The sequence below is a fragment of the Strongylocentrotus purpuratus genome, unplaced genomic scaffold (assembly GCF_000002235.5).
Source record: "Strongylocentrotus purpuratus isolate Spur 01 unplaced genomic scaffold, Spur_5.0 spur5_contig_866, whole genome shotgun sequence".
NCBI lineage: Eukaryota > Metazoa > Echinodermata > Echinoidea > Camarodonta > Strongylocentrotidae > Strongylocentrotus > Strongylocentrotus purpuratus.
In genome coordinates, this window is record NW_022145575.1 from 583,829 (window position 1) to 644,776 (window position 60,948).

The 60,948-nt window shown below is 39.1% G+C and overlaps 1 protein-coding gene and 1 long non-coding RNA gene across 2 annotated transcripts; both read left to right on the forward strand.

Moving 5' to 3' along the window:
• The first annotated feature begins 16,496 nt into the window (after nt 1-16,496).
• On the forward strand, nt 16,497-37,982 carry LOC115919960. Its single transcript, XR_004062082.1, has 3 exons — nt 16,497-16,654; nt 37,330-37,504; nt 37,831-37,982. It is a non-coding gene; the product is annotated as an uncharacterized LOC115919960 (long non-coding RNA).
• A 543-nt stretch (nt 37,983-38,525) lies between these two features.
• Nucleotides 38,526-60,618, forward strand: LOC575630 (adhesion G-protein coupled receptor G6). The gene is made up of 16 exons (XM_011666426.2): nt 38,526-38,617; nt 39,171-39,509; nt 42,344-42,542; nt 44,284-44,313; nt 47,420-47,562; nt 47,947-48,996; nt 52,472-52,518; nt 53,223-53,390; nt 54,528-54,694; nt 56,095-56,273; nt 56,570-56,799; nt 57,126-57,290; nt 57,736-57,845; nt 58,323-58,585; nt 59,370-59,436; nt 59,938-60,618. Exons 1-16 carry the CDS (start codon nt 38,578-38,580, stop codon nt 60,539-60,541), a joined length of 3,801 nt encoding a protein of 1,266 aa, XP_011664728.2. The 5' UTR covers nt 38,526-38,577; the 3' UTR covers nt 60,542-60,618.
• Nucleotides 60,619-60,948: the final 330 nt, after the last annotated feature.

Genomic DNA, 60,948 nt, shown 5'->3' on the forward strand with positions numbered 1-60,948 from the left:
TAGCGCAATTTCATTTTCATCTTTAGTAGAATCAGTTGTAAAAAAAGCAAATTCTCGTCTGAAATTTTTGTACAGATATCAAAGTTGTATGGATTTAAAAGCAAGACGTACACTCTGTTTTGCTCTTATTCAATGTTTATTTGACTATGCTAACCCTGCATGGTATAGTAACATAAACAAGTCAGATCAAAAGAAGTTGAAGATTATACAGAACAAAATGGTGAGATTTATCAACTGTTCTGGTCCAAGAACTCATGTTGGCTACAGCGAACTTTCTAAAGCTGGTTTTCTTGAAGTCGACCAAAGATCAAAACAACTCGCATTGCATCACGTGCATAAAATATATCATACTAGGTCGAATCATTATATTCGATCCAACTTCGATCTTGTTACTGACGTACATGATTATAATACAAGAAATAGACGATTCAACTTTAACTTACCAGAAAGAGTAGGTAGTATTGGAAATTCGTTTTATTACAATGTCATAAAACATTGGAATTCCCTTCCCAATGGTGTAAAAGAAATAGGAAACTATGATCATTTTAAGAGGAAGTTAAAGGAATACCTAATACTTGACAGTCAGAGAAGAGAAGTGAATGACATGTTATATGATTGAAATTTGTATTCTTCTGTCGGTTCATACTTTTTCATGTTGTATATACTTATGTTTTTGTACGTTATAGAAATTCTACAAATTCATCATTATTTTCCTCTTCTTCCTTCTCCTCTTTTTCTTCTTCTCCTTCTACTTTTTCTTCTTGTACTTAATATCATTTCTATCATCAGTTTAATGTTGTTATTATTATTATTATCGTTAATAAGTAGTTCTTTTAATTTTCTTATCTGTCTGTAAATATTACTATTTTAACTTATTAATTTTATACATGTCTGTAAGGGACCCCACTGGAAATAAGCTCTCGAGCTTTCGCGGGTTATCCTGTTCAAGCTGACTTATTTTTGATCTGTTATTATTGTATATTGTTGTATGTTGGAAGCTTGTCGAATAAAAATCAATCAATCAATCAATCAAGGAACAAACAAAAAAGCTACTCTAAATGCTATAACTACGTTTTTATAAAAGCATATATGGGTCTTACAATTTAATCGTTTAATTTAAGTTCTCTATTCCAGGTTCTGTGCATTAAAAATAAAGTTAAGTCCTTCAAATTTACACTTTTTACGTTTATCATTGCAATTGCAAATCTCAAGAATTCTGTGGCATTATATGACCACGTGATTACTTATAAGATACCGCATTTTTTCTCTAATGATTTTAAGCTTTCAATAATACCTTTCTTTGATTGTGGGATATTTATTCAAAATGTGTAATGGAAATTTGTGTTATACGTAATCATATACCATAAAGAACAGATGTTTATCCTTTTATATGATGTTGCCCTTTTCCCAGATTATATGCTGTCCAAGGAACGCGGTTTAGAAGAACCAAGTAGAACTGGATGAGGAAATGGGAGCGAGAGAAAGAGAGAGAGAGAGAGAGAGAGAGAGAGGGGGGGGAAGTAAAAAAGAGAGAAAGACAGAAAGACAGAGAAAAGAGACCCACGTAAAGAGCAAATAAAATAGGAAGAAAGGGATCTTTAAAGGTAAGACTATTTCCATGTGACATGTGGAAATGAGGGGCTAATCAAAAAGCTTGATTTACAATCATAGGTCAGCCCCTGGGTTCCGGACATTTCTTCGACTAAATATTCTCAACACTTTTGTTTTTTTCCTGCATTCAACCTCATCCGATTACCATCACTCCAAGATACAATTCTGTCTGAGTCCTCCTGGATTAAACTAATTTATTTTGGATTTCGTATTATCCTGTACAGTGAAGTTTCGTCTGCGATCCATCGTCTATGAGAACGAGACCTTCTCCCGGTGCATTACCATGAAGTAACGAGATGATAGGAGCTGTTCTTAGATCTTCTGCGATTAAGATTAAAGAAGGCTTTATATTCCCAAAGTTAATCGATGTTTGGAAGAGGTCACAACAATTCACCCTATCATTTGCCCAACGTGGAACTAGTCTGGAGAAAATAGATACAGACAGATTGCGACATTTATACATTTGATATAACAAGCATTCTGCAATGAGAGATTTATTTGGTAAATGTTAGGGAATTTCAAAAATGTGTATATTTCGGTGCAATCTGCGAGCCTCTGACCCATAGTCAGGGGCGTCGCTAGAGCGCGTAGCTAGGAATTTATTATAGCGCGCTCTCTTCAGGGGGTTGGTGCATGGAGGGGGGGGGGGGGGGGGGGAGTTAAGAAGACGATTCGTTGTGCCGTTCATGATTCTTAATCCTTGTCTGAATTCAATTCCCCCCCCCCCTTCCGCGCGAAGCGCGGAAACTTGACATTATTTTTATTAAATTATTAGCGGGAAAAGGAAGTTTCGTTGTACCGTTCTCGACTCTTCATCCTTGTCTGAATTTAGTTCCCCCCTCCCGCGCTAAGCGAGGAAGCTTTGGCGTTCCATTAAATTGTTTTTATTTATTTATTTATTTCTCATATTAAAAAAAGGGTAGCCCAATCAGCATATACACTGAGAGTAGGTAAGTACCTGTAAAGCGTCTTCCGATGTACACTTACAATAAAAGAAAGAAGACGATTCGTTGTTTACCGTTCTCGACTCTTAATCCCTGTCTGAATTCAGTTTCCCTCCTTTCGCGCGAAGCGCGACAGCTTTGACGTTACATCAAATTATTAGCGGACAGAAGACGATTCCTTTCACCGTTCTCGACTCTTAAACCTTGTCTGAATTTAGTTTTCCCCCTGAAAGATTTGATGTTTCATCAAATTATTAGCGGAAAGAAGACGATTCCTTTTACCATTCTCGACTCTGAATTCTTGTCTGAATTGAGTTTCCCCCTGTCGCGCGAAGCGCGGAAACTTCGACATTATTTTCATTCAATTATTAGCGGAAAAAAGATGATTTCTTGTACCGTTCTCGACTCTTAATCCTTGTCTGAATTTTCAAAAATGTTTTTTGTGTTCCTTTTTCTTCCTACGTCCGTTTACTTTTTTTTCTCTGCTCCCCCTCTCTCTCTCTCTCTCTCTCTCTCTCTCTCTCTCTTATTTCTTTCTGGGGGGGGGGGGCATCGCCCCAACCACTCCTGTAGTTTTAGTCTCTCTCGAAGTCGTCACGTCGGATAAAAAGTCACAGTTCGTAGAGGGAAAAAAATTGCCGGCCGACCGACATTATACATCTCACCGACTTCAAACTTCTACATTGATATAGTACACGAGGATCGAGCAAGAATATCGACACAGCTGACCCGACACTTCAACATATCTATGCGTATCTTTATTGCTCCCTCGACGAGACGACACCACCCAACAATCCCCCTCTCTCTCTTTCTCCCACCCCTCCTCTTAAAGGCTCTTACCCCTCTCTCTCCTCTCTTTCGACCCCATGTCTTTTTCCTTTTCCCTCCCCCTTTTCCTTCCTTTCCTTCTTTTCTTTCTTTTCCTTTCTTTCTTTTCTTTCCTCTCCTTCCTCTTTTTCTTTTTTTCTCTTTTTTCTCTTCTCTTCTCTTTCCTTTCTTTTCTTTCTTTTTATTTCCCTTTCCCTCTCATTTTTTCCCTCCCCCTTTCCTCATTTTCCCCGACGGTAGTGCAATTTTACCGACAATATCCTGACAGGTGTGTGTGTGTGTGGGGGGGGGGGTGTCGTACCCCGACACCCCCTCTAACGACGCCCCTGCCCATAGTACCCTTATAACGATGGTTGAGCAGTTTTGATGAGAAATCAACCTGGTACTGGTCCTTCACCATATAGCTCCATTCGTAGACTATAGTCCAGATTGTGATTGGTACCAGACGCACATATCGGCAAACTTAACCGAGGGCAATGTGTTATACAATACCGTGTTATCGTCCATATTGCCCTCGAATACCTTATAGAAAGGCAAAGAACATATAATACCATTTCAACATATCTGATTTTAACACAGTTCTTACTCCACCACTGTTTACATATTTATTTAAATGAATAGGACGTTGTTCCTCCAGTAGCCAATTAGCAATTTGATATGTTACCGTAGTGTATTTCTCTAAGCCCCCTTTCTCTCTATATATTATATCTCTCTCTATTTCTCTCCTCATTTTCTCCCTTTGCGTATTTCAATCATGGTTATCTTCAGGAACTACAACTACTTGCATATCGCAAACGTAAAAACAAAACGTGTTTTTACAACTTTGCAAATTCCCCCTCGTGCGGCAAGCCCTGACGTAACCTTTGTAAAGAAGGTTTGTGCTTATGAATATGAAATCATGATAGATTATAACAACAATAATAATCTTATTTCACTTCATTTATTTAATTATTTTGTCCCGGTAACTCAATAAAATAAAATGAAATAACTACTCTGTGAATAATATTTGATGATATGGAGGGTTTGTTTTTTCTTCATTTCAGTCTTTCTTTCTCACTTTCAATAAATAAAACCATACATAAAAATGATAAACAATAGAGCATCATCAATATAAATGATGACAGAGAAAGATAGATAAGTGAGTAACAAAAAAATAACAAATAGCCTTAAAGTACGTTGAACCCAAAACTAACAATACATATATATAATTATAAAAAACAAACAGAAGTAAAAATCAAATAAGGAAATAGACATGCAAACTATTAAATTGCATATTATGAATACAAACTTAAAGGATGGGTTCAATATCATCGTTTGCAAGAATTAATAGAATATAAAACATACGACGTAAAAAGACATGTTTGAAAACAGATATTTCATCTTTATTTCTTATTCCATGGTACACCAAACTTTGACCAAAGTAACTCGGTTACATCATAATAATTGTACAGTTCAGGAAGGATACGAGCCTCGAACCCATGACACATCATTGACGTCCTTTCACCCGACACTATCATACATTTGCTTTCTCTCCACCCAGGTGAAATATAAATAGGTACCCGATAGGAAGACATTTCTCTGTGTTTTAGCGCTTCATCACGGCGACTCGGTTCAGTGGGGATATAAATGATACATTGTATTAAGCCCACGTGGAGTATACCTTTGTAGCCTATCGGTATGAGCTTTTTGAAAGTGGGGGTAACGCTATTAAGAGGGTGCGTAACGTGGCTTAAAATTGTTTTCGTTCTGGTTGATCTTTGATCCAGCTCTTTGATAAAAGGGAATAATAACATAGCTGGTTCACTCAGAAATTTACCTCATTACAAATATTTGCTTTAAGAAAAGCATTTGAAAAAAGGAATTTTGTAACTGTAATTGTTAATGTTATTGTTATAATCATAATGGTTTTAAGATACAGACAAAAAACACATATTAACCTAACTGATGACGATAAACGTACATCATGAAGGACATATTGAAGCACATTATCGACTAATCCTTCATGGGTTCTCTGAGTTACGTATGAAAACGTTATAATTGAGTTGTCTTATTATATTATTCTCTTGGCATTTGTATAGGCGAAGGCCTATTGAAGTATGTCCTATACCATTTAGCAGACTAAACCGATAGACTAAACCAAGCCGATAATAGTTTAAAAACAAACCCTGTGCGTGTTGAGCGACCCGTGTATTTATGGGGGCGGCGACGTACCCTAGCCCCTGCTGCGTACAGTCATGATCCAGTGGCTGTGAGCCCCCGTGATCAAAACCGTGTCGATGTGCTATATTAGTGCCCTTTTATGAGCTGGCATTAAAACCTAATTACTGTCAGTTATGACTTGAGGACGTAGGTCCCCTAATCAACGGTGTCGATTTGTATCCGTGGTTGGGGGGGGGGGGGGATGAAAGGTGCAAAAATATTTTCGGCAATGGATCAAAGCAACCAAGAGGTAAAAGCGTGTGGCAGGTTGCAACCCCTCCCTTACAAGTTATTAACTTTTTCAAGTCACCCATAATAAAGATAACATTTCAGAGAATATGCATGGGCCCATGTGGGTCTCCTCTAAAGCGCGTAGCAAGGATTTTATTTCAGGGGGGTGGGGTTCCCAGTCCCGCGCGAAGCGCGGAAGCTTTGATGTTTCATTAAATTATTAGAGAAAGAAGACGACTCGTTGTACCGTTCTCGACTTTTAATCCTTGTCTTAATTCAGTTTCTTTTGACGTCTCATTAAATTATTAGAGAAAGAAGACGATTCGTTTCACCGTTCTCGACTCTTAATCCTTGTTTGAATCAAGTTCCCCTTCCTCCGCGCGTAGCGCGGAAGCTCTGACATTTCATTTAATTAATAAAGAAAGAAGACGATTCGTTGTACCATGCTCTAATCTTATTCCTTGTCTGAATTCAGTTCCCCCCCCCCCCAACTCCGCGCGAAGCGCGGAAGCTTTGACGTTTCATTGAATTATTAGGGAAAGAAGACGATGCGTAGTATCGTTCTCGACTCTTTATCCTGGTCTGAACTCAGTCCCCCCCGTCCCGCTCGAAGCGGGGAAGCTTTGATGATTCATTAAATTATTAGAGTAAGAAGACGATTCATTGTACCGTTCTCGACTCTTCATCCTTGTCTAAATTTAGTTTCTTTTGACGTTTCATTAAATTATTAGAGAAAGAAGACGAATCATTTTACCGTTCTCGACTCTTAATCCTTGTTTGAATCAAGTTCCCCTTCCTCCGCGCGTATTGCGGAAGCTCTAACATTTCATTAAATTATTCAAGAAAGAAGACGATTCGTTGTACCATTCTCGACTCTTAATCTTTTTCTTGCTACGTCCTCTTCCTTTCTTCTCTCTCTCTCTCTCCCTTTTTTTTTTGGCGAGCGTTTTTTTTTTTTTTTTTTTTGGAGGGGGGGGGGGCGACCGCCCCCACCGCCCCCACTGCCTCCACCTGGCTACGCGCCTGTATCCTCTCTGTCTCTCATTATCTCTCTCTCCCACTCTCTATTTTTTTCTTTTTTGCGCTTCGCGCTTAACATTTAGCTCGTTGCTTTTTAACGCTGCGGCTTTGCATTTGACGCACTGTATTTCTATGATGCTGTTGATTGAATAAATTGAATAAATTTATCAATTCCTGATGAAGCCGTATGAGCGAGAATTTAATTTATTTCTGTCTCATATACGGTTGTCTCATTTACGTATGTATTATGAAAATGAGATAGCAAAATGTGTATATTGATGGTCATCTTGCGAGTAATAACCATTAACTACTCTCATCGGACTCTCATCATTAATTTTTCTCTTCACTTTTTTTTTTGATGGTGAATTATTGGGGGATGATTGTACAGGCCATCCCCCCACCTGAAATATTTGGGAGGGGGGATATATCCCCCATCCCCCGGGATCGACACCCATGCTCCTAATTGATTAGCATAGTAGCATATACATACTTTAGCAGTCACGCAAAACAAACACTCACAGAATATTTTTCAACAAAATCTGAGAATGTATACTATTGTCTGATAGTGATAGTGATAATGGTGGTTATTTTACCTGACAGTTAAGAAAGCAATAAATGCTTGTTAGATCTATTATGAATAAATCACTGTCAAAATCATTCCATAAATTGGGGTTAAAATAATTATTCCACCATTATGACCAACTGTGTACATATTCCTGCTTTAATAGCAGTCAGGTAAAACAATGATCATCAAACAAACAAATGGGGTATTTTTAGTGAAATTTGTATAAAAAAGAAGAAGACAAGTAGAGTATAATGAGTGCTATGAGGAAATCCGATGTATGTAGCAATCTTGCGTGCAGAGTCCATAAACGATGCCAATGTCGTTGTTATATTTTTTTAAAGTTCTACAAAGTATAATATTACACTTATATCTAGGTCCCTCATGATTGATAATGGTACATACAGAAACACTCTCCGTGATCTTTTGAACTCGACACTTCCTCAATCGATGCAGTTGTCAACATGAGCGAGATTAAAGGGAAATTTTATTAGGTATTTTACCAAAGTCCTTTAAATCCATATGCGACCTCAATAGGCGTGATAGCTCAGTCGGTGGAGCAGTGGTGTCGTTATCCGGTGACCCGGATTCGAAACCAAGTCGATGCGCTAGTGCCCTTTGGTAAGGCATTAATCCTCATTACCAGGTCCTTCGGAGAGGACCTTAAGCTGTCGGACTTCTGGTTGCTTACTAACAAGCATTTATTGCTTTTTTTATCGGTCAGGTAAAATAACCACCACTATCACTATAATTTTATGACCCTTGCATTATCACACAGAACTGCAAGATTTGATGCTCAAGGAGGATCCTGGACAACATAAAGAGAAAATATTGATGATCATAAGTGTTAATGTATTATTTACAATGTAGGGGTATATACCATACCCAACGATAATATTTTTTCGTTTTAAGAGTACCCTTTGTAGGTGCCAAATTTGTCAAGAAAGTGCCATTTTGGGGTTAGTGCACACTCAATTTGAAAGACGCTCCGCAGCCCCTGTAGAGGTTGTCCTAAATGTTTTTCGAATTATTGCAAATGTTTAGTACTGTAGTATGATGAGGAAACGATAAGTAGAAATATGGGGAGACATCAGGGAAAAAGAAAACAAAGAGAGAGAGAGAGAGAGAGAGAGAGAGAATGAGAGAGAGGGAGAGAGAGAGGGAGGGAGAGAACAGGGAAATGTCCCGGTAACCAAATTATGGTTTAATACGAGCATATTTCTCATATTGTTCTCGTGAAGAAGACAGTGACATTAAATAGCAATGTAATAGATAGTACCAGCATAATGATACAACAGTGAAATAAATCAAACAATTTAATCCTGATAATAAGAATCCAACTCCATAAGGAAATGGAATCAACAGTTCTACCACCAGTGAGTGACAATATAGGCGTAAACAGGATACTCACTTTCACCCACACACTTACCCTTTCCAAGGTTGATGGGAAAAAAAGGTTTTAGTAATCCTTTTTTAGTAAGAGGACATCACCTTAAATGTTGATATTGTTGTATTCTCCTATAACCGTGGGATCGAGTTAATTATCTCAGTGGTTGTGTTTTTTCTTCTTCTAATTTCATGTTAATGTTTAAGTATTAACATTAAGTATTAAGTATTTCCTGCAGCATTTCATACATCAACATCAATCAAACTGAACTTATATACTTTTATGAAAACTTATCGTAGGTTGGATGACTAATAACCCCCTGAATGACAGGGCTCGTGCATACAAAATGTAAAAGAACAGTCCAGACTTCTTCTAATTAAGGTTAGCGTGGAGCATTGCCTTTTGTATTGATTACAAATTAGTTCGGATAATAGGGTTTAAATTCATTGAAATAGTTAATTGAATTACGTTTCTCTGATGTGAAGGGGACATATGGGATAGGAAGGCTCACGAATCAACGAAAAGAAAATATTTATAGCCATGCTTGCTTTATTTGCAAGGGATCGTAGGCTTTCGAAATTTAAGGCATCCCCTTATCCCTGAAAATCCTGGATTTGCCTCAATATTTGTGAAACTTACTGCCTTTAATATGTAACAAGTGATGTAAATAAGAAAATTTGATTCATGTATTCACATAAACCTATCAATTCGATTCGAGATGAAAAAGGGGGAAAACAATTTGTGATCAAGAATCCATTGTAAACTTCAGATTCAAACCATGTCGGAAAATATAAGGTATGAGTGTGTATGTACTAAGCAATCAAGGTAGGCAGGTTGTCGTTTCATCTAAAAAAAAACAGGAAATAATTAGAAATAGAAGTGAATATGAAAATGACAAGTGAGAAGGTAACCTTGCTATGTGTTTGGTGTCTGTGTGTGTGTGTGTGGGAATGGGGGGGGGGGGGTGATTGTGGGGGTGTGTGAGGGTGTTATTGGGTGTGAGTTTATGTTATTGTGGTGTGTACATGTGCGTGTGTGTGTGTGTGTGTGCATGTGTACGCGTGAGGATGAGAGAGTAGGAGATGGTAGTGGTTTTGTTTAGGGTTAGGTAGTAAGGGAGGGGGTTATAATTTGTTTTATATTAAAATTGATTTAATTCATGTTTAGATCGTAATGTAGGAATTGTAAATGTATTAACTTATTTTGGTTATGTTATTATGATGAATCGAATTGTTTGTTGAAGAATTATTTGAATTGCTAGACATTGAATGAATTCATAATAAAACTATTAAAATAAAGGTAATTAATGTAAATATGTATTGAAATTATGGAAATAGAAACCTCGCTTGAGGAAAATAGAAAAAACAACAACAAAGGAAACAAATATGTAAAAGTGTGTGTGTATCCCTGATTTCCAGTGGAGTTTGTGCATCCTTTGCAGTTATTTATACAAAAGGAAGGCCGCATTAATGGTAAAAGAATACAAATTCGACGCAAATAATTGTTCTTCTTTTATTAGCTCGCTTTGTATTATTTAATTTACAAGTCGATAATTGCCGATCCTAGTATGAGAACAACATTTCTTACATATTATATCCACTCAGCAACAAATAAAATAAAATATGCATAATAGAGATTTTAAATAGATATTGGATTTAAACTCAAGTCCCGTATATAAGAATAAACACAAATATCAAACATCTTTAAGATGATATGCAATAGGAAACAAACCATTGATTCAAATGAGTATTTATTTCTCATGCAAACAAATTACAATGAAGAAGTATATAACACAATAAATATACAATGAACCGACAAATATAATAGAAATAGCACGAGCAAAGAGAAACTAACTAGAAGGAGAGCTTGTTGAAGTGTTCGTTCCTCAGATGCTGTTCTACAATATTGCAAAGTGCAACGATGGGGTATTTGGCCATTCAAATATCGTTCGAGTCAAATCTTGACAAGTCAAATTAAAACAACGAAGACAAAAAAATAACAAGAAACCGAAAGGAGAGGCAGCTTGACCGTGATTATCAAATCATGCAGTACTGAGACTACATCTCACATCGGGAGCTCAATCCCCCTCATTATTTGTTTTCATTGGTGAGCAAGAATATCGTAAACATGAAATGGCTACTTGCTATTTTTGCAATTTTCTTAAACAGACCGGATTAATGCATATGCCTATCCAAGCGTGAATGTTTGATCTTTGTGGGTGTTGATAGAGTATTACTTCTCCTTTATTCGATATATATTTTACTATATCTTATTTAAGGTTTATATGAAAATCTTGAACAGTAAAAAGTATCCAATTTTTTTTGTATGTGCTGAGTGTTTACATATTTATGTGTGTGTATGTATGTATGTATATATATATACAGTGCGTATCGATGTTCTATCATATCTTAATCACAACTATAATTAATGAATGATACATATTTGGAAAGCTTAGAGTCTCCTCTTTCATGTGATGCTACTCAGATGATGCATATTTCACGCATGAGTGATTAAAAGTAATTTGAAGGAAGTAAACCAAAAAGACATTTGGCGGGTGGTATCTGAATTTCGAAGAAAAATTTCATATGATACCTCAATCAGGAAAAATGAGCGAGGAATGACAAAGTTCTGTTTGTTTAAAGTAGTGCTTGCATTTCCATAATTTTATTAAACGAATTCGTTTTCACTGGCTGCCCGCCGTATCAATAAACAAAATTAACAAAAGACTTAACTCCGTTTCGTTGACAATCAGCCGTAGACGAGAGTCTTCATCAGGGGCGTACGCAGGATTTTTTTCAAGGGGGGGGGGGGGGGTTTAAAATCTGGCCCAAAATATTTTGCTCCCGAAAAGTCGCTCAGTGGGGGGGGGGGGGTCACTTTACGTTAGCCGTGGGCATAATTATTATTATTTTTTTTTTTTTTTAGTTAAAAAAACAAAACAAAAAAAATACCAAAGGGGGGGGGGGGGGTTTGAACCCCCAAACCACCCCCTTGCGTACGCCCCTGGTCTTCATGCATGGCTGATTGTCAACGAAACGAAGTTAAGTCTTTTGTCAAATCTGCTTTTTGCTACGGCAGGCACCCAGTGAAAACGAATTCGTTTGTTAAAATTATGAAAATGTAAGAGCTACTTTAAACAAATAGAACTTTGTTATTCCTCGCTCATTTTTCCTGATTGAGGTGTCATATGAAAGGGCAGAAACTCAACTTTTTAGAACTGTGAATTTTTCTTCGAAATTCAGATACCGCCCGCCAAATGTCTTTTTGGTTTCCTTCCTTCAAATTGCTTTTAATCACTCATGCGTGAAATATGCATCGTCTGAGTAGCATCAAATAAAAGAGGAGACTCTAAGCTTTCCAAATATGTATCATTCATTAATTATGGTTGTGATTAAGTTATGATAAAACATAGATACTTCTCGGTTTCGTTTTTTCTGGGACGCACTGTATATATATATATATATATATGTATATATATATATATAGGCCTATCTCTCTAATTTAGTTTCCTAATTTAATTCTTTACTTTTAACCAGTTCTTGACATATTGCAGCTTGAAGGAGGAGGGTTTTCTTATTTTTTGTTGAGTACCACTGTATTATACACACTTGAAATGTTAGCATATTGTGTTTGAAAGTTGTAGTGAACCGGTTCATTCATGTAAATTCCGTTTATTGCCTTTAAAGATTCACGGAAGCCTGAACACTAAACTAGTGACATATTATTGTCCCCTTTTCTAATGACGAATGAGGAACTCAAATAGGACATCCTGATAAATTGGTGGTTTAGACATTAATACAAAAAAAAAGGCACTGGTATTTTTATGCATGATATGTTAACTCTAAAGCATTTTGAATACATACACATATACAGTGTCATTCATAGAACATCTGGAGTTAAAAACGAGTCATTAAGTAGGCATGGTCATTAGCAGGACAGTTCCGAGTCCTGTTAACGATTGTACAAAGAACTGCGCACTCTACTTACGTTTTTAGGCAGAGGAAACAACAACAAAAAAACTCCCAAGAAACAAAAGGTTCAATCATTAGTCATTAGTTATATTGTTTTGAAATCAGGGTTAGGGTTAGGGTAATATACCAGTTGTTATGATGTCCAATTAATGTAATATTTCGGGTTATATATCTATATATACATATATGTATACATATATGTATATTTATACATATAATGATTTAAACAGTTGAAATGAAAATTCTTGATAGCTAACTTATTCACTGTGACAAGTTTCAATTTTATTTCTTTAGATAGGGAATTTAGAATTACAAGTGCAAGAAAGAAAGAAAGTATTGCGCTAAAAATGGATCGTTGCATGGCAACAGAATAGTCATATTATGTTTTTTTTTAAAATAAATATTATATATTGTTACATCATAGTCAAAATTATTTCATGGCAATTTCTTTCTTCATTTGTACATCATTATACACTGTTGGTCATAAAGGTGAAATAATGATTTTTACCCCTATTTATGGAATGATTTTGACCATGATTTATAATAGATCTAGCTAATAGTATACATTCTCAGATTTTATTGAATAATAGTTTGTGAGTGTTTGTTTTGCGTGACTGCTAAAGCATGTGCATGATACTATGTCAATCAACAAGGGACCCTACGTCATTAAGTCATAACCGACAGTAATGATGATTAATGCCTCAAAAAAGGGCACTAATACAGCACCTCGACACGGTTTTGATTATGGGGCCTCATAATAATGAGGCCATTGCTTAGCCAATGAATCATGACTGTACGCAGCGGGGGCTAGGGTACGTCGACGCCCCCACAAATACAAAAAAAAAAAACGAAAATGCAATAAATTATCAATATTTCATTGCATTTTCCCCCGGTCCCCAACAGGAAAAATGCCTCTGTAGGGCCATGCATTATGGTTCAAGGCATACCCACATAGGCACATTATTTTATACTGTCAAATACCTCATTTTGAAAAGTCACGATGTTTCGCACACTCGTTTACACTTGTGCGGAAACATCACCGACTGAAAAAGCTCAGTGATGTTTTAGCGTGTTTTAGTTGGTAATGCGTATGCGCGGCACTCCGATGCAAAAACTTCCCTCTTTCTGTCTTTCCTTATGTTATTCTTTGTTTTTCCTTGTATCACCTTCTCTCATGTTATTCTTTATCACTTCCTTCTATCACTAGGTATAGCGAACCAAAAATAAGTACAACAAACACATGTTATTTGATGATTGCAAATGATCAAGCTTCATGAAAGCTTCAAAAAACAACAAACAGAATTGAAATCGGTCAATACGTTGTGATTTTATACCATTTTTATGATATCGCAAAATTACCGAAAAACCTGCCAGAAATGGTCAAATTGGCAAAAACGGCAAAATTCGATAAAGTTGACAACTTAATTCATCACTTTCTTGGACACAAATAATAAATTAAATTATCAGACATCAAAATATCATTTTTGTGGTAAAAAAAATACAAAAAAGAAAATTCATATATCTATTACCGTTTGGAAAACAGAAGCAAACAAAATAAGTCATTTTGGCCATTTTTGCGAATCTGCAGATATGAAAAAGTTGTGAATATAACTAAGTCCGCCTAATTAATATGCGCATATGTAATCAAATCAAAACCGAACATGATACATCGATGAAACCTATGTCTATCAGACAGGTATGGAAATATTTTTTTTTTGAAGAAAAAAACAATTATGAATTTTTATCAAATATGCAAATTAGGTCATTTCAGCTAATTATATTTGGGAAAGTCAAACTGTTCATTTTGTTGGCATTTTTAAAATCATATACATATATATAGATCATATTTACACCAAACAATGCCAATAAACTATGGCGACGGAAGTTACTTGGATCACCGTTACAGCTATTTTCTCATATGTTTCACAAATTATTCAGAAAAACCGATCAAATGATAAGAATTTGCAGACTTTCAGCTACATCACAGTATAGTTTTTTTTTTAATAAAAATGTCAGATTTGAGGATTTATGACGATTTTCCGAGAAACCATTCAACAAGCCATTAAATTCCACAAAGACTGATATGTAAAGTAACACAAACTTTGGTGATCCCAGTACAATTGTGGCTACCTTAAGTGTAAACGACAAATTTATTTAATGAGTGAAACATATGAGGATACTGCATTTTTGTAGGGGAGTTTTATACATTGACTCAATGCACCTCAGAGGTGCATTTTACCACGCAGAATAGCAGTCAATGGGCGATCAGCGGGCCATGTCACACATGGCTGAAAAGACAATATTCTGATTAACAATTTAACATATTTTCCACATGCCTATAACAATGAAACTACACAGAATTGTAGTAAAAGGTGTGCTTGAAAGATATGTGAAATAAAAATTTAAAAATATTGTTCACTTTAAAAAAAAAAAAATTTACGAAAATTGCTATTTCTACCAACTGTCTGCTGTTGTGTGTGTGTGCATGGGGCAGACTGTGTGAACATGCAGTGTGATCACCCTACTATCACCTTCTCTTTCTGTCTTTCCTTATGTTATTCTTTCTTTCTTCTTTCTATCATTTTCTCTTTCTGTGTTTTCTTATGTTATTCTTTGTTTCTTCCTTCTATCACCTTCTCTTATGTTATTCTTTGTTTCTTCCTTCTATCACCTTCTCTTATGTTATTCTTTGTTTTTTTATCATTCTATCACTTTCTCTATCTGTGTTTCCTTATGTTATTCTTTGTTTCTTTCCTCTATCACCTTCTATTATGTTATTCTTTGTTTTTTATCATTCTATCACTTCCTCTTTTTGTGTTTCATCATGTTATTCTTTGTTTCTTCCTTTTATCACCTTCTCTCATGTTATTTTTTTTTTTTTTTTATCATTCTATGACTTCCTCTTTCTGTGTTTCCTAATGTTAGTCTTTGTTTCTTCCTTCTTCCTTAAAAGATCACACTTCGTTTTGGAATGTTTCGGTCTTGGCATTTCTGCCAGTAAAGCGTAGTTGCCCTTGGTAACATTGCGGTCAGGTTCCGGTTTGGCATTTTTTGGCTTATGTTGGGAGTCGGGGAAAAATGCAATGAATAATTAATCATGGTAAAAAAAGGTGTAGACCGGGGAAGGGGGATTGGAGTACTGATGGGGGGGGGGGGGGCTTGGTTGGTTGGGGGGGGGGGGGTGACAGATGCCCCCATATATAATTCAAACGAGGTTTATTTCTAATTCGAAACACATGTTGTTGAAATGATTTTTCCTCAATGTTAAGTATAATTATACTTTTTCAAGCGTTTGTTGGAAAATGGCAAATTCATAAAGAAAGAACGAAAAAATTGTGACCTGTCTTTGTCACAAAATAGTAAGGTGTCAAAATGTGCTCATCTGACCTTGATTAAATGCCTAAAACCCCTGAGCAGAGCCCCCGGATTCCACCAAGGGCCCTAAGGGCACCTGGATGCTCATCTGACGGTAATTTAATGCCTAAAACCCCTGAGCTCCTGGGGGTTCCGCCCCTGGACCCCACACCAATTTTTGTTCTGTCAGTGTCACAAATAAGGTATTAAAAAAGGGAGGGCAGCAATGAGGAACTTTGATTTAAGCCACGCAGCCCTTATTCTCTTATTTCCTTTTGCATCATATATTCCCCTTTTTTAAGGAAATGCGTGTACGTATAAGTGTGACTAAATCCTCTTATTCATATCGGCGTGCGTGTGTGTACCACCTTGACTTATTCCACTGTGACACCACCCATTGCCTAAAAACTAGTGGCTGTGTCATTACATTCTCTCATTGTCAACATCATCACTATCAGTTTGGTACAGAGGAAAAAGAAGATGGATCGTGAACGATTTATTTCGTGGCCCTGTGTTCTTATATTTTTACTTCCGTTTTGTCAAATAGGTGAGTAACTAATCATTTCTTCTATGAACTTTGATTGAGGTTGACTGAAAGTATGTATAAATTGGTTGATCAGAGGAACACAACCTAGATTAATGGACCAAAAGTGGTCGCCAATATAGCATCAGCTACTCATTTTTCAACCGATCAAGTCAATTTGACGAGAATCTAGGCTCTCGTCTTTTTATCTTCTCGACTCCTTGTCTTCTTCAGGCACGTAGCCAAGGGGGGGGGGGGGGCACGAGGGGGGGGGGGGAGACCCCCTCCTTTTTTTTTACCTCGATCGATTACATGTATGTGCTCCCCCCCAAACATCAAACTCTGGCTACGTGCCTGGTCTTCTTGACTTGATTTATTGTCTTCTCGTCTCGTCTTCTGGTATTCTCGTCGTGGTTTACCTTGTCCTATTCGATTTTCCTACGATCTGATTTTTGAAGAAATGACACTCATATTAGATATATAAAGTATAAACAGAAATGTCGATAGCAGTACTGGTATGACGTCACCACGATTCGGAGCCGATTTAGCTATTCACCCTTCAAGGAAGCTTGAAATCTATTGACATTTTAATTTCATTAATCATATGACTATTCAAACCATTGATCATTAAGATGTTAACAGTTTGAATGTTTATTTCGGATGCTAACTGCTTATTCTTCGAAAAAAAGATCGTATTCGGATCGTATGTTTCGGAGAATGCTAAGATCACAACAAGCAAAGTATTCAATTCAAAAGCCCCTCATAATTATGTACATAAGCAACTACAACACTATATATATCATAATTTCATGAAGGCTATTGTCAAGTGTCAATGTCTGTACTTTTCTTCTACTAAGTAGAACTAAACATGGTTAAAATCGTATTGCTTCCCTATGAAAGTACCGAATATTTTTATCTATTTCCTGCACAGGGGTTTTGATGCCAAGAGTGATTTGGCAAACACAATGTTTTCCTTTCATTCTTGGCCACGTCATCCTATTGTCATACAATTTATATTTGGATCAGTAATAACGGTCACTGGCGTACTGATGGGGGGGGGGGGGGCTCGGGGGAGGGGGGCGCCAAGTACTACTAATGAAGTACCGGACCACCGTCTTTGTGCATTATTTTGCAGCATCAAAGCATATTACACCGTCTCAAGACGTGAAAGATCACTTTTCTCCAACTTCTAACCAATCAGAAGGCCTCGTTTTTTTTCAGGTGTTGCCGGTGGACATTAATTAGCCAAACGTGGTTCTCAAAATGCAAAAGATCCCTACTCTTGGAAGGTGTAGGAGAAAGAAATTTTACGTCATATTACTGCAGGAAGTGCCTGAAAATGCGTCTAATTTGGCTCTAAAATTGCAATTGCTTCTTACTCTAAGAGGGGGTCAGAACCCCCTCCCAGACCCACCCCCGCTTGGTCGCTCCGCTCCCTCGCCGCTAAAGCCTCGTTCTGTCGCTTCATCGTTTTACATATATTTAACCCCATGCCATTTGTGCCCCCCGGAAAGAAATTCCTGGATCCGCCACTGATGCCTATACCCCTTGAGCTTCGGGGGCTTTGACCCTTGACCCCACTTTGCGAGACGTTCAGCGGGGTCTGCTTGTTAGAGTGGGGTGCTGCAGATTTTTTTTTGTCAGCCCCCCAAACGTTTTTGCTCATTACGCCACTGATAACGATATACTCAAAAAGGCAAAGTTAAATTTTTAGGGATATCCGGGTTCACCGGTAGTTTGTGAACCCACAAAGTTCCGGCCTCGGAAAAGTTGTGTTAAGGCCATGGAGACCGTTAGGTCAGGCTAATGGGCTGTTAGTCCGTGTAACCTCGGAAATCTTTTCAGAAGGCTTATGATGGCGATATTGTCGATCCCGTGGGCTGCAACTGAAGTTTTGCCATTACCAAAGGGAAATGCTTTTTTGGAACTGTGTACCCACTTTCTTTCATTGTGTTGGTGTATACCCTATAAAAAAGAACAGGCAATAATACTAATTGATTACATCAGGCGCGGATCCAGGATTTCTAAGGGGGGGGGGGGCCCAAATTTGAAATTATGCGAGCCAAATATTGGTACGTAATGGCGACCAACAGTGGCGTAATGCGGGGGGGGGGGGGTCGGTGCAAGGAGGGCGAGTTTCCCCCTACCAGGCTTTGAAGTTTCATTATATTATTAGAGAAAGAAGACGATTCGTTGTACCGTTCTCGAAAATAATTCTCGTCTGAATTTAGTTTTTCCCCTCCCGCGCGAAGCGCGGAAAATTTTACGATTTATTAAATTATTATAGATAGAAGACGATCGTTGTAGAGTTCTCGACTCTTAATCCTTGTCTAAATTCAGTCCCCCCCTCCCCCTCCTGCGCGAAGCGCGGAAGCTTTGACGTTTAATTAAACTTTTAAAGAAAGAAGACGATTCGTTGTACCGTTCTCGACCCTTTATCCTCGTCTGATTTCAGTTTCCCCCCTCCCGCGCGAAGGGCGGAAGCTTTTACGTTTCATTAAATCATTAGAGAAAGAAAACAATTCGTTGTACAGTTCTCGACTCTTAATCCTCGTCTAAATTCAGCCCCTCCTCCCCCTCCTGCGCGAAGCGCGGAAGCTTCTACGTTGCATTAAATCATTAGAGAAAGAAGACGATTTGTTGTACCGTTCTCGACCCTTTATCCTCGTCTGATTTCAGTTCCCCCCCTCCCGCGCGAAGGGCGGAAGCTTTTACGTTTCATTAAATCATTAGAGAAAGAAAACAATTCGTTGTACAGTTCTCGACTCTTAATCCTCGTCTAAATTCAGTCCACCCCCCTCCCCTCCTGCGCGAAGCGCGGAAGCTTCTACGTTGCATTAAACTATTAAAGAAAGAAGACGATTCGTTGTACCGTTCTCGACCCTTTATCCTCGTCTGATTTCAGTTTCCCCCCTCCCGCGCGAAGGGCGGAAGCTTTTACGTTTCATTAAATCATTAGAGAAAGAAAACAATTCGTTGTACAGTTCTCGACTCTTAATCCTCGTCTAAATTCTTCCCCCCTCCCCCTCATGCGCGAAGCGTGGAAGCTTCTACTTTGCATTAAATCATTAGAGAAAGAAGACGATTTGTTGTACCGTTCTCGACCCTTTATCCTCGTCTGATTTCAGTTCCCCCCCTCCCGCGCGAAGGGCGGAAGCTTTTACGTTTCATTAAATCATTAGAGAAAGAAAACAATTCGTTGTACAGTTCTCGACTCTTAATCCTCGTCTAAATTTAGTCCCCCCCCTCCCCCTCCTGCGCGAAGCGCGGAAGCTTCTACGTTGCATTAAACTATTAAAGAAAGAAGACGATTCGTTGTACCGTTCTCGACCCTTTATCCTCGTCTGATTTCAGTTCCCCCCCCCCTTCCGCGCGAAGCGCGGAAGCTTTTACTTTTCATTAAATCATTAGAGAAAGAAAACGATTCGTTGTACAGTTTTCGACTCTTAATCCTTGTCTAAAATCAGTGCCCTCCCCTCCCCCTCCTGCGCGAAGCGCGGAAGCTTCTACGTTGCATTAAATCACTAGAGAAAGAAGACGATTTGTTGTACCGTTCTCGACTCTTAATCCTCGTCTGAATTCAGTCCCCCCCCCCTCCCGCGCGAAGTGCGGAAGCTCTTACGTTTCATTAAATCATTAGAGGAAGAAAACGATTCGTTGTACAGTTCTCGACTCTTAATCCTTGTCTAAAATTAGTCCCCATCCCCTTCCCCCTCCTGCGCGAAGCGTGGAAGCTTCTACGTTTCATTAAATCATTAGAGAAAGAAGACGATTCGTTGTACATTTCTTGACTCTTAATCCTCGTCTGAATTCAGGTTTTCCCCTCCCGCGCAAAGTGCCGAATCTTTCAATCTTCATTTAATCGTTAGAGAAGAAGACGATTCATTGTACCGTTCTCGAAAATAAAGCTCATCGGAATTTAGTTCCCCCTCCATCCCGCGCGAAGCGCAGAAGCTATTACGTTTCATACAATCATTAAAGATTCGTATTACCGTTCTCGCCTCTGAATCCTCGTCTGAATTCAGTCCCCCCCCTCCCCCTCCTGCGCGAAGCGCGGAAGCTTTGACGTTTAATTAAACTTTTAAAGAAAGAAGACGATTCGTTGTACCGTTCTCGACCCTTTATCCTCGTCTGATTTCAGTTTCCCCCCTCCCGCGCGAAGGGCGGAAGCTTTTACGTTGCATTAAACTATTAAAGAAAGAAAACGATTCGTTGTACTGTTCTCGACCCTTTATCCTCGTCTGATTTCAGTTCCCCCCCCTTCCGCGCAAAGCGCGGAAGCTTTTACGTTTCATTAAATCATTAGAGAAAGAAAACGATTCGTTGTGCAGTTTTCGACTCTTAATCCTTGTCTAAAATTAGTCCCCATCCCCTTCCCCCTCCTGCGCGAAGCGTGGAAACTTCTACGTTTCATTAAATCATTAGAGAAAGAAGACGATTCGTTGTACAGTTCTTGACTCTTAATCCTCGTCTGAATTCAGGTTTTCCCCTCCCGCGCAAAGTGCCGAATCTTTTAATCTTCATTTAATCGTTAGAGAAGAAGACGATTCATTGTACCGTACTTGAAAATAAAGCTCATCGGAATTTAGTTCCCCCTCCATCCCGCGCGAAGCGCAGAAGCTATTACGTTTCATTAAATCATTAAAGATTCGTATTACCGTTCTCGCCTCTGAATCCTCGTCTGAATTCAGTCCCCCCCCCCACCCCTCCTGCGCGAGGCTTTGACGTTTTGTTATTAGAGAAAGAAAACGATGCATTGTACCGTTCTCTATACTCTTAATCCTTGTCTGAATTTCAAAGATGTTCTTTGTCTGCTCCTTTTTCTTCCTACGTCCTCTTCCGATTGGAGGGAGACCCCCCCCCCCCCCGCCCCCTGGCTACGCGCCTGCGGTCAGATAAACACATCTTGATACCTTGTCCGACCCCGCAAGCTCAGGGGTTTAAGGCAATAAATTACGATCAGATAAGCATTCAGGGGTCGAGGCGGCGGAGCCGGCCCCGGAAGCTCAGGGGTTTTAGGCGTTTAATAAAGGTCAGATGAGCACATTTTTATGAATACTTTATTATTTTGTGACACTGGCAAGTCACTATTTGGCGTGGGGTACAGGGGGCGGAGCCCCAAAAAATCAGGGGTTTTAGGCATTAATTTACCGTCAGATTATCATCTAAGGGCCCGCAGTAGGGCCCTAGATGGAATCCAGGGGGCAAAGCCCTCGGAAGCTTAAGGGTTTTAGGCATTTAATCACGGTCAGATGAGCACATTTTGATGCCTCATTATTTTGTTAACACTGGCAGTTAACTATTCTCACTTTCTTGCTCTCATTCTATTTTATTTCTCTTTGATATACTTTGTCAAGAAAAGTGGGGGGGGGGGGGGCTCGAGGCTCTCGATCCCCGCTGTACCTCGGTCCCTGACATGTACGAATCTCAAGAATCATATTTTTTGCCTAGTTGTAAATTTAGGAATTTGTCGTTTTTCAACAAACACATACACGTATAATTTACTAAAAAGTGAGGAAAAATTTCGGAAATTATGTCATTTCAGCATTATTTGTAATCCACCGTTGTGGAACTAGAAATAAACGACGTTTGAATTTGATTTCCCCCAAGCCCCCCCCCCCCCCCTCTATCAGTACGCCAGTATCTCCTCTTTTCCTTTTTTCTTTCCCTTTCCTTCCTTCTCTCTTATTTTTTTTTGATGGGGGGGGGGGGGGGGGGGGGTAAACAGCCTGGGAGGCAAGGCCCTTTCGGCCCCCGATCTCCTTCTTCCCCCTTTTCTTTTCTTCTTCCTCTTCTTTCTTTCCCTTTTTCTCCTTTTTCCCTTTCCCTTCTTTTCCTTTCTTCTTTTTTTTTTTTTTTTTTTTTGCGGGGGGGGGGGGGCAAGGCCCGCTCGGCCCCCCCCCTGGATCCGCGCCTGGATTACATTTATATCCCCCAAAAGAGGAAAAATGAAAGACAAAGAAGAGAAAGGTATGAAGGTGTGTTCACAAAACAATTTATGTATTTTATAACATCCATAAAAAAGATCCGGCCGAATACAAATATGCGTGTCTTTAATTTAAAGAAGGAGAATGAAGAAGATATTGATACTTATGACGATGATGATGATAATGATGATGATAATAATAATAATGATATTAATGATTATAATACTGATAATAATAACAACAATGATAACAATGATAATAATCACAATAATGATAATAATAGTCATAATGATAATAATGATGACAAATAAGATAAATGATAATGAATAGTACAATTGTGAAATAAACGGTGTAGGGCCTACCATTTATCGATATGCGAATATTCGGAAAATAAATGAACCTTCAGAATACCTTGGAGAAGAGCGGCAGATGAAGATTTTGAAGGGTTCTGGTTAGAGGTAAACTCAGTGCAGGCACATTGAGCAGTAAATTATCTAGATTATTTTGAATTATATCAATATATATTTATACGTCGTGTATACGGGTGCATATTTCTCGTTTCTCGTTATTCATTTTGAATCAAGATTTAATCATCAAACTTGCAACTGAAAAAAGATATTATCATTATTTTCATGCTCACAATAAACAATTATTATAATGCTACCGAGGCATTTATAAAAAAAGGATGTAATAAAGAACATATATAATCAAATCGTAAAGAATCAAATGTAATTAAACATAATATAATGAACGATACTGTTTGCTTTGGCTAATATAACCCCGTCTCGAAAGCCGGTTTATTAAACACTTTTGGCTCTAAGTGAAACCTAGCCATGACAGTCTGTACATTGAAACCCCGATTTACCATATCACGAGATTCGTTTAAAATATCCTCCGTTTCTTCCGCTGACATTGATCATTTCCCTATTAAGATTATAAAGTAATAATACAGATTTTGAGAACGGGAAATTTATAGGAAAGTCAAGTAAGCAGCCCTGGTAAAGGGAATGAGGGGGGGGGGCACTTGAAAGTTTATATTAATAAAGGTTTACCTTGGGGGTGTATGGTTAATACCATGACTATACAGTTTTGATAACGCATTTAATGAACTATTACATTGATAATGTTACGTCCGTATAAGTCTCTTGTAATCCACTGACGGCTGACGACTAGACCAAGACGTCTCGGCAATATCAATTGATTTCTTTCGGTGTAAGAAAGAGTGTAACTAATAAGCCAGTTTACGGTTGCAGTCTGAGCATGAGCAGATAAAGGTCATTTGTACCAAAAAGGTAAAACCCACAGAGATGAATACTGGATATGCGCTCATGAAAGTTATGTAACATCATTCATTTATGCACCAACGGGACATTCTAAGATACGCAGGTGGAAGTATTCTTTTCAAGAGGGCAAACAAAAGGTATTCATGAAGCACATCTAAGATTTTGGCAGTTATTATTCTAAGATGCTCAAAGTGGAACTTCTCCATGTGTAAAAGATCTGTGGATATTTGGGGTCATTTGTACCATGTGCTATCTGTGAACTCCCTTATTCTATCACATTGTCATGTAAGTCACAAAAATGATACGAATAAAGCGTGGCTGATGCGGGGGGGGGGGGGGAGCTATAGTTTTAGTTACGGCACCCTTTTAGGAATTAAAAAGTTTGTGTCACCCCTATCCAAAATTCATCAAAAAGGAATTGTTTTTCATCCCTCGTACACATGGATGTACGGGCAAATTTTCGAATGAGAGCCGTGAGGGCCGCTTGCCAGCACAAAATACTATCCGGATCCAAGATATATTTTACGAGCGAGCAAAACAAAATGCAATGTTATTATCGTATATTTTTTTTTCATTCACTAGATGAAATGTAAAATTATATATAGGCCATCTCGTTGTTTGGAAATATCCTAGTTTATAAACTCTGCGAGAAGTGAAGCAAACGAGAAGAAAAAAAGGACAATTTTTATGTGGTATAATTTCAATGTAGATATAGAAATACAATAAATAGGGTTATATGCTGCCCGAGTCATGACGACATTAGGGCAGGAAGGTGCCCGAACATTGTCATATCATCATAATTTTGGGGGGAATATTCATGGACCTCGCAGCCTGAATCTATCCCGTTTCTAAATTTTGCGAGAGAGGAAACAGACACTTTATTATCTCTGAAATGTTATTTCCTCGTCAAAGTACCCAACATGATAAATATTCGGGCAATTTGCGGTCTTTGATACATTATTTCCATTATGTTAACGTTATTCTAAAATATATCTTTAATTTAACTAAAATTTTCTCTGTCACTGTCTCTGTTTACCATATTTTTTTTTTTGCTGCACACTACATCTAGGACGCAGATCTAATCACCCTTAAAGATAAAGACTAGTTATGGTCATGCGATTGCATTATGAAAGAAACGTTGTGTAATCGATCAGAAAATGTTGATCATCTAGCATATAAGTATTGGTGTGTACTGCAAGGTTCTGGAATCATCAAAATGATAAGAAATTTGGCCCAGTCTTCGTAAAGTTACAAGTACTGTACACATAAAGATGTATATGGGACTACGCACAAGTGCGCGACACGTGCGTTTATCTCTCACACACCAATAGATAAACTAATTTATCAAATATATCAATTAGTAGGCGGTTCCCCTGCAAAATTGTTATCATCATGTATTAGTCAAAACATATTCTTTCACATGATTGGTAATAAGAGCTTCCATTTCATTTTTTGAAATTGGGGCGTTTCCAATACTGGTCTTTACCTTCAAGCATTTCGATAATCGTGTACACCTCTTATAACAGATTTCATTTAAGACTAATAAATGTAGTATTTGAAGAGCATTTTTGAGCAATCTATTTGAATCATTACTGACTCACGTTCTTTTTCTTTTTCCTAATTTTCTCCCTCGCTCTCACCTTTCCCCTGTTTTTGGTTGCAATTGTTGCCCCCGTGACATCCCATAGCTATGCAAAGTAGGGTGTGTGTGTGTGTGTGTGTGGGGGGGGGGGGGGGTGGGGTATGGCTGTGCCACTTAAATCTGCACGTTTGGTCCGCCCCATCCAAGTCAAATGGTCTATCGACGCCCCTAGAGTAAATCGACTGAGAATAGCCCCACATTGATTGGAAATTGAAGGCCAATATAGCTGGAGGGATTTCCCCATGAATACCGCTCTTCCTCATCATTATTAGCGACAATGAATACGCATGCCAGGACTATGTTTTTTTTTCTTCATTTCCACTTTCCAACAATCTGGTTTAGCGAATGCATGTCATTCTACTATTTTCGTCCAATGATGCGAACTTCGTTGGATTGTCATTCTTATTGTCATCTGAAGATTTTGATTACAGCAGTTTTTCTTTGTTTCATCATTGATTGTTGTTAGAATTGAAAAGCAGAACAGATGATGATTCAAGTCAAACATTTCAATGTAGGCCGTATTTTATTCTGTGGCTTTGTCTATGTCAAAGGGGTAAGTATATCGATAAATGCGCGTTCAAAAGCAGCTCGAGATTGCTTGCTCATTCCAAATTAACATTGTTTTCGGTGTATCATGCGTATTCTTCAAATCCAAGTTTGAAGCCAACATAATGTTTATAGACATTATTTGCTTGCCAAGGAACTGTGAGAACGTAAAAAGGGAAAATAGTCACCTGGTGATCAGTTATACCTCGGAAGTTTCTTTTCTGATGTGTAATTTGTTTATATTAAACAAATATTTTCTATCATTTATACTGATCTTCACAGTTGCCTCTTTTCTTTGATTGGTTGTTAAAGATAATTCAAAGGTAGACCTACCAATGATATCATTTATTTTCTTTGCATTGATTCAACGGAGTTCTCACTCTGTAGCACACACCCATATTACTAAAATATCGACCTCAGTTTAGACTTAAACGGTAAACCACTTATTCGAGATTTTAAGCATGCTCCCTGAATAGTAGTCATGGGTCCACACCGTAGATTTGAGAAATTGTGATCTAATGAAATCACGGATTTTGTTTATCTAACACCCCAACTATTTTAATAATGGGGATCTTGTCACGTCGTCTCACACGTTTCTTTGTTTATGATTTTATAGCATTTTGTCCGTGAAATTTCCAAGGAAGCTGGATTGTCGTTTGCAAGATCACCAGGAAAATCGCCCTTTTTAAACAATTTATTGAAATTAAAGTATAGTTATGACATTTCGGATGACCCCCAGGTTTATTTAGACAAAGCTGTATGGAACTCACTTGAGATTGAATTTAAAAAGTTTTTTAAAGAGTGCCTTTGTGTACAGGCGCTATGATAAAAACATACTCGTGATATATATGAATTTCATAATTGACACCAATGTAGTGTTTGAGTTCGCAGAGAAAATACAGATTTGGAACACGTTGAAATGGTAGTTACAATAGGAACGGTAGAGCCTTATAGAACCGAAATAAAATAATCGAGTTTGATGGTCAGAAGAAGATGGAGAGAGGAAAAGAGATTGATAAATTGAGGAGGAGGATGGAAAAGATATAGATAGATTGAGCAAGAGAGAAAGAGAGAGAGAGAGAGAGAGAGAGTGTGTGTGTGAGAGAGAGAGAGAGTGAAAGAGAGTGAGAGAGACAGAGAGAGAATGAGAGAGAGAGAGAGAGAGTGAGAAAAAGAGAGAGATGAAAAGAGAGAGAGAGAGAGGGAGGGAGAGAGAGAGAGAGAGAAGTGGGGGGGGGGTGACGAGGTAGACAGAGAAAAAGAGATAATTCGAAAGTGTAAAATTCAGCTTTGAAAAGCAGGTCTGGAAGAAAATGTCTTGTAATAATATTATAAAAACTTACTGTTAACCCAGTTTTTGTTACAGCTTTGATCGTGGTTATATTATTCGTCATGTGATACACGGTTCTAGGACATCCCCCCCCTATGGGCATCCATCCCCCGGATAACCACCCCCAATCAACTACCCCCTAGGACATCTACCCCCTAGAACAATTACCCCATAGGGCAACCACCCTCTAGGACAACTACCCCCAGGACAATTACCCCCTGGACAACTACCCCAGACAAGTACCCCCTAGGACAACTACCCCCGAACAACTACCCCAGATAACTACCCCCGGTCAAATACCCCCGACAACCACCCCCAGACAACTACTCCCTACGACAACCATTCTCTAGGACTACTACCCCAATACAACTACCTGCTACGACAACCATCCTCTAGGACAACTACCCTCGGACAACTATCCTAGGGGGTTGTTGTCTGGGGGTCGATTTCCGGGGGTAGTTGTCCGGGGTAGTTATCCTAGGGGGTAGTTGTCTTGGGGGTAGTTGTCCGGGGGGTAGTTGTCATGGGGGTAGTCGTCCTAGAGGGTGGTTGCCCTAGGGGGTAGTTTTCCTAGGGGGTAGTTTTCCGAGGGGGTAGTTTTCCTAGGGGGCAGTTGACTGGGGGTGGTTATCCGGGGGTGGATGTCTAGGGGGTAGGTGTCCGGATACGATGATACACATTGACACTCTTTCCGAGTAAAGATGAAAAAACAATGAAAATTAAGTGTTTTTCAAAGTGTTTTTCAAGGAGGAGGTATTCGAAAACACATTGCTTCCCTTCTTAAAGAATAGAACTAGTTTATTAGTACAATGGGAAATTGCTTTAGCGATTAGACATCAATAAAAATATTGCTGACGATTCCTTCCAATTAGGTTCCAAATGTATATGATATGTAATATCAAATTCACAAACGTTTATGCTGTTATAAATACAACGGGCAGAAATGAATCCAAGCGCCAAGGTAAGCAAAAACAATCCTGGTTACCTCCATCACGATATCTGCTTCTCCTTTACCTTGTTTACAGTCCAATTAAATTATAATTTTTCGTTTAAGAACTCTTCCTTGTATTGTTTGTATCATTATCAATTTCACTTATGTCTGACGAAAGGGAAATTAATTAACATACAACTGGGACCTTGAAGGCTCGTGCACAATAACAACGCAGATGGTTCCTTATAAATGCGGATGCTGGGGAGAGAAGACAGTGGCGTAACGTGGGATTGTATATTGAGGAGGGAGAGGGGGGTACTGTTGTCATCATGGGCGTCAATCCTTACGTAATACCTATTGTTCAGGGGGGGGGGTGAATGAATAGATCATCCCCCTGAACAATAGGTATCAATTACAGATCTACGCCCATGGTTGTCATGGAGTTGGGGGGGGATCTTACTAGATAGATAACGGACGATGGAGAAGGAAAATGGGCAATCGATCAAGGGGAGAATGTAGGATGCGATATATAATATTATATCCCTCATGTATAGTTGTTTGCATTGCGATTGTACAGAGCACGACAAAGATATAGAAAAGTACTATCTACCTGAGATAGTACTTTTTGTAAAGTATTTTTTTTGCTGCTTGCCCATTGAATACGCATAGCAAAGTAGGTTACGCGAAATGTCAAAGTCAATGTCATTACTGTATTACATGAATGCATGTTGCGCTTTGTAAAATCTAGCTGAAGCTTAACTGTCTGCAGAATCAGTTTTTATTATTATGTAAAATTCACTTTAAATAGACCTTATTGCCGATGTGGGATATAAAACAAATATTAACCTCCTTTACTCGGGCAAAGGATACAAACTATCATCGTCTCCGTGATCTCGGGGCTACCATCTTCCCTCGCCTTGCGGCTCGGGAGGATAGTAGCCCCGAGATCACCTCGGCGATGATAGTTTGCACCATTACCCTCGTAGTCGATTAATATTTGCTTAATATATAATAACAATAATAATACTGATAATTATGCTAATGACGATAGTAGTAATGATAATAATATTTCAGTGTAGCACCAGACAGTTTCTCCGATAAGGACAATGGTAAAGAATATAGGCCTATTTAAAATTCATTAGAGTTTCGGGAAATTAAAACAAAAAAGGTGGGGTCTACATAAACAACATACATGTTAAAGGTAAAGACCAGTATTGGAGACGCCACAATTTCAAAAAATGAAATGGAAGCTCTTATTACCAATCATGTGAAAGAATATGTTTTGACTAATACATGATGATGCAAATTTTGCCGGGAAACCGCCTATAATTGATATATTTGGTAAATTAGTTTATCTACATGGTCTGTGAGAGATAAACGCACGTGCCGCGCACGTGTGCGTATAGTCCAATATACATCTTTCTGTGTACAGTGCTTGTAACTTTACGAAGACTGGGCCAAATTTCTTATCATTTTGATGATTCCAGAACCTTGCAGTACACACCAATACTTATATGCTAGATGATCAACCTTTTTTGATCGATTCCACAACGTTTCTTTCACAATGCAATCGCATGACCATATTGGTCTTTACCTTTAATTCGAATGATCATATTAATAATTGACTGCCGATTCGCGAATCTGAATGCCCGAGATCCCCTTTCAGCTATTTCTGACGAATTCGAGTGAATCTTCGCAGACGTGCCTATAGACGGAATGAATTTCTGACGCTTAATTGAATGATAGCCTCCACCTTCAAATGGTGCATGCGATAAACTGAAATAATGTTCCATCAAATGGACTGAAAAAACATTGCGAAATTGGCGGGGAAATCCTTTAAAAAAATATTTTGAGGATAGTTCATCAATGGGTTATGAAGTAATGCACGGTAACTTGTTCTTCATTGAAGCAAATGGATTATATATTTTGTATTTATAAAATTTCATTAATTAATAACATTACGTACACCTTCAAAGATAATGGTGAAACCAGTTTTCACCATGGGTTAGGTTATCAGTTACAACTTGCTTGCATGTGGTAAAATGCCAAATAATATCTCCCTTTAAACTTGCTAATGTTGACAACTGCGTCGATTGAGGAAGTGTCGAGTTCAAAAGATCACGGAGAGTGTTTCTGTATGTAGCAATATCAATCATGAGGGACCTAGATATAAGTGTAATATTGTACTTTATGGAACTTAACGAAATGATAACAACAATATTGGCATCGTTTATGGACCCTGCACGCATGGATTCCTTCTTTCATCGCATTTCCTCATTTCATTTCTGGGGGTGTATTACACTCCACTTCTCATTTTATTCCTCCTTTATACAAATTTCACCAAATATGCCTCATTTGTTTGTTTGATGATGATAGTTTTATCGGACTGCTAAGAAAGCATGTACATGCTTAAATAAACAGCCAAGGAGACCGACGGTTTCAATTCTTCTTCGAGGGCCTTGGTAATGAAGATTACTGCCTTACCAATGCATGGGCACGAGCACATTGACATGGTTTCGAACCCGGGACCACCCGGTTCCAAGTCCGCTGCTCAACCACTGAGCCATAACGCCTACTTGATGATGACCATAAGCAAGGGTGTCGATTTGTATCCGTGGTTGGGGGGGGGGGGGGGGGGGATGATAGGTGCCAAAAAAATTTCGGCAATGGATCAAAGCAACCAAGGATACAAGCGTGTGGCAAGCTGCACCCCTCCCTTCCAAGTTATTAACTATTTGAAGTCACCCTCAACATTTCAGAGAATATGGGACCCATGTGGGTCCCACATGGGCTTGCTACCTGGGTTATTATCCTCTCAAGCGCGTAGCCAGGACTTATTTAGGGGGCGGTAGTGAGCACGCGAAGCGCGCTCCCTAGGGGGGGGGGGGGGGGGGGGGGGTACCCCGCGCGAAGCACGGAAGCTCTGACGTTTCATTAAATTAATAAAGAAAGAAGACGATTCGTGGTACCGTTCTCGACTCTTAATCCTTGTCTAAATCCTTTTGACGTTTCATTAAATTATTAAAGAAAGAAGACGATTCGTTGTACCGTTTTCTACTCTTAATCCTTGTCTAAATCCAGTTGACGTTTCATTAAATTATTAAAGAAAGAAGACGATTCGTTGTACCGTTCTCAACTCTAAATCCTTGTCAGAACTCAGTCCCCCTCCCCCTCCCGCGCAAAGCGCGGAAACTTTGATGTTTCATTAAATTATTAGAGAAAGAAGACGATTCCTTGTACCGTTCTCGACTCTTAATCCTTGTTTGAATCAATTTCCCCTTCCTCCGCGCGTTGCGCGGAAGCTCTGACTTTTCATTAAATTATTAAAGAAAGAAGACGATTCGTTGTACCATTCTCGACTCTTAATCCTTGTCTGAATTCAGTTACCCCCCCCCTTCCCGCGCGAAGCGCGGAAGCTTTGACGTTTCATTACATTATTAGAGAAACAAGACGATTTGTTGTACCGTTCTCGACTCTTGATCCCTTTTCTTCCTACGTCCTCTTCCTTTCTTCTTTCTCTCTATCTTCTTTTTTTTTTTCGGCTGTCTTTTTTTTGGGGGGGGGGGGCGGGGGCGGTCGCCTGTATCCTCTCTGTCTCTTATTATCCCTCTCTCCCACTCTCTACTTTTTTTTGGCACTTTTACGCTTTGCGTCTAACATTTTAGCTCGTTGCTTTTTAACGCTGCGGCTTTGCATTTGGCGCACTGCATTTCTTTGATGCTGTTGATTGAATAAATTGAATAAATCCATCAATTCCTGATGAAACGTATGAGCGAGATTTCAATTTATGCTTGTCTCATATACGGTTGTCTCATTTACTTCGTTTCTATTTACATGTATATGTATTAAGAAAATGAGATAGCAAAATGTGTATATGGATGGTCATCTTGCGAGTAATAACCAGTAACTCCTCTCATCGGGCTCTATCATTAATTTTCTCTTTTTTTTTGTGATGGTGAATTATTGGGGGGGGGGGGATGATTGTACAGGCCATCCCCCCCACCTGAAATATTGGGGGGGGGGGGGGATATATCCCCCCATCCCCCGGGATCGACACCCATGACCATAAGAACACTAATTTTACTCTTTATTAATCAACATTTCGAATTGTTATTCAAATAATCGACATGCACAATTTGTTTTCTTCATAACTTGATATGCTGATTTGGCTGATCCGATGATGAGGTTATTACTTTTTTAAGGCACAAACCTGTGCCAGTTACATGCCTATAACTGTACCGTAGCTGTTTGAAATCAACCTGTGGGATCGTGTGTAAGGTTTGCTCAACACGCACATGGTTTCTTATTAAACGATTATCAGATTGGTGATAATAATTTAGTCTGCTAAATGGTGTTGGCCATTGATTTTAATACTTAAAAAGGCCTTGCGTTCATAAACTCCTGAATGGTTTAAAGAAATGCCAAGCGTATAATAAAATAGAACAACTCAATTATAGCGTTTATTGACCTAGGCTCAGATAACCCATCAAGGAATAATCTCTAGTGTGCTTCAATATTAATGACGTACACTTCTCGAAATCAGTTAATGTTAATACGGTTTGGTTATATCTATGTTACAACCATTGTGATTACAACAATAAAAACACTAGCACTAAGAATTGAGGAGCGCGATAGTTCAGTCGGTAGAGCAGTGGGTCTCGTAATCCGGTGACCCGGATTCGAAACCAAGGCGATGCGCTAGTGCCCTTTGGTAAGGCTTTAATCCTCATTACCAGGTCCCTCGGAGAGGACCTCAAGCAGTCAGCCGTCTGGTTGCTTACTTTCAAGAATTTATGCTTTCTTAGTAGTCAGGTAAAATAACAACCATCACCAAATAACGGTAACAATAACCATTGTTAGGTCATCTGGCGCAAAGCGTGGCGAAGCACCTATTGATTTTGTCAGCCTTTTTTTGTATTTCTTTCTGTAACATTTTGTGTTGTGGATATAATCTCATAAATGGCATGGTTAGTGACCATGAAACTTTCATTGCATGTGGCATATGCATGATCATTGATCCTAATGAAAAGATTTGTTATATTTCTGATGCGTGACGTCATCTAGGCGCCATTTTGTTAATTTATAATATTGACCATATTTCATCCATTCATTGTTAATTTTGAATGAATTTGCTTGCATAAGCTTGAGGTCATGGGTAAACTTTAGATCACAACAATTTCGGTGCGCGCGTCACGGCAAAAGCATACGCGTGCGTCAACATTTAAAATTGTTCAAAATGCATATAGGACCAATTAACTCTACGTTTCAGACCTTTTGGAGCTTTTCAAAATTTTGCGCGCGCCGTTCGTACTGAATGTATTTTTTTCATTTGTATTGTGTTGCTGATACTATTCTTAGCAATTTGAAATCACTTGTAGCCATTGTTTACCTAAGTTTGGCTCATAGATGTTAATTTAACCTCAAAAATGTGCCCGTGGTTTGAGCCATTATGCATGGCCGTACAGAGGATTGTTTTAATGTTGGGGACCGGGGTAAAATTCAATGAATTATTGATAATTTATTGTATTTTCTTTTTTTCTTTATTATTTGTGGGAACTGTCCCCTACCCAAGCCCCCCGCTGCGTACAGTCATGGTTCAGTGGCAAAGCAATGGCCTCGTAACTGTGAGGCCCCAGGATCAAAACCGCGTCGATGTGCTATATTAGTGCCCTTTTGTGGGGCATTAATCCTCATTACTGTCATTTATGACATAAGGGCGTAGGTCTCCTAGTTGATAAGCATATTAGGATACACATGCTTTAATCAAACACTGACCCCAAGTCCTCTGGTTAGGACTAGTTCGCTCCTACTACTCGTTATCTTTTTCACCGACCAAACTAAGCATCATCGTCAGAACATTGTACTTTGCTTGGTCGAAGATCTAACCATCCAGTCCAGCCTTTTGGTCCCATGGTAAGGTTCGGTGAATGCCTCTTGGTTCTTACTCTTCTCCATCGATACTTTTATTACTCTTACAATTCTCATCTGCACATTTTTCCTCACGATTCTTGACCGTCAACATCGCTTTTCTTGCTGCTCAATACGATCCGACTTAATGGATGACGTGTTATTTTGTTGTTTGTTCGCCTGCGCCTACTGCTGTCATTAATTTATTGGTATCAGGGTTGTAACGAACAATAGCCAGCACAATCATTTCTACTGTTTCTGCATCCTTGATTATTAAATGAGTTTATACATATAGACATGTTATTTGAGTGGAGGACGTAATTTTTTTAAAGACCAAATCTCTCATTGAGTTTCTACATGACTGCCTTATATCTCGATCAAAGCGGCAGATCAGCTAATTCGTCTCTGTGAAAATGTTAACATCTAGTTCAAGACGGCTAAATTCTTCATAAATATAACCATTTCTTATATTTGTGATGCCCTACAAGTATTTTGTTGTTTAGAACCAGCCGTTGAAAAACGAGATAGCGCATCGTATGTTGTATTCCAGCCAATGCCAATATTAGCTTTTTGTTGGCTTTTTGTGTTGGTGATAATATGCACAACTAGCCGGCCCGTGTATTGTTTTTATTATTTAATTAACGGTCACTGTATTATTTTGAAAGTGGAGCTGAATTGGAAGGATCGTTTTCAATCTAAATTCACACATTTTGGGGTCTAAAATCAACTTCAAAGCAATTTTAGGTTCTAACAGGGTACTAGCAACATCATAAATAAGAATAAGAGCAATAACCTTGTACTTTGAACGCATTTTTGGTCCTAAACAAAAACTCAACTATCCCTTTAATACAATGTATAGTTATATCCCCAATTGAGCCGAGTCGCCGCGATAACGGGCTACATCATAGATAATTGTCTTTCTATCAGGTTCCTTTTTAAGCTTCACCTGCGTGTAGAGTAAGTAAATGTAGGATAGTGTCGGGTAAAAGGACGTTATTGATATGTCTTGGGTTCGAGGCTCGTATCTTACCTTCAAGCCCTTTTAAAGTGTTGGGAGCCCCAACAAATTAATTTTTGCAAAATTTCACTTAAATAGCCATTATAATGTGAAAGAGGTTGTCATTTAAAACAAACTACTGCAAGGATTTTTTTAGGGGGGGGGGGGGGAAGCACGTAGCCAGGGGCGGTTGGGGCAGTCGCCCCCACAACGCCGGCCAAACAAAAACAAAAAAAAGGAGAAGAAGAAAGGAAGAGGACGTAGGAAGAAAAGGAATTAAGAGTCGAGAACGGTACAACGAATCGTCTTATTTCTCTAATAATTTCATGAAACGTCGAAGCTTCCGCGCTTCGAGGGAACTGAATTTGCGGGAACTGAATTCAGATAAGGATTAAGAGTCGAGACCAGTACAACGAATCGTTTTCTTACTCTAATTATTTATGAAACGCCAAAGCTTCCGTGCTTCGCGCGGGAGGGGGAAACTGAATTCAGACAAGGATTCAGAGTCGAGATCGGTACAACGAATCGTCTTCTTTCTCTAATAATTTAATAAAACGTCAAAAGAAACTGAATTGAGACAAGGATTAAGAGTCGAGAAAGGTACAACGAATCGTCTTCGTTCTCTTATAATAACTTCAAAGCAACTTCCCCCTCCCTGCACCCACCACCCTAGGGAGCGCGCTTCACACGCTTTGCATGCTCACTACCGCCCCCCTAAATAATATCCTGGCTACGCGCTTGCTTAACAGGGGCTTTAACATAATGATGTAACCTAGATACTTTGGTCAAAGTTTGGTGTAGCATGGAATATATATTGAAGATGAAATATCTTTTTTTCAGACATATTGTTTTATTTCGTTAGTTTTATGAACAATCTCCCTTGTGCACTAAAAATCAGCCCATCTCTTAATTCTTTCAAACGTTGTTATTAAACCCATCCTTTATGTTTGTATTCATGATGTGAAATTTATATATTGCATTTTGTTGACCTAATTTGTCCGTTTGTTTGTTGTATTTATGTATGCATTGTTAATTTTGGGGTCAACGTACTAAAAGGTTCCCCCTCTTTCTATGTTTTTTTGTCTATTAATTGCTCTGTAATCATTTTGTTAATGATGCTCAGTTGTATATGTATTCAATTTGAGTTGCTTTTATTTAGAGTGAAAAAATAAAGATTGAACTGAAGTGAAAAAAACCTTTAGGAAGATCAGAGCCATTTTAATAGGGGCTTTAAATAGAGCTTTCCAGCCGTTTTTTAATTCTTGATTCATATTATGTTTGTCTATTGTATTTTGGTATGTATTTGAATTTGTTATACGGAAAATAAAACACATCAGACTTGATACTATCCCGCTGCTTGTGAGATTTACTATTTTACAGGCACCTTAATTTGAGCATCACCCGAGGAGGCCATGAACGCAGTTATTAGTTAAGCTAGTAAAGGTGATACAAAGTTTTGGTATGGGGTCATGAATTTGGTTCAAATGAACATATTGGAAGCATATGCGATCCTACAATAGTCAGTGATCGTTGTCGCCGTTGAAATCGAGTCTAAACTTATGAAATTGTAAATAATAAACTCTTTATGTTGTATAGCTCCCTCTCAAGGTCAAGATATTAATTAAGCTCTAAAACATCGTTTCTTAACTAAAATCGACCGATTAGCTATTCCCGTTTGGATATTATCTATTACAACTACATATTCTAAGATTTTCATGGTCGCAGCTATCATTGTACGGCAGTAGGCGCCATTTAAAATTTATCAAAATTTACGGGAGCAACGGTACATTTTTATATTCAATTTTTCTCGAAAGCAGAAGTGTTTTAGGTCCTAAATTTTCTAGTGCTTATAATACATCCACAGGAGCATCCAAATATATCAAAGTTGTAAAGAATTACCATCCACCTAATGTTCAAAAATTTCCCAAAACTTTGTGTTACCTTCAAGCATCTGTATATATTTGAAGTATAGCGCTGTGCACATACATGTTAATACGTTCTGCAGCTGACATTTCGGACATATCATTAGCATTAATTTTTATTATTATTTAGTGAAGTAGTCCCGTTCTTTAGTTTTCAATGCTTCGGAATAGATCGGTTAGTTTTCAAATATCAGATATCAAATTCTATCAACAGGAGCGTTGCAGAATGTTCCTCCTCCCGGTGTCGCTCTGGGTATGGAAAGTGGAGCCATCCAAGATTCAAGCCTGACAGCATCTATGTAAATCTGGGTTATGGCCCCGAGAGAGGACGCCTGAACATAGATTCAGCCTGGTTTGGAGGTACTAGCGCTAAATCATCATGGATCCAGGTAATGCTACGGCCACAAAGGTTCGTACGAACGATAATTTCGTACGAATCTCCCTGTTTTTCCGTTGTCTTCCCGAATTCCATTGTCTGGAAATCGTTCGTACGGCGTTCGTAGCAGTTCGTAATGGCATTCGTGACCGAGGCTTTAGATCGGTCCGCCTTTTTCTCCCGTCGCTCGGTACCTATTAATGGCAGACAAAAACCTCAATGAATAGGAATTTAAACAGAATGCCGATTAAAATTATATTGATCATTTGTTTTGTCCTAATGTTGCAAGTTCATTTTGATATATTGAAAAAAGTGTATGTAATTATTCGTCTTTCCAAGGTTGATCTGTCCACTACTTATCGTATCACTGGAGTCGCAACACAAGGTCGTTGGGACGTTGCCCAATGGGTTACAAGCTTTAAGGTAGCATGCAGCATAGACGGTATTACGTTCGATATAGTACAAGACGCCCTCAACCAGCCCGTAGCCGATAAGGTAGGTGTCAATGTCTTTTCCTCTGACCGTAAAGGGTAATATCCTGTATCCTAAGAAGTAGGAAACAAAACAAAGTATCAAACAAACGAGCAAGAATAATCGCAACCAAATATGACAACTTTGTCAATGTTTTATACACTTATTAATGAAAAGAAGTAATGACAGAAGAATGATTTTATGTTTTTATTTAGTATTTCTGTTCCACCACTTCAAATCTTCTCTCTTTCTTACTGCCTCTGCCCACCTTCTTTTTCCCCCTCTATATGAATATATCTTTATAATGTATGTATGTATGTATGTTGTAAACAATTTATTTTCATTACGTGAGATTAAATCGATACCACATCCTCGTATACCCCTTCCACAGCGACCCGTCGTGTACATTGTTGTTTTATGTAGAGATTTATTTATACAAAATCGGAATTATTTGTTTGTTATCAGATATGTCGAAATAGTATCGTATATTCTTTGCATTTCTTTAAGGTCTTCGTGGGCAATACGGACGATAACACGGTGGTGTATAACACATTACCCTCGGTTAAAGTATGCCGGTATGTGCGTCTGCTACCAATCACATATCATTCCGCGGTTATGCTACGAATGGAACTATATGGAGAAGGACCGGTACCAGGTTGGTGTCACATAAAAACTACTCCACCATCGTTATAAGGGTGCTATGGGTCAGATTGACCAAAATAATTATAATAATAATAATGTCCTTACCCATTTTTGACATTTCCTAACATTTATCCACTTAAGCTCTCATTTCAGAGTGCTTGTTATATCATTAATCAATAATAATAATACTCAGCTTTTATATAGTGTGAATTACAAATAAGTCGCTAAGCGCTTCCAAACTAATTACCCCGGCTTTAGCTGTGCTGCCATTACGGAGCTCTAGCAGTACCCATTAATATCACCTGGGTTGAGTGTGACAAATGTAGATCAATGTTTTGCCAAAGGACATTAGTGCCGCGGCGGGACTCAAACCGCGGACCTTGTGATCGTCAGTCCGGCGACGAAACCACTCGACCACGACACCTCTATCAAGTGTATAAATGTCTCAATCTGTCTGAATCCATTTTCTCCAGACTAGTCTACAACTCCACAGATTAATAGTTGTGACTTCTTCCAAACATGAATTAACTTTGGGAATATAACAAATTCTTCAATCTTAACCATAGAAAATCTAGAAGCAGGACCGATCATCTCGTTACTTCATGGTAATGCACCGGGCGAAGGCTTCGTTCTCAAAGACGATGGTTCGAGCAGTGGGTTTCTATGCGGTGAGTCTTGGAATCTTCAGAGCGCTGAGGTGGCTTGTCGTATGCTCGGCTTCATTGGGATTGAATCATTCACTCAACGTGTTGTGTCCTCCATCCCTTTTGATCCTATTTCCGTGCAAGTCCTTCGTGATGGTTACATCTGCAGTGGAAGGGAGCATACACTTTCCGAATGCACGTCAGTCACAATTTATCCTTCATGCACGACGGCAGCTGGCGTAGTTTGCACAAACAATATCGGTGAGTTACGCTTATTGTGTGGACAACCATCCATTGAAAGAGAACTTCAAAATTATGTGGACTCAGGCGCGTACGCAGGATTTTTTCAAGGGGGGGGGGGGGGGGGTTTAACATTTATAAATCGGGCCGAAAATTTCGCAACGACTCAGCCGACCGCTGAATAAGGGGGGGGGGGGGGGGGGGGGGGGGGGGGGGTAAGAGGACACTTTTTTTTTTATTTTGGTCTCGAAATTTGAAAATTTGACATTTTGCTCTTGGGGGGGGGGGGGGGGTAAGGTCACCTTTTTTAGGTCAGTCATGGGGAAAAAATCCAAATGGGAGGGGGGGGGTTAGGTTAGGGGGTTATGGGGGGGGGGGTTTACACACAGAAAATTACGAAAAGGGGGGGGGGGGGGTTAACCTCCCAAACCTCCCCCCTGTGTACGCGCCTGTGTGGACTAATATTGAGATCAAGAAATTGTAGCGGATCTGAGATCAAAGTGCTACAGAGGCTCTGATTATAATTTGTATCTTCTTGTCAGCCAATTCCGAAACTCGATTGGATCGGGGGGGGGGAGGGGGGGGGAGGAGGACAAATTATGACCCACAACAGGATAATTAGATAGGTCTATAAGCCTATATCACCAGCTCCATAAAGTTTCCGACGTGTGGGGCGGGGGACGGGGGTAGGGGAGGGGAGGAGGAGGGTGGTACAGAGAAGCAGTTCACCGAAAATCAGAAATAAAACATAAAAACACCTTTTATCGACTTTTGCCGCCGACTTGCAGGAAGGGCCATGTTGCTATTTGCATAACTGAAGACTTGTGATTGCATTGATGAAATCTTTTTCTGGCAAACGAGGGTATATTTCATATCATTTTTCTAACCTCATTATGTTGTTGAAAGGAATCCCTATATATTTAATTTTGGTTTCATTTGAATCATTTTGATTTAGTGAAATGTTATTACCCTTTTGGGTTCTTATTCCCAACGGCCCCACCGGTGTGAATTTCTCATTTCCATTTCCATTTTTGCAAATGTTACAGAGATATGAAGAGACCGCTTTATTATGAGTGCAATTGTGCAAACCGTATACTCTTCGCCTCTCCATTTAGCGACAAACTGTCTGTGAAGTCATTCTAACTCATAATTCCTTGGGGAAAACCACACTGGCACATTTTTCGATTGATACATCATTTGTAAAATGCCATGAATATGTATTCAAAACACCATGTTAAAAATAAAAAAACTATTATCTTCTTCTACTTATTTATTTGTCAAACATTATGACGATGAAACTTTAGATGAACACAATAAAGTTATTCAATAGCACTTAAGATTGATTTTATGAAATCTATTTTAATCTAGTGTAACATGCCTAACACACGTTTAGGTTTTTCACATATTATGTTTAGTTTATTAGATACAGAGTCAATTTCCCTTCATAAAAATAAATTATCTTAATGATTGTGTAAAATGAATGACCTGAATTATTAATCCTAAGTTATCAAAAAACACGGAAGACCTCAATTGAGAGGGCTTATGCCGAAAGGGTGGGAGCGTCGCGTGACGTTGATGGACGCTACCATTCGTCCAAAGCCCCCCCCCCCCCCCCGTCGGTTTGGCCGAAAGGATGCGTTGACTAGTCTTCCACATCAGTCGTTTTAATAGAATTTAAGGAATAGAAATTTAAGTCGTTTAAACTCAAATAATCAAAATAGAAACAGATTAGAAATTAAATAAAAACTAGTTTTGTACGTAGTCTTGCACATCAGGCGTTTATAAGAATTAATAAATAAATAAGAAGAAACAAAATCTAATAATTTACTTTGATATTTAAAAATGTCAAATAAAGGTGTTTAACTAGTCTTGCATATCAGTTTTTATTTATCAAAATAACAAAAAGAGAATATCCATTTCTTTCTATGTATGGAATTCAGAAAGCCCCCCCCCCCCAGCTTATCCGGCCCAATAAGAAAGGGTGTATTAAGGCGATAGGCCTACTCTGTTATTTATTCATTATTTGTTATTTCATTTGTAAAGACTGTTATGCATGTCTAGTTAACACCAACAACAAAATTCTATTCATAGTATATTATTTTTATTTGACATTTTAAAAACTTTATTGAATTATGATTTAATTCTTATAAACGCCTGTTCTGCAATACTACGTAAAAACAAGCTTTATTTAATATTATATTTTTGTTTCTATTTTAGGTATTTCAATTTAAACGACTAAAATTTCTAGACCTTAAATTCTGTTAAAATGACTGATGTAGAACACTAGTCAACGCACCCTTTCGGAAAAAGCCCCCAACGTAAAAATAGTTTTATTTGATTTTAATCTGTTTCTTTTTTTATTATTTGAATAAAAAACTGAACTTAAACTTGAACTTAAACGACTTACATTTCTATTCCTTAAATTCTATTAAAAACGACTAATGTGGAAGACTAGTGAACGCACCCTTTCGCCAAACCGTGGGGGGGGGGGGGGGGCTTTTGATGAATGGTCGCGTCCAAGTCAACGCGACGCGACGCTACCCATCCTTTCGGCATAAGCCCTTTGGGAAATTTGCTCCGAAATGTTCAGGCACCAAGTATATACGCGTATTGTGCACTGATGCTATTCAACGCGCTTTCCTTATAGCATTTGGAGATTGCTATTTAAACAAACAAGTTTCCTCTAAAATTACAGGATACTACTATACGATTACATACGGGTGTCATGAGGACTGGTGAGGACTTTCTTAGATCTTGCCAATCAGGATATCATTGCATTATTTTTAGGCACCCCATATAATATTAACAAGGTATTCTTAAATTCTCTCATATGATGTTCATCCCATCTGTATCAGTACGGTTGTCCGGCTCTTCTCTTCGTCAATATGGACATGTAGAGATATACACCAACACGACCGGTTGGGGTTCAGTTTGTGCCCAGGACTGGGACGACCAAGATGGCCAGGTTATTTGCAGAATGCTCGGATATCCAGGGATGTCAAGACGCTCCTCATTAGAGTGCCAACAAGTGACATACTCCTATTACGATTGGCGGTCTGACTTGTGTCGGTAGTGAGGCAGCATTGAAGAATGCATGTACGATGCTGGACAAAACATTGCTTGTGGTATCGACAAAGTAGCACTACTCCGTTGTCAAAACGCAGGTAGAGTATAATCCATGCACAGGCTTACACATGGCTCTAGAGTTTAATAGGAAGAAGAAAATATTGAGAATAAATACGAATGTCAGTATTATATTTTTTCTTTAATTAAATTTTTATCTGCTAAATTGGTTCTTCGTGTGCAATAATATAAACAGTAGTGTAACTGTCCTTGTGAATGGCCGAATGCGCTCATGCACTCATCATGACAAGACATGTAATAAAGGTCAGTAATTGCACGTGTACATGCAACCAAAGTAAATATTTTATGATGAACAGGGCAATCCCGCCCTCCCTCTCCCCACGCACGTTTCCTCCTTTCGAAAACACCTTTAAGTCCCGTGCGTAAAGTCAATACGGGCCGGATTTTTGTGTACTACCAGCCGGACTTTGGTGCGTGAACAGTACCCCTTTACCGGACATTTTGGTAACACGCATGGTATCCCTCCATTCAAGGAGTGGGGGGGGGGGGGGGGGTGGGTTATGTGACTAAAACTAAATTAGAGCATTTAAGGGCTTAATGATTGGCCCTCATTGTGCTGACAAATATCGATCACTCTCTTGTTTCAAAATTTAATTTCTAAATCGTTGCTTTTAAATGCTGTTCTAGTTCGATGATCCAAAACTTTATCAATATTGTAATATCATTTGAAATAACGAAAATAATGGAACTATTTATTTTCATTTAAAGAGATATTGTTGGTCAAACGTTGATTTCCTCTCTTTCAAGAAACACACTGTGTACTGATGTTATTGTGCTATATGAGAACATCCCCAATATCCTTGTGATTCGTCTTCAGTACGGCTCGTAGGGACCTGTGAATCAGAAGGTAGAGTCGAGGTTATCAGCACGGTTCCTGGGGACCTGTATGTGATGATATCTTCACGGTAGCGGACGCAACCATTGTTTGCCAAATGCTCGGGTTACAATTGGTGGAACTCTTAGACTGGGACGTCCCACCATCTGTAGTGTCTTCGAATAGCGCTCCGTTGAAGAACCCCGGTGTGGCGGGAATGAGACAGATATCCGATATTGCATGCAAGAACCAAACGCAACTTGCAATAAATACGCAGCAGTCAAATGCAGCGGTGAGATTCTATACTTTTTAGAGGATTGCTCTTTTTTTACAAGGGGGGAGGGAGAGGGGGGCTGGACGGGTTATGGGGACGAGATGATTTTTTTATTAATGAGCCAATGAAGTGCCATTATGTATAGTTACATTAAACACTTGGAACATGGTGAAGCTATGTGAGACCATGTATATGCCTAAGAACGCATTTAAACGGAATTTTGATCTATCATCGCAGAACATCTTTTTCAAAATGAAATGTTATATTAGTTTTACTGTAAATACTTCGAGCAGTGTACCTCCAAACGGAGTTTGAAGTGAGATATGCATGAAACTTTATAGAAAGAGATAAGAACACCTGATGTGTCGGATGCAGGTGGTACACAAGATACCATTATTTTTTTTAAATTACTTATCCTTGTATCATTACATTGTTGATGTAAATACCGTATGTTCTAATATAAAGGCTCAGTAGCTTTCCTGTTATAAAAGAAATTTTGAAAAGGACGATTACTTGTTCTGAATATCCAGGTAATTTCTTTTGATACCTTCTCATTCCAACAGATCCCCTAAATCTTTGTGTCGGGTCGATTGGTGAGTATTTTGATGAAGACTGTCATTACATTTGGGTCAATTTCAGTTTAACGGAGAATGACATGGCTTAGGTAAAATGATCAATCCGATATAAACAATTGTGTGGAAGATTATACCCAGGGATTCCTAAAATTCCCAAAATCGATTAGAATTCTCAAAATTTACCACACTCCATCTTGTCTCCTCTTCGCTGATCTACACACGGTCATTTATCTTACTAACTATGACCATGAAGCCTTTTTAAAGTAGAGGTATCGGGTTCGAGTGGATAAATCACTGGACTGTGGACCTCATGATTTTTTCGAATCCCGCCGTGGCACTATAGTCTCCTTTGGAAAGATATTCTCCAAATGTTTAACACCACAACCAGGTGAGTAAAATGGGTACCCTGCATGAATTAATCCCTGAAATGCTAGAGCGCCTTAATGGATTTCTCTCTCTACGTGCCATATCCCAAGAAGCTCAGCTGTCGACCTCTCAGGCGCGTACGCAGGGGGGGGGGTTTGGGGGGTTAAACCCCCCCTTTGGAAATTTTTTGTGTGTAAACCCCCCTAAAAAAAAACTAAAACCCCCCCCTTTGGATTTTTTTTTTTTTTTTTTTTTTTTTTTTTAATTATTAAAAAAAAAAAAAAAAAAAAAAAAATTATTCCCATGGCCGACCTAAAAAAGGTGACTTACCCCCCCCCAACGGAGCAAAATGTCAAATTTCCAAATTTCGAGACCCAAAAAAAAAAAAAAAAAGTGTCCTCTTACCCCCCCCCCCCCCCCCCCCCCCCCCCCCCCTCCCCCCCCCTCCCCCCACCCCCCCCCCCCACCCCCCCCCCCCGCTATCAGCTGCGGCGGTCGTTGCGATTTTTTTGGACCAAAAAAAAAAAAAAATGTGTCCTTCTTACCCCCCCCCCCCCCCCCCCCCCCCCCCCCCCCCCCCCCCCCCCCGCTTATTCAGCGGCTGGCTGAGTCGTTGCGAAATTTTCGGACCGATTTATAAATGTTAAAACCCCCCCCTTGAAAAAAATCCTGCGTACGCGCCTGCGACCTCTTATATTATTCAGAAGCTACCGTCTCGTTCCTGCCACGGCAAATACCTCATTATTAGAAACTCTTTCTGTCCTTCTTAGCATCCTTCTCAGGAACCAAACTTCACAGCTTGCCAGTTGCTTTCTTTGGTCGGTTGTCAGGATCCAAGCTTTACATCTATACATCATAACTGGATACGTAATGCAATTGCGTACGCGGAGTCTCGTTTTCATCTTCAGCTTCTTATTCTTTAAGATGTTTCTCACCTGGAGAAAGTTGATTTTGCAAGTGCAATCCTTCTCTTGATTTCTTGCCCGCCTCTTGCATCGTCTGTAATTGAAGTCACATGGTTATTAACAGAGGCGGCTTGCTTTATTTGATTGTTGTTGATCTTACGAGAGTATGGTATTCTTCCCTTCTTTGAACTTACCATGCATCCCGTTTTCTAGTAATTTGATGAAATCTATCCTGTCACTTTCTCTGACAACAACATATAAAAGTCGCTGCAAGTCCTCCTCTGATTCTGCAATTAATATAGTACCATCTGCATACCGTATGTTTTGTGATATTTTGTCCTCCTACATTCAATCCTCTTTCCCGTTCTAGGATTCTAAGTATCAACTCACTGTAATAATTGAAGAGATCTGGAAACATGAAAATCTTTGCCGAACCCCCCTCCTAATGTTGATGTAGTCACTTAGTTCTGTTTCCACTCTAACACATACTGTTTGCTCCAAATACAGGTCTTGCAATAACTTAACATCCTTTGTGTCAAGTCCAATTTTTGTTAAGTCTTCATATAACCGATTGTGTCTTACTTTATTAAAGGCTTTTGTATAATCGATGAAACAAAGGAAAACGTTTTTATGCATTTCTACGGCCCTTTCTGCTAAAGATTGCAGAGCAAAAACAGCATTTCTAGTTCCAGCATCCTTGACGAAACCAAACTGCACATTACTAATTTCTGGATTTAGGTGACTCCTTGCTCTTAGAAGTAGAACTCGCAAGATAATCTTTGTGATATGGCTCATAAGGCTAATGATTTTATGTTGCCCGCATTCCACTGATCCAGATTTCTTCTGGAAACTTTCCATCACCATAGATCTTATTGATGACTTTATGTAGTTTCATGACACCATAATTCTCCAATGCTTCGACCATCTCCATTAGGGGGCCTACTACTCCATCGGGACCAGCAGCTTTGTTCCTCTTAATCATACTGATCACTCAGCTCACTTCTGAGAGCAGAAGCCTAGGTCCTTCAATAAATCCTGCACAGTGTGGAGGTTTTTTTCTTACATCGTCTAAAAGCTCGCCAATGAGCTCAGTCCATCTTTTCAGTATCTTTTCCTTTTCAACCAGTACTGATCCATTCCGACTTGATGCAACTTGGAGCTCCGAAATTTCTTTTCAGAAAGGTCATTTACCTTCTTAAAAACCCTGGGATCGTTTGCATTAAAACTTCTCTCTATCTCGTTTTCTACAAGAATGTCTCTCATTGGTTCCCAAGTGACCCCTCTCCCTGGTCGGTGAGACTATCAAATCTGATTTGTACTTTGACAGCATATCGGAGGCGATCATCTCGATTCTGTATGTGTTCGAAATCTCCCTTCCGGATTGACTTGGCTTTTTTCATATTCTTTAGCTCACATTGCAGAGTTGCCACAACAGGAATGTGATCACTTCTATACAGTCTGCACCCGGATATGTTTTAGCTTGCTTCACACCTCTTTTAAAACGTTCTTAATGCTGAAGCCGGGTTAATACTTGTAGAGTGCCAGGAGTGTCAATTTTACAGACATAAGCTCTTTACAAAAACCCATTATTATTATTATTATTATTAATACTATTATACATCCTGAAAAAGAATTAGGATGAAGTGTGTGATGACATAAAAAGTCCACGATAATTGTAGAAGAGCACGGATATGATCAATATGTATAAATCTGTGGTAATCCAACCCCAAAAAATCTTGTACTTAATATTGAATAAGTGTTTGAGTTTCGTACTTTTTTTCTCTGGAACGGTTGTTATAATATATGAAGACTTGCTTTTTAAAATTTCTTCTTTTTATTGTTTTAGAGGACAGCTACGTCGATGACTCTTATCCCTCCTGGTCCAGTAACGCTAAGGACGGAGACATCGATAACTCTTTTCCCTCCTGGACCAGTGACGTTGAAACAACAACGAGGCAACCGCTGCAGAAAATATCTACTCAAATGATGACGACAGGTACGTCAATAACAGTGTCACGTAGACATCCCTGCTAAAGCCGGGTTAATAATTGTAAAGTATGGGAACTTAAAGTTTGACAGATGCAGTTATACACGAACCCATTATTATTATTATTATCATTATAATTAATCATGAATAAGAAGTAGGATAAAGTTGTGATGTCATAGAAAGTCCACGTTTGTAAAAGTGCAAGGATAGATCGATATGATAAAAACTGTAATATTCCAACCCAAAATAATATTGTACTTGAATAATATTGAATAAGTGTTTGTTTGTTTTTGTACTTAAATATTGAATAAGTGTTTTTTTTTTTCTCTCGTGAACGGTTGTTATAATAATTAAAGACTTGCTTCTTAACCTTGATTCTTTTCCTTGTTTCAGTTGACACGGCCTCAAACCCCACCACGGTTAGAGAGACGACCACCTCAGACCCGACAACGGTTAGAGAGACGACCACCTCAAACCCGACAACGGTTAGAGAGACGACCACCTCAGATCCCACCACGGTTAGAGAGACGACCACCTCAAACCCCACCACGGTTAGAGAGACGACCACCTCAGACCCGACAACGGTTAGAGAGACGACCACCTCAAACCCCACCACGGTTAGAGAGACGACCACCTCAGACCCCACCACGGTTAGAGAGACGACCACCTCAAACCCCACCACGGTTAGAGAGACGACCACCTCAGACCCGACAACGGTTAGAGAGACGACCACCTCAAACCCCACCACGGTTAGAGAGACGACCACCTCAAACCCCACCACGGTTAGAGAGACGACCACCTCAAACCCCACCACGGTTAGAGAGACGACCACCTCAGACCCCACCACGGTTAGAGAGACGACCACCTCAGACCCGACAACGGTTAGAGAGACGACCACCTCAAACCCCACCACGGTTAGAGAGACGACCACCTCAGACCCCTCCACGGTTAGAGAGACGACCACCTCAGACCCGACAACGGTTAGAGAGACGACCACCTCAAACCCCACCACGGTTAGAGAGACGACCACCTCAAACCCCACCACGGTTAGAGAGACGACCACCTCAGACCCGACAACGGTTAGAGAGACGACCACCTCAGACCCGACAACGGTTAGAGAGACGACCACCTCAAACCCCACCACGGTTAGAGAGACGACCACCTCAAACCCCACCACGGTTAGAGAGACGACCACCTCAGACCCCACCACGGTTAGAGAGACGACCACCTCAAACCCCACCACGGTTAGAGAGACGACCACCTCCAACCCGACAACATTTAGACAAACGACCGCCGCAAACCCCACCACGGTTAGAGAGACGACCGCCGCAAACCCTACCACAGTTAGAGAGACGACCACCTCAAACCCGACCACGGTTAGACAGACGACCACCTCAAACCCGACAACGGTTAGCCAGACTTCGATTTCAGCCTCTACCCACAGTGAGTACTCGTATCTAGCTGTATTGTATATTATTTGAAGGAATTCGTATGTGGGATGATGTGAGAATGCGAAGAGTGCGTTGGGTTTGAGGGTGATATTCTCAAACTGTCCATGAACCTGTCATGGAGACCTTCCATTACCAAACAAAAAAATGGTTGTCAGTTTACATGTTTCTGTCCGGTTTAGCCCTCAAAACTTCCGAATAAAGACCAGAAGTCAGATGAGTCTCACTTCATCTACCCCACAGACTAAACTCGGTCAAAAGGAATTGATATGACTCTTTATTCAGCCATTCTTCTTACAAGTTTGGTACATTGGTACTTCGTGCGGTGAATCGACCCTTCTTAAAGGTCTTTCAGGGGCTTGATGAGGAGATGAAAGTTGACCGCTACAGGTAGACTAAAACAAAACTGTGAATAACATGGGAGATCTAAATGAGTTTTGAAAGCTTGTGTAGACATTCCTTTTAAACTGCAAATACAAAAGATATATTTACATTTTATTACCAATCAAGATAAAGCCGGAACAAAAGAACGTTCACTGAACACTATTTTGAAATGAGTAATTTTAGTAGTTGCAAGGGCGGCTAAGCATGGTCCTCTATCAAGTCAGGGCAGGGGTGTGGATGAAATGCAAAAGCGGGTCAGTGGCCTTGTCGCATTTACACTACCCGTCTCTCTATATCTCCCTTCATTTACTTTTTGTCCTCAATATTTACTAGGTGTTCCCCGGCAAACGACCTTTTTTGCAATGACGAACCTTCGTCATTGCCTTGTTTTCGTTCACATTCTGCCCCATTAATATTCTCCTTTTCCTCCTTTTCCTTATCGTCCGGAAATCGCATTCGTTTCGCACACAGTGCTTGTTATTCCTAGTTTGGTGCTTTCCTCGTGTCCTTTTCCTTTCAAATTTCATAGGCATAATCTCTAACATCTTATCAAGGTCACTACATTCTTCGATTTTCGAAATCACTCATGCATAACCGTCCAGGCGCCATTTTGTCCGTTTCTGGTCCATTTTAAGGCTTTTCTTTCTTCCTTCCTATCTCCACTATCCTAGATCCTACAAATGTCTAACAAATTCCTCTAGATAGTCTGAGAGATGTTCTTTCATCTGCGACGTATGACTTGACCTTCAAAATGCCATGTTCGTACTCAAAATTCAAATCCGAAACCGACTCCGTCAAAAATCTCTCAAATTCTTGAAAAATGGACCCCTTAAAATCTAAAACTGCCATAACTTTCTCATATAAATTCCGTTTTGTGTTTAAATCTCATAGTATCCTTATCTCATAATTGCACATAGCCATGCCAAATTTCATGCTCCAATGGCTGTGCAAAACATAAATAGCGCCCTCTAAAGTTCTGGGAATTGGCTTTCTCTCTGTGGCCGTATCTCCATTATGGCTTGGCAAACCCGTACCCTTTTTTGGATTTAGATACTTGAAGATATGCCCTTTACCAGCCATATACAAAATTATATACCCTAACACTGACCGACTTTGCGAAAAATGCCCTCCAAATTCGCCATTTTCAAGAAAATTGAGAAATAACTTCAACTTGCTCTAAATTAGCGATCGTTATACCTACATCAATGAAACTTGGCATACAATTGTATCCATATACGTGACGACTGTCTGCCAAGTTTGGTAAAATTCTAATACGTCAGCGCAAAGTTATCGCCAAAAATGATGAATTTACTATGCTTTACGTGATAGCGCGTTTAATGCGTGCAATACATTGCGCGGAGATAACGATGGTGTCAAACTGACCGCAATGAAGTGCCCTTTCGAATGATACCAAGTATCGTATATGTTCACACAGAAAATTGTGAGTAAATCGCATTTGAACAAAGGTCACTACACGAATTCCGCCGAGTTTCCGCCCGAATCTAACACGTATCGGCTATAACGTCATTTTTTCAGACTGCTTTTCGCCCTTTAACGCCCTTTTTTTTCTTGAAAATTTGCAGTGCCATACCGAGTTCCAATGCGCAGGGCACCTTCTGGCCGGATTTTTGAAATTGGTCAAGGGGGCCATTTAAGACGCCATTTTGTTCTATAAATATATTTTACATCACGTGTTTCGATAGGATTATCATAGATAAAAAAAGAGTAGTTTACAATAACAACCATGAAATTCTCTTTCTAATGATACCAAATACGGCCTATAAAGAGACATAAAGAGAGAGAGAGAAAAAACAATTTAACTCCGGTCATAATACAGATCCTGTACGTTTTCCGCCCATGTATTACACGCATTGTCTATGGGACATATCGGGTTCATGCTTTTGGCCCCGAGAACGATCTTTATTGCAATGACGAACATGCACCAAATCCCTTTGGTTTTTGCACGCAGTGGTTGCGAGCCCTTTCTAGGTTCCTTCCCCTATACCAATTTCTTTCAAGCTTCCATCCCATCAAGGTCACTGTTGAGGCCTTTATTTCGCCCTACCTATCTCCAACACAGAAGCTACAGACTTCTTACAAATTGCTCTGGATAGTCCGAGAGAAGCTCTTTCGTTTGACACGTAGAAACATGGCGTCATTGCACGCACATCGTTTTGAGACGATTGCATTTCTAGTGTTATCGTGCGACCGTTTTATATATTTGCTGATATAAAAAAGCAAGGGCAATGAGGTTTTGCGGTGCTAAGAAGACCAACAAAATTGGCAAAGCCTCCTATTTATATGCGGAATCAATTAAGAGGTAAACATTTGCCCTTTCTGGATAATAAGAAAAATGACTTCCTGGGAGATAGTTGTCCTAGAGGATGGTTGTCGTAGGGGGTAGTTGTCTGGGGGTAGTTGTCCGTAGGTAGTTGTCCGGGGGTAATTGTCCTAGGGGTAGTTGTCCCAGGAGGTAGTTGTCCTAGGGGGTAGTTGTCGAGGGGGGGGGGGGGGGTAAGTAATCAAAAGTGAAAGCTCACATTGTCATGAAAGCTAACAATCCCAGAAAATTTCTTATGAGTTTGATGAATTTTCAAAATTCATTAGATGTCAACTAAACTATTGTAAATATATATTATACAAGCATAAAGGCAGAGGCATATTAGAGACGCAGTCGCATACACCTTGTTCATTGTAAAACAGCATCTGAGGAACTAACATTTCAACAAGCTCTGCTTCTAGTTAGTTCCTCTTTTTTCGTGCTTTTTCTATTATATTTGTCGTTTCATTGCATATCTTTGTAATATAATTATTCATTGTATTATGTTTTGCATGAGAAATAAGATATAATCATTCCATTTCATTATATTTTTCGCAACTGTGGAAATCAGGAGGTGACGGCAGTTCACTGCCTTTGGCATGACGTCATATCAAATTATTATACTTTGTTGAACACGCAAATCAAGATTTACCATGGCCAACATAATGGTAGGCCTATAATCGACTGAAGTTTTTTTTCCTGGACACGCTTTTGATATGTGCATCTCATGTTTATTAATATTTGTGATCAATTGCCCACTATACAGCTACAACACTGTCACCAGTCAAAGGAGCTATAGATAAAATATTAAATGTAAGTACATACATAATGTAAGTTGTGGATAAATCTACTGTGAGAAAAAAGACTGGGTCTAATGCATTTTCGGATCAGGCAATGTAATTTCATAATTTATATTTTAAAACTTCCACCAATCAACAACCACAAGGTTCGCTATGTAAACACTAACGGTAGTACTCTTTTGAACCACAGCGAACTATCTGATTGCTATTATACCATTTACGATAGTCTATTTATTTATGTCCTGGCTATACCCTGAATAAATGGTTTTCATTGAAAAAAATGTACTCTTAAGGTTATCTTTCCTCAAAAGATTATTTCCTTTACCACTGATGAATTAAATATATGTATAATCATTTTCCCTTTTTGTTTAAACACATTCCTTCTAGTTGTCATCGTTGACCATGATAGACATCAATGTGCTTTAAACAGGCACGTAGCCACGGGGGGGGGGGGGGATTTGATCGGTTGAACTTTTTTTAGACCCCCCCCTTTTTTTTTTACCTCGATCGATTACATGTATGTCCCCCCCCCCCAAACTTCAAACTAGCTGGCTACGGGCCTGGCTTTAAATGCTGTAAATCTGTAGGGCGAATTAAGTGTAAGAGATATTTTTAATGATCTAGTTCAATGATGCATGTTACCATCCGCCCTTTGCCATGATGATCTAAAATGATCTAATTAGATGTCAACCTTTCGATATTTTATTTTATCTTCAGGAGACTATCACGGTAGACAATTTAGACATCGTGTCAGTTGAACTGGCGAACGTGACTGAGGATTCGAACAAATTTGATGTGGAAGATCTTCAGTCTGTCACAGACAAACTAAGTTCAATTGTTGAATTTGCGTCAAACCAAAACCTGACGGAAGAAGCCATCGTACAGGTATATAATCCTTTTAACAGTGAGTATCTGTAAATTAAAAGAAAAACGGACAGGTGGAATGTCCTCTAGATGGAATAATGGAATGTACTTTGGCAGGACTGCCTAACTTTCAGACACTACATGTCGTATCAATTTTTGCTTAGTGATGGGCGATGGGGGAGGGGATGGGGGCCTACGCCGGGTTTATTCTGCAGTACGTATTAAACAGTATACTCAACTTTGGTAGCTCATAATTTAAATGTGACCTTGAAATCTGGTAAAGTTAATTTTTGTTTTTGCTTATTGATACCCTCTCCATACTTTCTGCCACGTTCGACTGAGCACCAGGGCCTTTAACAAGTGTCGTCAAAATCTTCTTTTACCAAGTTCGGGATGACGGAATGAATGCTGGTCAAGCCTTACGCATGTCTTAAATCCTATCAAAATTTAGATTCTGCTTCGTGCTTCAGCGTTTAAGTGTCTAAACTGTTATACTTTACGTAAGCTTTCAAAGGACATGGTTTCAACCCGTAGGATAACAATAAATCATTCGTAAATAGCCTAGATATACTTATTTCTTGTGTTCTGATATCGACAATCTCTTTGCTCAATCGTTCATTGCTCAATTTATCATGCATAATGTATTTGTCTCGAACTGCACATAAATCACAAAAGTTTCCTTATTTCAGAGATGTTAGTAAATGCAAAAAAGAAAACATAATGTTGATAACAACCAAAGAAATTGGTTGTGGACTTTGATTAAAAAGGTAACATCCCAAATATACTTTGTCCATTTTGAATGACTCTGTAAAATTGCTCACTTCAAACAAGGGTTGCGAATAAAGCTCAGTTGCGTCATCATAACAAAGAAAATATCATAAACTTTGCTTATAATAAGTTTTTATTAGAGATTGATTTGACATTACACACTTCTCTATTCATATTCACTAAACCAATGTCAAAAAGGACTGCAATTGTTATCAGACTGAAATAAATACATAATGGCTTTTGACCCTATTTTGGTACGAAAAGATTTTGACAATACTTTTAGACAAGGCCGTTGCTCAGTCATCCGGGGTAGCTTGGTTATGAATATAAGAAATGTTGAAAAATGGGAGTGTCATTTTAATCGATGTCTACAAAATATCATTGATAAAGGTGTCTGAGAGCGTGATAGGAGCAGTGGATAACATCTTGAACATCCCAGAGAGTACCTTCGAGACACCGAGCTCCCAGCAGGTCTCAAAGACAAAGAACATATTGACTACAATCTCCACACTTACTGAAGCCATTCAAAAGGCATCCACCAAGAACTTCACCTACAGGTTTGTATGAACCACAGTGCCATTATTAGTTCTAAAAAGTCATGGGCACAATACTTTCGAATCCTTTAGGTGCCCCCATCTCAAATACCAATATATTTGGGACATTTGTAACGTTTTACTTCGTCTTAAGAGTATCAACGTTCTTACTATATTTGATGACACTGATGATTCTAAAGGCAATTTTAAATCATTGGCGATGGAAACGGGTGCTTGTGTCTTGCTCGTGCACTAGAACGATATTGCTATTGGCGTTTTGGGGGAAAGTCCGTTATCCTGACATCTTTAATACAACAATGGCCCTTTTTATAAGGGTCAGGTGAAATTCATTTTTTCCAAAGACTATTAACAAATTGTGATCTTGACTTAAGCTATGGTCACAAATCAGAGCAGCGACCGACCGATCAGTAGCCTGCTTGGTCGCTGCTGGAATTTAGGCATCGCCCAGCAATTAGGTCGGTGCCCGGGCGGCGACCGCCCAGGCACGGAGTGTATTTTTGGCGACGAGCGAAAAGTGAGCAGGTGCCGCCCAAATTTTAATTCCGCGCTAAAACGTCAGCGGCGACCGAGCGATGCCCTAAAAACGAGCGGTGCCTGGGCGGCTGCCGCTCGGTGGCCGGTCAGCCGCCGGGCAGAATTGGTTAAAAACTTGCCGCTCGGCCGCCGAGCAGGCTACTTTTGGGTAATGTGACCATAGCCTTACGTGCGGAGAATCCTCTTTATTATACGACTTGTAACAATCTTCTGTTATTGTTCTTTAGACAAAAGTATCTACATGCATATAGCTCCGTTTAGTCTCATTTCACAACGCCCCCTATTGTCAGAGTACATGTTAGCCTATGGACGTTTTTGTTTTTAAATCGTTAAAAATTCATTTTTTGTTTAAACGAAAAGCACATCCACCCCGAAGTACCTTATCACTAGCTCTTTCATTGGAGCCCTCATGTCTCATTGACTTTTGAAAGTTCACCCACCGTAATTTTTCAAAATAGGTTGCAAGCTCGTCATTGCCTATAATACATATGTGAAACAAGTCGAACTTTGGACTCAGTCTGCCAAGTGATTGTAAGATTATAGGTCAAGCACACGAAGGATAAGAAGCATGAATTATCAATTATCACTTCTGCTATGTTCATTATGTCCATTTCATCCAACCCCCCCCCCCCCCACCGTAATTTTTCCATTTAGTAAAAGCAAACATTTTACCGAGTTTAGCAAAAACATGAATATTCATGAACGGTCAGACAATACAGCCTTTTAGTACGTAACGTATAGTGAATGGGAATGGGCGATGATCCGTCCAGGAGGTAGAGGTCAGTGTTTTGTGCTGGCAATGTTCACGCGAGCGAAAATGAGACAATCGGAGCAATATGAACATCATTTTTAATTTTATTTCTGTGTAGTGGATCAAATATTGTACTGGCAGCTGTCAAAGTAGACAGGAGAAAATTTCCCCTCACGACGGCGATAGGAGGAGCCATGGATGACGACATAGACTTTTCAGCCAATGAAGGATCTCCGTCTAACGCGGCAGGTGTAACGTCAGTATCTCTACCGGAAGCAATTCTCCCTTCAGTATCTGGTAGGTTCCCCTCTTCTAACTATTGACTTTTATGTATAAAATACAGTAATGTTAAATTGCAATTGTAAAATAAATTTGGACCAATGCAAACATGCAAAATAATTTATTATAAGAACTAATGCTGCAAAGGGAATGCAGGGTAATGCAGGTACCGATGAAACAAAATTTCGAGCCCAAAGTGTGAAAATTATATTTATAAGATAATCACGAGTGACAAGTCGGTCTAAGACTAACGGCCCCATATTAACTTATATCATGTATCTTAAAATAACATGATTTTCTGTTAATCATTTCAGGTACTAACCAGGTAATATCCGTCAGCGTGTTTCTACTAAACTCGCCCAAGCTGTTTCAGGGTGACAGGCCGTCCTCATCCAGTACTCCATCGTCTGGAGACGAGCAGAATCAGCAACCGAAGACGGTGTCGGTTGTCGCTTCTCCTATCTTAACTGTGACCATTGAGGGAATTGATATCAAAGACCTCCCTGATAATGAATCAATTGTCTTTGTGTTTCCTGTGAATCAGGTAGGCATATGGTGTCACGACATACATTCCTAAAGAAGGCAATATACAAGATGAACACAAATAATCATGTAATCATTATACATTTCGAATTTTGAAATACAGAAGGTTAAAGGTTGGAATCTACAAACAATATTAAGAGAAGACAGATTAATGCACTCCAGAGGTCAAAATATTCAATCTCCATGCCAATCTTTTATAAGTTTCTCTCATTGCAAACTGAATAAATGAAATAATAAGATAATACCTAACAAAAGCAAAATCCTTCCTAGAAAATTCTTTGCAAAAAATTAATCCTTTTTTTTGTTAAATATCAACCTTTAACTCAGACATTGATTAGAGAAGAAAATGATGCTGAGGTGTCTCAACGTTGTGTGTATTGGGACATCGACTTAGGAGAATGGTCGGACGAAGGGTGTAGAACCGAGAAAATGGCTCTTGAAGGGATGGTGTCTTGCCGGTGCTCTCATCTCACGAGTTTCGCCGTTCTGCTGGTATGCATACGCTGCATCAATAATTCTAATTCCAAATAGCATGGTAAAAGTCTTGGAAATCAGCAGCGTTCCCTATATCGATAATCTATTTCAACATATCTATTACATGATATATATATATATATATATATATACAAATATAGTAAAAACCACCCAGGTATTGCAGTTATTCATTTTAACATGGCCAGTGGGAAATGTGGCCATGAATTTAACGGTTTGGGTGAACCATCGAATCTAGAAGATGAAAAGCGATCTATTGCGAAAGCTCCTTTTATACTAAAAGATAATCGAATAGTTTCATCCTCTCGTTTTAACGGTCTACAAGTTACAATTTATATATATACCTTTTCTATGTTATTGGGAAAAACATTCTGGGCCGGTAGAATTGAGTCCGTTTCTAGATTAGACTTATACCATATGTATTTATTATGTATATTCTTCATAGGATATCAAAGGAAGTATCATATCTAAAGCTCTTGATGTAATCAGTCGCATCGGTTGTATAGCTTCGATCATTTGTCTCGTCATAACCCTCTGCGTTCTGCTAGGTTTTAGGTAAGATTCCAAACTCCCTACCCTCATCAAACAGTACAATGCATTTTCTAAACATAGGGGATATTAGAGGAACAGAAATATAATATAAAGAGATATCTAAAGATCACAAACAGAGAATATTTGGTACCATGTTTAATCTTAAAATAATCGTTGTATTTTGATGCTTCTAAATTACTGACAGAATTTCCAGAAGATGTCGTATTCGATTTTTCTGTAAAATTAGAAAGATGATAACGAAGAAGCCGCAGTTGATCGATGTTGTAACGTTGAGACAAAGATCTTCTTATAAATAGTTTGGGAAAATACAACTCTCAAGGAATTAATAATTTATATCTAGAAAGTGTGAAACAGTTGCAAAATACACATAAAATCTGCAAACGCAAGTTTTATTGAAAATAAACTATATTATCACTTTCAAAAGGTTACATCTTGTCAAAAATATTCTTCATCAACATTGGTATCATCTTTACTTCACAGGAAACTGCGCAGGAAACAGCCACAGAAGATACTTATTAATCTCAGTTTCGCGCTACTAGCTCTGTACGTCACTTTCGTCATCGGTATTGACCGACCAACTTGGAGGATCAGCTGTACTGTGGTTGCTATACTATTGCATTACTTCTGCCTTGCATCGCTTGCTTGGATGGGTGTAGAAGCCTTCAACATGTACATGATGTTTGTTAGGGTTCTGAATTCATACATACCGAAGTTTCTACTAAAATGCGCTATGATTGGTTGGGGTAAGTTGTTGGATTTAAAAGTACAAGAATTATCATAAATTTTTATATAAAACTATTTCGTGAACAAATCGCCTATCGATTATTATTTATAAATCTCAGAATAAAAGCCTCTAAAAGTGAACTCTCTGTTTCTCATTTCCAATGATCGACATAACTGTTGTGCTATTAAACTGTTTTGTTCCCTCATCTTTACATTCTCTGTAGTAACCTGTTACTTTAATATTTACAAGAATTGATGTTACAGATGGTTGATACCGTGAAATGCATGTCATTCCTCACGAGGCCGCAACAGCCTACCTTCTATCTATCTATCTCTTAGGCTATAGTTCATCTAGACGTTGGACAAAGCCTTCCTCATAACATTTCCATTCTCTTCTGTCTCTAGCTGTCATATGTACAAAAAGGTCGGGAAACACCGGGATATTCCTATATTTTCTAATACGATATAAAAAGAGAAAGTTTCATTGAATAGACACGGGTTTAATCTGCTGATGATCATTAGTAGATAACGTAAAAGGGGGAAGGGTTATTCATCTATATTATAAATCTGGTTCCCCAGTTTTGGGAGGGAATTCTGGCCACTTAATAACACTGCTACAGCTTTGTTATTCATTTTTATTTGTTGCATCTGAACGTAAAATTATTAAAAAAATATTGAAACTAAAGGCTATCATTCTGGTTTTCTCCCACCCTGTTAACATTTAACATGTTTTAATGTTGTGCTTATCTCCCCTTTTAATGTGCTATTCTTTTCAACTATGCTGTCTATTACATTTTTATACAGGCATTCCATTGGTCGTCGTCATAATAGCAGTTGCCAGCAAGTGGACAGCTTACCAAAATTATGAATAGTAAGCAATTATTGAAAATTTGCATATATAATTGCATATTTGTTTATGAAATTAAAAAAAAAAAATCCCACGAGAGTTACTGATGCTATTTTGTATTAAAAAATATTTCATATTAAATGTGTTTCTGATTAATGTTCCTGTCGAATTCCAACGGTTTAACCAGATGGAAATTACGCAATGTGTGTGGGTGTCCGTGTAATCAGGGGCGGATCTAGGGGGGGGGGGGATATTTCGGCGGTTTAACTTAACTCCCCCCCCCCCTTGGGCGGCCAAGTGAGAAAGAATTTTTTTTTAGTAAAATAGCGTTATTTGGGGAATTTTTGTTGGTCGACCCTCCCCCCCCCCCCATGACAAAAAACTAAATCCGCTCCTGGTAATATGTGCGCACGTGTGTATGTGTGCGAGAAGGTAATATTATGTTACTGCAAAAGGCATCTACTTTATGACGGAGAATGAATTCGAACTGGTGACTTAACATCCGTAATTTGTTTTTATTTCCAGCTGTTTCATTCTCCCTGGATATTCGTTATACTTCGGACTGATCCTTCCCATCGGACTCATCCTGTCATTCAATGGCATCATTTTCGCTATGGTACTCTACAAACTGAGCTGTGGAAGGATATCAACCTCCAAGTCAAGCACATTGGAGTCAAAGAAAGAGAATATCGTTAAAGCGCGCATGGAAGCCATTCGCCGCGCCCAAAACGCCATCGCGATAGGCACGCTGATGGGTCTGACATGGGCTTTCGGGTTTCTGTCTTTTGGTGGCGGTCGCTACTTGTTTAACATCTTATTCACCATCTTTAATTCCCTTCAGGGAGTTTTTGTCTTCCTTCTATTTGGCATCAGGCAACCAGAGCTGAGAGAAAAATTGAAGATGACTAAGAAGCGTTTTCTGCATGGTGCATCGTCTGCCCGTAGACGCAGTTCTGAATTTTGGGCATCGTCGAGTGGAACACGTATGACCCAGCGACCTTCTGACGTCACGTTCATCTCGATGGTTAAAACTGATTCTGTTGCTGAAGGTCAGGCTTCCACGTACTTCGAAAGTACTCTTGATACAGGTCCACCTTTAAATAAATTGTCGAATGATACCCTTCTTTAATGACAGAACAGAAACAGATCTCTAAGATTCGATACAGTGCGACCCAGAAAAAAACGAAACCGAGAATTATCGATGTTTTATCATAATTTATTCGTTATCATAATTAATAAATGACACATATTTGTAAATCTTAGATCCTCCTCTTTCACTTGATGCAGATCATATGATGCATATTTCGCGCATGAGTAATTCAGAGCAATTTGAAGGAAGGAAACCCAAAAGTCATTTGGCGGGTGGTATCTGATTTTCGAAGAAAAGTTCACATTTCTAGAAAGTTCAGTTTCTGCCCTTTCATATGACACCTCAATCTGGAAAAAATAAGCAAGGAATAACAAAGTATTGTTTGTTTAAAAGTGATGCTTGCATTTCCATAATTTGATCTAAAAAGTTCGTTTTCAATGGCTGTC

What these genes read in the sequence shown, in the direction of transcription:
- LOC575630 (XM_011666426.2), top strand. Translation starts at nt 38,578, where the DNA reads ATGCTACGAATGGAACTATATGGAGAAGGACCGGTACCAG. An exon ending in AGTTTGCACAAACAATATCG is followed by an intron (nt 39,510 to 42,343) that starts GTGAGTTACGCT and finishes CATCTGTATCAG; the next exon opens with TACGGTTGTCCGGCTCTTCT. An exon ending in ACCAAGAACTTCACCTACAG is followed by an intron (nt 54,695 to 56,094) that starts GTTTGTATGAAC and finishes ATTTCTGTGTAG; the next exon opens with TGGATCAAATATTGTACTGG.